A 72,089-nucleotide genomic window follows, 5' to 3' on the forward strand; every position below is an offset into this window, starting at 1 on the left:
AAAAACCTAATTTGGTCGCGCCTAAAACATGTCAAATCCATGCCGGCCACGCCTCCATGTCGTTGGCTGCCAAATGGAAGGTAGCCACAATTAACGGCTACCCTTCCTCCTGAGATGCAAATATCAACCGTCCAAGTCCGCCGCCGAACTAAAAGACTTGTGACGACTTTTTTGGCCCCAACGCCAAATTCTTTGGCTTGTGCCACCAAAACCTAACTTTGGCCATGCCGCCATCCCTCCTGAATTCTTACTGAGTTTTACTGTTGGGCTGTTTTCACCCCCTAAACGAGCCCAAAACCTAAATATTCATGCGCATGGAGATAGAGATTTCTTTTCCGATCAGAATGGAGGGGCGGACCGTCAAAATCCGAGTCTGTACGGGAATTCTACAACGATTCTAGTAAAGGGCGCTAATTAGGGTTTCGGCATGTCAAACCCTAATTTAGACAAAGACACACGCTGTCAGCGGCTCCCTTCTAAGCCGCAAGCGATTCCCTTCCAAACCGCAAGTGCTTCCCTTCCAAGCCGCAAGCGACTCCCTTCCAAGCCACACACTGCCAGCGGCTCCACTTCACGCCAAAGCCATACCGGCCATGCCTCCATGTCGCTGGCTGCCAAAAGGAAGGTTGCAACAATCAACGGCTATCCTTCCTCCTGAGAAGCAGACCTCAGCCGTAAAAACTTGCCACCAAAAGACTTGTGGAAATCTCTTGGCTACGGTGCCAACTCTTGGCCACGGTGCCAAAACCCTGACTTGCCCATGGTGCCAAAACCCTAATTTGGACACGGTGCGAAAGCCATAATTTGGCCAAGCCAAAGCCATGCCTCCATGCCGCTGGCTGCAAAACAGAGGGTTACAACAATCAACGGCTACCCTTCCCTCTGAGATGCAAATCTCAGCCGTACAAACTTTCCACCAAACGACTTGTGACAATCTATTGTCTACGATGCCATCTTTTGGCCACCGTGCAAAAACCCTAATTTGGACACGGTGCCAAACCCTAATTGGCCACGCCAAGAGCATGCGCAAGCCATGCCAGCACCGTGGCCACGCCACTGGCTACAACGGAAGGTAACCACAATCAACGGCTAACCTTCCTCTTAAGATGAAAAATCTCGACCGTCGAAGGTCACCACCGAGCCGGTAAGCCTCCCAGGCTCAACTTTCCAAACAATAGCAACATGCTACACAAAACACTCGAGACATCAAAAGATGTCACAAACTGGGGGATGCTCATCAGGGTATTGGTCTGGCGGTTTACAGCGTGCGACGTACACTACGCCCATTACAAGAAAGTTTCATAAGAATGAGGTGGTTAGTAAATACAAGAAGTAATGGTGAAACGTTTCCTTCATTATGGAAACATCAATTCCAGGCGTTACCCGTTACCGCTTCTTCCATTTACTTAACTGTTTTCACTTCTTACGAGACCAGGGTACGTTTCGTTGTGACTTGTGTAAATAGGTCTCACCCATTTCCACCAAATAACAAGTTTTGGTCAGGAGAACACAACACTCAGAAATTACTTGTTAGATTTCCCATCTGTTAGCTTTCCATTTTCTGATACAAATCGTCAAACAACTACTCTTCCTGAATCAACTATTCTGGTCTCAACACTCTCTTCTCTTCCCTCCCTAAGACCAACCCTTCTCCTTCACTTTGTGACCGAAGTAAGTCTGGGACGACCATTTCTTGGTTTAGGCCGGATTTTTACAGATTGATCTCTCGAATCTAAAGTACTCCCTGCAGCACATTGTTTAGGGTTTAGATTCGTTTCTCACCCACACACGAAATTACCGAAATCAGCAGAAACTGTCTTCACCCTCAAACACTAAGTATGTGACGTGGCAAAAAGGGTTGGCAACGTAGCCAAAGCTTGCCACAAGTCATTTGGTGGCAAGTTTGTACGGCTAAGATCTGCATCTCAGGAGGAAGAATAGTTGTTGATTGTTGCAACCTTCCGTTTGGCAGCCAGTGGCATAGCCGACATGGCTTTGGCGTGGCAAAATTAGGGCTTTGGAACTGTGGCCAAGAGTTGGCATCGTACCCAAGAGGTTTCCACAAGTTCTTTATTGGCAAGTTTGTACGGCTGAGATCTGCATCTCATGAGGAAGGACAATCGTTGATTGTTGCCACCTTCCGTTTGGCAGCCAGCGGCATGGAGGCATGGCCGGCATGGCTTTGGCATGGCCAACTTAAGGTTTTGGCACCGTGGCTAAATTAGGGTTTTGGCACCGTAGCCAAGAGATTTCCACAAGTCGTTTTGTGGCAAGTTTGTACGGCTGAGATCTTCATCTCAGGAGGAAAGACAGCCGTTGATTGTTGCAACCTTCCGTTTGGCAGCCAGCACCATGGAGGCATGACTTTGTCATGGTTTAGGCGCGGCCAATATAGGATTTTGGCATAGTTTTAGGCGCGGCCAAAATTAGGGTTTTGGCATAGTTCAGGCGCGGCCAAAATTAGGGTTTTGGCATAGTTCAGGCGCGGCCAAAATTAGGGCTTGGTATTGGGCCAAAAGTTGCCACGCGTTTGGTGGCTAACTTGGACGGCTGAGATTTGCATCTCAGAGGGAAGGGTGGTTGTTGATTGTTGCAACCCTTCGTTTTGGTAGCCAACGACATGGAGGCATGGCCGACATGGCTTTGATGCGGAGATGTGGCTGGCATGGCATGCCTTTGGCGCGGATATGTGGCTGGCACACCATGCCATTGGCACGGTGGTGCGGCTGGCATGCCTTTGGCACGGAGACGTGGCTGGCATGGCATGCCTTTGGCACGGAGACGTGGCTGGCATGGCATGCCTTTGGCACGGAGACGTGGCTGGCATGGCATGCCATTGGCACGATGGTGCGTCTGGCATGGTCGGCATGCCTTTGGCGCGGAGAAGTGGCTAGCATGGCATGCCATTGGCACGGTGGTGCGGCTGGCATGGTCGGCATGCCTTTGGCGCGAAGATGTGGCTGGCATGGCATGCCATTGGCACGATGATGCGGCTGGCATGGTTTGGCATGCCTTTGGCACGGAGATGTGGCTGGCATGGCATGCCATTGGCACGTTTGGCTAGCATGTGTGGCTGGCACGTGTAGAGATGACGCCAGTCAGTACCGAGGGCTCTGCCGTGGAGCATGACATATACATAAAAAAGGTACCCCGGTAATTTTACGCAGACATGTTGAATGGTTCAATAAATGTGCTAGTGGCGACATTATTACTCACGTGTGACGTCACTGTTTGACTAAGGTTTTACGATTTTAACCCTAAGCTAAAAACCACCATCAACATTAAGTCCCCTGCTTTGATCGGAACAGGGGCTTTGTTGCGAGGTAAGCATAAGATGGTGACAGAAAAGAACAAAATCGAAAGGGCAAGTCATGAAGAGATGGTCAGGAAGATCCTTCTAACCTTTTTCAGGAGATAAGGAGAATTCATGATTCTTGTGTTGGTGGATTTGCGTAGATTTTGCTCATGATGCTGCTAGCTAGGCCACGGAGTGGTTTGCGTTGCTGGATTGGCTTGGCAAGCCGTTGGCATGCTGTGGCTTAAAAATGGAGCCGCTGGCGTTGGTCGGATTGGAATGGGAGCCGCAGGTATTGTGCGGCTTGGAATGGAGCCGCCAGCGTAGTATTGGTTTGGAACAGGGTCGTTAGCGTAAACTCAGCGTATGCGCTGGCTTGGGCTTGGCATGGCATGAGCGTTGGCATGAGCTTGGCATGGCGTGAGCGTTGGGATGGGCTTGGGCACTGGCTTGGTGTGTCTTGGTGTGGCGTGGGTGCTTGCAAGGCATGGTGTGGGCGCTGGAATGGCGCGGCGTTGGCTTGGAATGGTGCGGATTGTTGGCACCGTGGAGCTTGTTCTTGCGGTCCCAATTGCCTTTTTCCATACATAGATCAAATAGGAAATCCTTTCCTTATTCAAATTCCAAAATTGTCACGCCTATAAAAGGGGTTTGCTCTCCTTTTTATCTTGTATCTTTGTTCTCACGTCCTTGTGGTAGCTGTAGAGTGGTAGCAATAAAGCGGGAAAGCATATTCCAGGTATGTATTCCAGCGTTTCTCTTTCAAAAAAAAAATTTGTACTGGTGCAAACCCTAGACATAGGTGTATCCTCCATGAACTTGTAGAAATATTTCAAGTGTGAACACCGCAGTAATGTTAGCCACCTCAATTATTATGCAAAATAGGCATACACGGAAAGGTGACTGCCACCAATTCCTTTCCCACGAAAACCTAGTTTTTAGGGTTTCCTCCCTTCCCTTGGGGTGACTGTGTGCATAGCTTCCGTTGTGGGGGCGGGATTTCTTGGTCGGGTGCGTACTTTCCGCTGCACGGTACGGCTTTGGCAAGGGGCGTGCTTTCCGCGGCAACGTAGGGTTTGCCAGTCCCCCATTTCTTCGGTTATGAGTGTTATGACTTGCAATTTGAAACAGATTGGTTCGCGTCCAAAATGGATTATCCGTTGTTGATAAATTAGTTTTCATGCACTTTGTAGTAACTTCTCTTCCTACCCCTTTCTTTGTTGTGGTTGGAAGCATAAGTAGCTTAAGAAGGTTTCGTTAGGATGTCGCCTGAGAAAATCCCTGTCGCGGCTTTGAAAAATATTGGCAGCTCTAGGCCAAACATGGATGATGAATTTTTCACAACGTCCGCCACAACTAGGAGAAATCATCTTAAGTTTATGTTCGTCCTTCTGACCGGTTCAGAGGGTGAAGGAGACACCCAGTCGGTTCGACCAGGTTGTGTAATACGATTTTGCCTTCAGAGGCAAGAGTATCCTGCTTCTTCCATTGACTTCAGAATCTGACAGAGTATGTTGCGTTCTTTTGACAAGTGGATGCAATTCATGATAAGTCAGGACTGCGTAAAAGCAAATTTGATCAAAGCGCAAATCATTGGCGCTGTCACAGCTTCTACGGGGCTTCAAATCAGGAAAGATATCCCGATCTTAGTTGATTTCGTCTATCGATGGTGTCTAGACACTCACACAGCCATATGCAGGTGGGATGAAATGATTGTCTCTTTGGAAAGTGTGGATATCTTGTTGAACCTTCCCATAACAGGGAATCTTGATATCACCTTTTCTGAAGATGAAGAACAAATGCACGCTGATCTCGTTGCGAAGTCAAAAGGTTTTGTTCGGAAGGAAAACGAGACGAGGTGTTTCTACAGCTGGTGGGTGTCTCAATGGTTTCCAGATGAGTCAGAGTCGGATCAAAAGAATAGTACACTTCATGTCGCGGCATTCTTGGTTCTTTGGTTATCAAGGGACATTTTTGACGACGGCTCTGGTAAGAAGGAAATAAGACAGGGTCTCATTAAATTTTCCATCAGATTAACGAAAGGTGTTGTTCTCCCCATTGGTGGCTTATTTCTAGGTTCTCTGTACACACATTTGGATCATCTGGTTGCGGACATGCATGCTTCAAATGGCTACATGAAAGTGGACTCGTACGTCCATGTTGCTTTTCTTCAAGCGTGGTTGTGGGAGCATTTCGAGAAGTGCGGTCCCAAACCGCTGGCTTTACTTCCCGAGTCTTGGGGTGGTTCTAGGATACTTCGCTGGATGAACATGCACCCAAGATCTGGCTCGAACCTGGTTGACTTCCTTGACAACTCCTACACAATCAACTTTCATCCATGGGCTCTGGTGCACGGCTCTATAGTTCAAATATACACTTTTGCCTCTGTTCCGAATACATCTTTGTTTTCTGAAAAGAATACGAGCATTGGCGAGGTTGTGTTCATGCGAAGTTGCACACCTAGTTATGTACCGTTTTTCTTTCGAGGATCTTGTCAGGCAGTCTCTTACAACATTGACATGGAGGCTCGACATATGGGATTTGACCAAGAGGTCCCTCTCCCTCGTCAGTCGGTCGTTCCAGAAAACTTGTTGCCAGCTTCTCTTAATACTAGTGCTCTTGCGCCGGGTATAAGTCTTCCCTTTTTGCTCTCGGCACGAAATCCGAAAATAACTTGAAAGTATAACATATTCTGTCGGGACGAGTTCCTTGCCATTCATGGATTCGTGAATGACGTAGTGAAGAATACCTGTGGTAAGCCTTCTGCTGTAACTTTTGCAAGACATCCATTGTTAAGGGATCCTTCCTCGCCCAAACGGAAGTCTCCTAACACGGACACGGACAATCCCCAAAAGAATGAGCGTAGGTCGAAAGATCGCGCGGGTGGTTTTCGATCAGATTCAACGGCCCTTGTGACTTTCAGTTCTTCCAACGTTCGGGTATGTATTCTTTTTCTTTCCCACTCAGTCGGATTGCACAATTCTTTCATTACTGAAAATCTTTCCTTATTCCTTAACCAGGGCGTGAACGCCTTTTCCCAGCTTGCACATAGTCAGAAAATGGTGGCTCTCGCAGCAGAGGGTGGTAATGCTCAGCCTCAGAGAACGGTGGCTCTCGCGGCAGAGGGTGGCAATGCCGAGCCTTCTTTCGGTGAAGAAGAGCTCGAAAAGGAGGGAAGATCGGAATCTAGTGATGATGAAAATAGATCTTCCAACAGCAGCACTGAGTCTTCTTCTAGTTAGTCTGAAAGTGAATCAGTGAGTCTTCCACACGTTCTTCTTCTTCCTTTCTCTCTCTCTTTTTTAATAAAAAAATGTTTAAACCACGATATTGCATGGAGAACCCGCTCCTGAAGATGGCCCCGAGGCGGAAAACCGTGGAGATACATCTTTGTCTCCAACTGTGGCAGCTGCGCCTGGCGGCCCAGAAATAGAGGTCGATCAATATGAAGATGTTGTTGCGGCTCAAGTAGCGGAGAGTGCTCCAGCGACCGCTGGCGCCATTCTAGTTAGGAATCACTTACCAGTTGTCGTTTCGGTTGCAGGTGCCGTTTTCGCTCCTCCATACTTAGTTCCTTATCTAGATCATATGTTGATCGGCGGTTTCAGCGTGCCAGCCAAATACGAGACGTTATATACCAAGATATGGGAAAGGTATGGACATATCGCCACAACCAAAAAGGTTACTTTTGCGTTGGTCAAGAGTGTGGAGGAATCTTTATCTGCGATTGACGACATGTGCAAAATGACTGGCCATACCGTTTCTGAGAACGTGGTCTCAAGATGGAAGTTCTATCGTGATGTGTGTGTAGACCACGGGTTCAACGTTTCTTGGTTTGTTGAAGGTTTCTCTGAGATCGAAAATTTGCAGACCACGGCGGCTGAAGGCCCTTCTGTGGATGAGGTCGCACAACAGGAGGCGGAAATCGAAAGGTTGTCCACGGAGCTAAAGCTGAGACGGGCGGCTCTCGAAAGCACGAAGGATTCTTTCTCCAAGAAGATCAAGCCATTACTAGATGGTTTTCCTTGAATGTACTCCTGTCTTTTGAACTTCTTTATTTAGTTTTTTTAAGGCGAACAAAGCGCCTAGCTTATGGTTTGGTTTTCTGGATTCTTGGGTTGATAGATAATTGTTACCTATGAGGGTTTTAGATTATTCTTTTGGAATGAACTATTTATTTTTTTAGAATAATGTTGTTTTAGTTATGACTATATGTGGCATAAATACCCCAGGAGAGTCATGGAGTTGTGAATGTTGTGTTGTCAGTAGAAAGTATGGGATGAAACATGGGGATAGCATGGCTTTCGGTTTCTATTATCTGTGTGAAAATTCTAGGTAGTAGAACATGCAACTCGTCTGACGAGACTTACTTGATTTTTAGAGTCTCCCAACAAAATGGATCTCCCGGATGTAAATATGAGTTTTTGTGGGCGGCGGCACCGTGACTGTGAAAAGTCCCCAATCATTCCTAAGTCCCCAGTCGTTCCAGAGTCGTCTGATAACCGAGGCGGCGGCTAGTCTTCTTCCACCATCTCAATATCTGGGTTGAAAAGATGGAATCGGAAATCGGGAATTCATATTGTGACCGATAGATTAATCTCCCACTGTGGTCGCCAATTGTTTGAGGGTGAAAACGGTTTCTGCTGATTTCGGTAATTTCGTGTGTTGTGGGTGAGAAATGAGTTAAATCCCTAAACAATGTACTGCAAGGGAGTACTTTGATTCGAGAGATCAATCTGTACAAATCTGGCCTAAACAAAGAAATGGTCGTTCCAGACTTGCTTCGGTCACAAAGTGAAGGACAAGGGTTGGTCTAGGGAGGGAAGCGAAGCGAGTGTTGAGACCAGAATAGTTGATTCAGGAAGAGTAGTTGTTAGACGACTTATATCAGAAAGTGGAAAGCTAACAGATAGGAAAGCTAACAAGTGATTTCCGAGTGTTGTATTCTCCTGACCAAAACTTGTCTTTGGTGGAAATAGGTGAGACCTATTTATACAAGTCGCAACGAAACGTACCCTGGTCTCGTAAGAAGTGGAAACGGTTGAGTAATGCAAGAAAGCGGTAACGGGTAACGTCTGGAATTGATGTTTCCATAATAAAGGAAACGTTTCACCATTACTTCTTGTATTTACTAACCGCCTCACTCTTATGACACTTTCCTGTAACGGGCGTATTGCACGCCGCACGGTGTAAACCGCCAGACCAATACCCTGATGAGCATCCCCCGGTTTGTGACATGCTTTGATGTCTCGAGTTTTTTCGTGGAAAACGTTTAGAATGTTGCTAGTGTTTGGCAAGAGAGCCTTGCTGGTTCGGTGGTGACTTTCGACGGCCGAGATTTCGCATCTTGAGAGGAAGGTTAGCCGTTGATTGTGGTTACCTTCCGTTGGTATCCAGTAGCATGGCCACGGTGTTGGCATGGCTTGCGCATGTTCTTGGCGTGGCTAATTAGGGTTTGGTGCCGTGACCAAGAATTGGCATAGCTAAGTATGTGTCGTGGCCAAAGATTTGGCAGCGTAGCCAAAGGTTGCCACAAGTCGTTTGGTGGCAAGTTTGTACGGATAAGATCTGCATCTCAGGAGGAAGGATATTCGTTGATTGTTGCAACCTTCCATTTGGCATCCAGTGGCATGGAGGCATGGCCGGCATGGCTTTGGCGTGGCCAAATTAGGGCTTTGGCACCGTGGCCAAGAGTTGGCATAGTAGCCAAGAGGTTGCCACAAGTCGTTTGGTGGAAAGTTTGTACGGCTAAGATCTTCATCTCAGGATGAAGGACAGCCGTTGATTGTTGCAATCTTCCGTTTTGCAGCCAGCGGCATGGTTTAGGCGCGGCTAATCTAGGATTTTGTCATGGTTTAGGCGCGGCTTATCTAGGATTTTGGCATAGTTCAGGCGCGGCCAAAATTAGGGCTTGGTATTGGGACAAAAGTTTCCACGTGTTTGGTGGCGAACTTGGACGGCTGAGATTTGCATCTCAGAGGGAAGGGTGGTCGTTGATTGTTGCAACCCTTCGTTTTGGTAGCCAACGACATGGAGGCATGGCTTTGATGCGGAGATGTGGCTGGCATGGCATGTCATTGGCACAGTGGTGCGGCTGGCATGGTTGGCATGCCTTCGGCGCAGATATGTGGCTGGCACACCATGCCATTGGCACGGTGGTGCGGCTGGAATGGTTGGCATGCCTTTGGCACGGAGACGTGGCTGGCATGGCATGCCATTGGCACGGTGGTGCGGCTGGCATGGTCGGCATGCCTTTGGCGAGGAGATGTGGCTGGCATGGCATGCCATTGGCGCGGAGATGTGGCTGGCATGGCATGCCATTGGCACGTTTGGCTAGCATGCGTGGTTGGCACGTGTAGAGATGACGCCAGTCAGTACCGAGGGCTCTGCCGTGGAGCATGGTATATACATAAAAAAGGTACCCCGGTAATTTTACGCAGACATGTTGAATGGTTCAATAAATGTGCTAGTGGCGACATTATTACTCAAGTGTGACGTCATTGTTTGACTAAGGTTTTACGATTTTAACCCTAAGCTAAAAACCACCATCAACAACTACAAATCAAGATATAATTTTGATCAACTAAATTTGACTACAATCTTGAGATAGAAACACTTGTGAGTTCAACCGAGTAATGCTATAACAGAAGGTGTCACTGAAGTGTTCTATTGAGCAAGTATTCAACTAAAGAGGTACCGTAGTCGTGGAGGTGGATCCAAGGGAATTCAACGAGGCGATGGTGCTAAACGAGGTCAGGGTTAGGAAAGTGGACGTGAATGAAATTTTAGTTTGTTTCTTTATGTTTTAGAAAAGTATATTAAGGTTAATAGTTATAAAAATGTTTCCTTATGTTTGTTTGTTATGGAAATTCCTACTTTGCCAAATTTCTAGTTTATGAACGAATGATTCGTTTATTTAGATTATGTTTGTGATAAATGTTAACACTTTTGTATTTAAAAGAACAAAGTCGTTCATGAGGACCTTGGATTAGTCGTAATCGTTTCCAAATTTCGATCATGTCGATTAAAGGTGGATGAATTTTAGTTTTTCCTACAAGAAAATATGCTACTAGTCGTCACAGTAACAACATCACAATCATGACTATCGTGTTGTAGTCGGTGTTCTACTAAACGACTATCATGAAGACTAAAGGTGGATGAATTTGAGTTTTCCTGGATGAAAACATGCAATTAGTCGTCATGGTAAGAACATTACGATCATGACGACCAAACAACAATCGTCATTATATAAAACTCAAAACGTAATTACTGATGTCGCTTAAATTTAACACTTTCTTGGATGAAAACATCCCATTAATTGCCATGTTCATAATAGTAAGAACATGATTAGTTTCCTATAGTCGTCGTAACTTTAACCATAACGACCAAATGTGCTTAAATTTGAGCTTTTCTTGCATGAAAACATCATATTAGTCGACATGATTTTAACATTACGATCATGACAACAAATCCTAGTCGTCATTTTAACATTACATCATATTAGTCGACATGATTTTAACATTACGATCATGACGACGCATTCAAAATTCAAAATTTTATGCAATTACAACTACACTGATGTGCTCTCCCAACAGATAGGTTTTCAAAATATCTTATAAATATAATTGTTTTCTCTACCAAACTACACACGTACACGCCTAGTTTCATATACTCTACACATCTCAATTCACCATCTACTCTTTCTAATTCATACTTATACATATAAGCATGGCATCATTGGACTCAAATAAATATTTGACCATAATCAAAACACGGTAAAATGAAACATGACGTGAAGATGTCCAAGACGAAAGGGTTGCACCTAAAATCTTTTGGGGGAAGATATATATCCAATATGTACGAGATTATGGAAATGCAAAGAGAATATATCTGCAACCAATGCACGATATAGGTATTAAATTAATCAAAAAGGGATAATTTATTATACATCGACACAACAAAAGATCTTTAATAGTATCCATTTAGGCTTATTTAGGCTTGTTGATCCAACAATTTGTAATTTTCTTTTACATAAGCTAAGTTGTTTGATCTTCTAGTTAAGAAATACTAACATTATAAGTTTGGTTGTGTTTTTTTGTTTGTTAATATTGGAGGGACTAGCAAAAATGCACTATTTGGAGGAAAAAGATAATAATTCACATTTGGTGAAATTTATGAATTCATGAGGTCCAAAATTCCGGACTACGCCTCGGACTATATGTCAGGTTTAGTTTTTGGGATGAAGATTCCTCTGATGAAGATTGGACTTCTAATATTCTTTGAGTAGATTTTGTGAGTAGATCTCTATGTAAACCCTCAAGAGAATATAACTCGTCCACTAGGATCGCCTAGGGATTAAACGTCTTGGTGCACATGCTAAGCGCATTTGTGATGCCTACGAAAATGAGTTAGATTTCAGAATCAATGTACTAATCAATATTACATAAATAAAGTATATTGTATCTTTTGAGTTTCACTTTTGTTGGGTAGATGAATAGTTGGCATGCTTTAACACTACACAACTTGTCGACTAAACCAGGGTCGTCGTTATTGTTTTTGTGCAGAATAACGACTCTGACAAATAATACAGGTAACAAAGTTGTCTGATGGATGTCATAGGCACAAAGAATTTATTAATGGTGAGTTTGGATGTAGAATTTTAAAGGTGGAATTTACGGGTCCAGGGGATTTGGTAGAATTACGTTTTCCTCTTTACGTTTGATTGCCCGAATCCTTGGAATCACGTTTCCTACGGGATTCAGTTTTCCAGCAAATTCTCCATATGGAGTCCCACCCCTCCCCCTTAAGATTTTCTGGGAAACTTATCAAGGGATTTATGAACCCACTTTTTTTTAATTTTAAATCTCATATATATGCGATTTTAAAATTTGAGGGTAATGCCAAATGGTACAAAGACTTTAAAACAAGAAAACTCTATAAATCCTAGGAATTTTAATTAAGTTACCAAACGCACAAGGGATTTACATGAATCCTAGAATTTGTAATCCCATGGAATTATAAATTCCTGGAAACGGTGAATTCTGCAAACAAACCCATCATAAGATATTTTTCACTAATTAACTATTAATATAGCGGTAGTAAGGATCGTTCCCACAGAGAGTTGTGTAATCCATAGGTTATTTGGATTAGCAAACTAAGATAAAGTAAATCGATTAAAGCAATAAGAAGAAAGAGATGGTTATGGAATCCTTTGCCGTTACTAAACATTAAGTTGATTTACATACATGTTTACCTTTCGTTAGAATCATATATCACCAACTGTAGAACATAAATAAGCTCTGGTATCCCCAAAACTTCTTATGTCACTGGAAACGGAAGCGCTCGACTACCGTATTTTATCGATCTGAGCCACCATGAATAAGCTCTCAAGGTGTAACCCAATCAAATGCATTAGGGTTTGTGAATTTAGGTTGATCTTAGCATTAAACACATAAGCTCGATCTGCTTACTAGTGTTACCTTCACAGACGATTGCTCCACAGAATCCCTCTGCAATGTCTCATGTTCTCTACTTGTGTAGGATGTGTTCGGCTATACATGTATCTCACAACTCTCTATTAGCAATAGAATAATCAAGTCACTAATCTAACGTGCACCCAAAACAATTTAGAAATAAATCATAAACTTTAGATATCATAAAAACAAACAATAAGATGATTAAAACTCCAAATAAACTTGTATAACTAACAAAACTTCTTGTTTAGAACATTGAATTCATCCATAATCAACAAAAGATTAGCTACTCATGAAACAAAGAAAGAATAAGAAGAAGATATATCATCGATTCCCCCTAAAGAGGTAAACCCTAGAATAGAGATGTAAAACCTAGCCTCTCCTCTATCTTTTGGTGATGAAACTCTCAATAAAGCTTGTTCGGAAACTCTTGAAAAGTCTTCTTAAATATCCCCAACAACCCTAGGGTTTAGGCATGCTTCGAAACTAAGTATTCCAACTTTGGAAAGTATTTTTGTCACTTCGCGGATATATTTTGGCACTATCAAAAGTCGTCATTTTTTAATAATACAATCATGTCGACTGTTTTTAGTCTGCATGTTTCGGTTCGGTCGAGCTTGACGACTTTTCATGGATTGAATTCCGAAAGATTGAATTATTTCTGTCATTTGAAGAGCTAAACCAATAAAATCCCGTGCAATTCCATTTTCATAAGTGTTTGACTAGAGTAATTCATTTTCGTTATAAAATTCTAAGCAAAGATTGCTTGTCTTTAGTAATATTAGACATAATTATTTTTAATTAGGAGTTATTTCATTGTTTTCAATAATTTCTTCGCTATTAGAGCAATTTTATCTGCACTTTCATGGTGTTTATTTCTAATGATTTTTTTTTTTGTTTAGTTATCTTGATACAAGTACATCGGTGATTTGGCACAGGCTACATCAAGTTCTTCTTCATCAGAAAAATAGATCTAGGACTTCCGAGTTATTCGTTGTATATGAAGATTTTTTAGGCAAATCACTCCTCAATCATTGGAGCATCTCTTTTCCTGGAAGAAAATCTATCAGAATGGTCGAATTATAATTTTGAGTACCATTTCTTTTCCAATCTCAAAGTACAAGTCTTGGATGCTATCATTGCAGATCGGACTTTCTCTTCGCGATTTGTTTGCGCTTTGCATCTTTGTTTGCAATTCTTTCATGTTATGATGTACTTGTTTTTCTTGAAAGTCATCATGTAAATTTTTTCCATTTGGAATGAAATACTATGGTTTGATGATAAAAAAAAAGGTGTTAATTAATCAGTGGCAGTTTCGTCATTATGAAACATATATGCCTAAGGCGGTTTTTGAATTTACTTTGTTTTATTAACTAGTCTCCAATTAGTTTTTGCATCCCGATCCGACAAACTATAAATTCTCCTTTTACACGTTTTTTTTTTCTAATTATATTTTGATTTGTAGGTTTAGTTATTTTATCGAATTAATACTTTAGTTCATGTTATAATTTGTTATTGATTTCTTTTCCAATTTTTACTTTTATATTTCAGGTGATGATAACTTAATTCGGTTTTTTTTTAAACATGTTACCCGAGTATATGAGTTACCCAAAGAGTTGTGAATTATAATTGATCGATATGCCAAGAATCTTCAGCAAAGTGATAGTGGAGCAAAATGTGAGCAGCGATTTCCGGATCAAAATTGCATTGGGAACAAATGTTCTAGTAGCTGGTTTGGATAGGTTTAGGTTGCCGAGAGTCGATAAGCCTTTGACGAATGCTTTTCACGAAAAAAGCTGTACTTTTGGTGGACACGATAACTTAGTTTGAACTTCGAAGATTGAACTCTCATACGGTTTGCATCTTCTTTTTTCTTTTTTTAAATTATATTCTAATTTTTTTTATTATTATTTTGTTCTTTTTAGTATCCAAAAGTAAAACAAGTCTCCACTTTTTCCCTTCTACCATTTTTTTTCCTTCTGTTTCTCTATGAATTTACCATTGTCTTTTGTTTTTTTAAACATATAAATATTGATTTATTTTATTTTTTGGTATAATGGTTATGCATCTGAAACGAGAGATCTTAGGAGACACGGCGGAACTACCATAATACTACTTTAGATATTTGTATACGTAAGTATGGCAGTTACTGTTAAGAGTCTTTTAGGGATCAAATATAGGATGTTGCAGGTGCAGCTTTCATTTGCATAAATGTGAAGGTTCAACAATCCAAGTGCTCACACAAGGGAAGTTGACTGCACGGAGAATATTGCCCATTCACAAAGTAAGCATGACGTTGTCCTTTGCTGTACATTTCTTGCATTTCATTGTTTAAACTCAAAGAACTCTAATATTTTATGGGTTCCCTCCATATCCGGTACTGTGAAAGGGCAAACGTTTAGTGGTCAACTCAAGCTAAAGCCACAAATTTAATCCTCTCAAAATTAACATTGATTAGCCTATTAAATCCTGTTAATTACTTTCTAGGACATAACAGATTGGTAAATTCTAAGTGCTCTGATTATTAAGTGTTTTTTTTTTTTTTTGATCAGATTATAAAGTGTTTATTGTTTGTTATTATAAGGCATTCTGGAGACTGAAGATGTCCACAGACATAATCAGAAAGCTAGACCTGACTGCAGTGGAAATCAACCTCCATAAATGAAAATGAGCACCGCCTTAATTTTCATCTTGATTCTTCCTATCCTATCACCAGGGCAACAGATCCACACTGTTGAATTTCGAAATCCAAATACTATTTCTAACTAGGGATAAAACTCAACCACTTGTGCAACCCTGTATTCTAAAAGTATGGTGATAACTTCGGTGTTCACCATATTCTTCTGTAAAAAAGAAGGTTCAGAACCATGAATATAACCTTCAGAGTGAAGCTTTATTGGTACTTCATACAACCGTGATAACATACAAGTATACAACTTGAGTAGTCTAAAGTTACAACGTATGGTTAATTTCAGAAGAAAAGCGGAGCAAAGAAATTACAAAAATTACCTTAACTAGCAAGAAGCCAATCCAAAACTTACTCTACAACTCTATAAACATAATACCTACAAAGATGAAGACAATAAACAATCACATAATATTTTCACCAATAAATTCACCTCCTGTATCCCATGGCCGAGTTTCAAAAGACTTCCCAACCATACTGCGCTTCTCACTGATTGATCCATCCTCTTGCTGATACTCAGGAAAGTATTCTGCAAATGTTTTAGCTCCTAGTGTAGTTACTCCATTAAAGAGGAAATCCCTCACGAGGTCCTACAAAATTGACCAAAGTATATGGATTAATAAACACAAGGAAAAGCTGGTAATCAGACAGAATCTCCTATTAACCAAGGAGGAGGATACCTGTGCATTACACTCCCCTATCAACCTTTTTAACAGTCGATGACCGGGATCCTGGTTTTGAGTAATTACATCAATCAAAAGAACAAAGAAACAACACATGATTCCAATGTCAGTTTTGACGAGCAAAGAGCAATTGAACCAAAGAAAGGCAAGGGGCTACCTTTTCTGCTCTCCATGTCAGATATCTATGCTGAGCCCTGAGGTTACAGATAACCCGAGAAGTATCTGTCTCCTCTTTTGCTTGGTCCATTATCTCAAGCCACGCCTGTTAGCATAGTAAATAACATATGTTTGTGTTTTTATTGAAGTCATAGCCATTTTATAATAAAAAAGAAAATTCGGTCACTAAAAAAAAATCCAACTATGAAGTTCATAGGCGACTGACAGGTTATATTATCTGATAAACGGTGTTGGTCAGGTCGTAATAGACAGTCATTCAACCAAAATCGTACAATAAAAATTACGTCAGATTTAAGTACCTTGTAATAATCCATGAATGCTGAAAATAGAAGATCGTGATTGTGTTGGCTTGAACTGAACTTAGTCCATATGACAATTGGTGAAAAGAATTTCAATGACTCACTCGTTATCTTGCCTCCCCAAGGTAAAAGCTGGAAAAACAAACATTTGAGGACCTCAAAAATGAAATAACAGAGAAGTATTACACTTCTCTGATGCTTCTATGAATCTATAAGCACGTGTTTCAAAAAAAAATCCCATACCTCAGCATATTTCAGCCCAAGAGGCATCAAACTCTTGTAGTACTTCTCCCTGTAATTCCTTTCGATGATGACATCATGCAAAGGATTAAGATCCCTAGAAATGAGAAATTAAGCATAAGCTCCAAAATGTTGTTGTAGGGAACCGGAATCATAAGATTAGCCACTCATTTAAGCAGAGAACAGTGAGACTTGCTCCACTAAAGAAAACTTGAAATCAGAAATATTACTATAAATCATACCACGGCAGAATGAAATTTATGTTGTTCTTTTTTTCTGATTAAGAAGCAATCAACAGAACACGGAAAAACAAAAAGATTGCGATAATTCGGAAACAAAATTGGGCAAAAATCTGAGAACTAACTCACAAGACAACTATATTCACACTGCCAACAGTGACACAGTTGGCACAGAAAATAGGTAGGTCAAACTCTGGTTCGGGGAAAACAGCAAAATCCATGACCTGCAGGAAACAAGGTAAATAAGAACTTGTTTGAAAAGAAGTGAGATGTATTTGATTTAACTTCTAAGCAACTGAAAAATGATTCAAATATATCCACATTTTCCCAAGATGCCTAACGGCTAAAATTAAAAGCATCTTAATATACTCTAGTACCAATAATATGGTTAACATTTGAAAGACGCGTAACAAATTCTGCAGCTGATAGTGTGGTATACACCATAAGTCAGCAACATAGCAGGAAACACAGAAAAGAGGGCTTATTACCAGTGCTTGGCCAGTTAAAAGCAAATGTGCATCTCGTAGAACCACATAGGAAGAAATTTGTTAAATCTATTCATAAGGAAGCGAACAAATAAGTGGAGGGAACATAAGCCTAGACCTCCATCTAAGAAGGAAAAAAGTTTATTTGGAAACATACAGTGTGCAGATTAGGCTATCATACAAAACTCGAGTTCACTATTTGCCTCATTTGCATCTCAATAATTGGGAAGAAAAGGGAACAAAGTGTAGAACCCTTACACCTCGTTGGTGACTAAGCGGCAGCAGTGTCATGTATGCATTGGGTATGGATGTCACAAACAGGAAGCAACATTAAGTGCAAAAGGTCAGATAATCCAAACATATCCAACAGTTGCAAAATATGAATTCCAGTTTTCCATTTTTTCTTATTTATTTATTTTTGAAGCATTTTACAAATGTTATGCAAGTAATGTGCAATCTAAAAGATACCTGCATAGAATCACTCCCATCGATAGTCAAACCACGAAGCAGTCTAATCTTGGAAGATTGAAACGATAGCATTTCAAGTTCTGTTTTCTGATCAATGGACTTCATGAGATTGAATTTTTCCTGGGAAAACATAACATGGTAAGGCTGTTATCAACAAAGAGAGAAGTACAATTCATCACAAAAACAACCAGGGATGGTTCGAAACTCACAGTATAAAGCCATTCTATATCCGGCTGACCACAAAACAAAACAAATTTAAGAAGCAACACTGCATCTAGTTCTCTCTACTACTATCAGCTATGAGGATAAAGAGTAAGATTCGTCAAAAAATATTCTCAGGCATGTTATAGCTCCACTTCCTAGATTTGTATTACAAACGCCCTATTCTCTACATTCCATCTATGTATGGTATCAATTCGTGCAGTTTACATGCAATACTATATATTTTAATGTACTTCCTCCCAACTGATTTCCCAATTCATGGGGAATATGAATGTACGATTTATACAGGTGCCAGAAGATAGGACCAGGTTAAAGCAACGAGTTTGTTTTCTAAGGTAAAAACTGGCCTAAAGTTGGATAGAAATCAGAAACGAATGTGGGATCAACAGAAATTCATCTACCAGTTTAAAGAAAGAAAATTTGCAATCTTCATTTCAATGCGGCAAGGAACAAGTACATCTAGCTAAAGGCATCATTCATAGCTAAGTTTTCCTAGAATCGAATCAAGGATGATTCTTTTAGATTCATGTAGGTGATCCCACAATTTCCTTCTGTATGTAATCCACATTCTTATGAATCCATACTGTTACTTAATTTCTGGTCTCAGTCTCTCAACTGTGTCATAGACAACTAACTTAACCAAGAGAGAACAGTTTACACCTCTGCTAGAATATGTTTACAACTTAGTTGCGCCACCGATGCCCAGATCTGGGTACTTAATAATTTTGCTAAATTTGACATACTATCCTCACATCTTAGTTAAATAGTGGTACTGCAATCTTGAAAATGACTACATGTAATAAAATACAAGTAATGAAATTAAAAAATACTCACAAGTAAAACCTACTACTGATAACTTGAGCTGAGTCAATAATAAAATACTCACAAGTAAAACCTACTACATGTAATAATCACAATGGCAACTCTGAATTAGAGTTTGGTAACTAGAAATTCATTTCCATTAGAGGCCTGTTTCCATTTCTGGTGCTCCATTGGTATATTTTTTGAATCGTTTACTCAAATTTCTAATGATTTTCTACAGAAAATTCTAAAAAAGCATTCTGAGGCTTTGCATTTGATTCATACCCAGAAACAAAGAGAATCACTTAGTGGTAGTGGCCCAAAATTAAGACATATCTCACAAAGAGTGAAACTGAGAGAGACAGAAAGGTGAAGAACACCCACCTTACCTGTAATGGCGAAGGAATTAAATGAGTATGGCGTTGGGTTTCTTCTAAAGCAAAGTTAACGAATTTCTTGTAAGAGAAACCAGAGATTATCGGCGTAGAGGAAGATGAGTTCCTCATCGTCTTCGATGAAGTAAGATGTTTTCGTTTGGGCACAGAAAACGAAAATATCTGCAATGAAAACGCCATTGTTAATGCTAAGCTTCTCAAGAATCCTCTCTTCACATTCTCACTTCTCTCAGAGACATCACACTTCTTACTGAACTTGTTGGTGCCTTGTCGGTGTCCTCTTCCCTCTAGGGCTCTCTACCCTTTTAGTTGCAGGACACGGGCACTGTAAATTATATCCGAGGAGTAGATAGGTTCGCCTTTATAATTTTCTAGATTTCCACTTTATTATTTTCTAATATAAAAGTTTTTAACTATAAGAAAACAGTAATTATAACCCCAAAGGTGTTATGTCTATCCACAAAAAACCCGTCAAAACAAAAGTAATATAAAAACCCCAAAAAAGCAAAATTTTGATGATATCTCATAGAATTTGACGAAACCAATTTTTGATTTCATCATAAAATTTGATGAAACCAATTTTGAAATTTAGGGGTTTTGTATCAAGTTTTTAAAATTTGGGGTTTTTGTATCAATTTAGTTTAGGATGGAGTTTTAATGAACTGCAACATTTGAGTGGGGTTTGTACCACAAGTTTGGTCATCTTGGGTTTTTATGACTAGTTTTGATAAGAAAAAGTTATACATTTTACAGAAAATGGGTTATTTGGCCAAAAAAAAGTACTTTTCCCGGTTGAGGTGGACGGGTAATATATTGGTTTGGGTGAAATGGACGGATGCCACGTCGTTTCAATTTAGACATTTGTACCCCCACTAGTTCTTTAAACATGGAAAACATCGACTTCCAGATTTATCTCTTTGCTAGCTTTCTCCTTCTACCACAAACAACGTTTCCTCCTCCTCCGCCTTCATCAGCAAAAAACCAACACCACCGGGATCTATATTATTTCCACCACCATTAGCATCTCATTCTCCACCATCACAAACACCAACAACAACATCATCAACACCAGCACTGTAAAAACCAACAACATATCATCTCCACCACCAGAAACAACAAACTCACCATCAAAAGACACCACCACCACCATCAACAACATCACCGTATTTATTCATTATCCCGACCACTACAAACTGCAGCAACACCATCGTCGAAAACGCCACCAATATCAAAAAAAAAAAAAAATTTGAAATACCCTAATTAAATTGAGGTTAATTTCTTAGATTGATTGAAGCTAATTAAAGAAATTGGGTTTTGTTTTCTGTCAATTTCACAAGATGAGTAAATTTCCTAAACCCAATTTTGATAAAGCCCTAAAAAAAATTGATGCGTTTGAATGAATGTTTCATATATCTTGTATTATTACTTGATGAAACTAGTTTCGTTTTGTGTTTCCACAGGATGAGCCTGGTTTCATCATCTGTTGCTACTAGTTGAGTTTGTTGTACATCTTATGTTTTACTGGATGAAACTGATTTCATCTTGAGTTTCCACCGGATGAGCCTGGTTTCATCATTTGTTGCTACTAGATGAATGTTTTGTACATCTTCTTGTTTTAGATTGGACTGAATTTAGTTCCATCCAATTTTTGTACTAGGATGAAATTGGTTTCATCCTGTTTTATATTGGGTTGAATTTGGTTTCGCCCATTTTTAACTAAGATGAAACTGGTTTCATCTTGTTTTAGATTGGGTTGAATTTGATTTCTCCCATGTTTAAAGTAGGATGAAACTAGTTTCATTCTGCCGTAATTTAAGATTTTTGTAGTGGGTTTTCTTAAAATTGCTTAAAAACAGTTTTTGTTTGCGTTCTGTGTGAGTTTCTTATGATTTTTGTAGTGAGAAGTCTTGTTTGAATTTGTCATGGATATGGTGTTTCTCATGTGGTTGCTCTTTATGTCTTACACGAAAGAACTGTACATTATGTCCACAAAAAGGTAAGAAGAGTTGTTTCTCAGGATGTTGCAAATCCTTTAGTGGATCTTGTTGTTGGCCCAGGTGCTATTGCGGTGACTGCGACAGTGGCTGCTTCAGTAAAAACTCTTGTAGCAAGTGTTGTTGTGCTCTTCCGACATGCAAATCAAGCACCAGTTGATGTTCTTGTTTCAAATGTACCTCTTGTTCTTGCTTTCAATGTCCTACCCTTAAGTCTTGTAGTTGTTTTAGGTGTAAAAAAATATGTTGTAATCCATGGGAATGCCTATGTTATTGAGACATTTCTATGTACAGATACATATACGGTTATTTTACTTAAACTAGTATATATTATTATTTGGATAACCTATTCAGGATTGTTCATGATGAAATTGGTTTCATCCTGAGAAAGCATATGTTTAGTCATATATTGTACATGAAAAGTATTTTTGTCAGTTTAGGGATATGCGAACTTGTTTAGGGATGTTTTTGTCAATTACAATTATACTTTTCTAATATTTCTGGGCAGATTACCCAAATTGGTTAATAGAAAAGTATCTTTTTAATTCTTGTCCATTTAAACAGTATCAAAATGTACACGTCTTTTTCATCCATGAATTGTTGATTTTGGTATATTTAACCAATTTTATGTACACAACAAGATGGGATCCAACGCTTTTTTGAATAGCTAAACTATTATAATAAAAGGAAATTGCCAACATGAATATTACCATCATGTCTAACTATGTAGTTCTTCAATCTATACAAAAACTCAATAGACTCAAAACCAAGTTCACCTAAATTAGCAAAAGCTATGGTACCAAAATTAAAACCACTAACGTTACAAACATCAAGGTAATTAGTTCGCTTACGCTCCACAGCCTTAGCCAAAGTAAGGCCAGGAGTAAAAACCTGCACACCATCCCCAGCAAACGGAGAACCCCAATCACATCAAAGCAAGTATCGCGGACGTCTCCCAATTATAGAATAAAATGTCCATCGTCCTAGAATCACCACCATCTTGAGAAAGGAAGCTTCAACCTTGGAATGCACATCATCTCGAAAACAAATATCCACAAACGTGTCTCTGACAAGATCATGTCGAAACTTAAGACCGATCTCACTGGCATAATGAAGAGCATGGTCACCTTATACATGCATATCTTTATTACAGCAAAAACAAAAACTATTCACAACAAACAATGGGATACCAAGTCTATAACTAAGCACTGCACAAAAACTGTCGCGGTTCAATCTTCTGTCCAAGCCCGTCAGCAGGAATAGCAAGGAAGCAATCATGTGCATGTTGACTTCTATCACATTGCCATAGAGCCAAACATCGCTTGGACATGTTATAAAAGGAGGGCATTTCCTTAGTTCTATTTTCTAATATTTTCTTTTTTTCCTTTTTTTCTCTTTCTTCTTTTACGATATTTTCTTTTGAAATCGTAAACTTTATAATGGGGATTTGATTTGATGGCTTGGAGCATGGGATTTAGGCTCCTAGCCAATTAGACCGGATCCTATGGCTCTTCCCAATTGCCTTTCCACGTCAATCTGGGAAGAGGCTAGCCCTTGTAGTTTTTTCCGGTTTCAAGAGAAAAACGTACGATGGTTGGCCGTTTTCTAATTTTTTGGGTCCGCCAATTTCCAAAACCCCACTTATTTCTCTACTGGTCTGATTAATGATTTTTCGTGGGTTGTAGTAATGAGGTTCAAACTCTCGGACTTGTGAAGGATAATTTTTTAAACTTAATAAAAAAGATAAATATATACAATAAAAATATTAACACTGGTGCGAGAAACTGGGACTAAAGATTCGGGCATTTTTTATTTTCAAGTGGTTCAGAATTTATAGCTAGGCGATTATAGTTAAAAAAAAACAAATATTAACTCTATTCTTTGCCAAAGTAGATTCTATAAAATATTACTTGTATTTTATGAGCATGGCGCATCAAGAATCCCTAAGACTAAGCATGCTCCATCAAATAAAATCATAAATAATTAATTAAAATCTTAATTCAATTAAAATTGATGCAAAAAGTAAATAAAGAATTAATTTAAATTACCACATGGATGAAACACGGCCTCCTCCGTCGTCCCAGTGCTTGGGGTTTAACTCATCATATTAATCATGTTCTCAAAATACATAATTGATGCTCAAAATTTGATTAAAAGAGTGAAAAAGTATAAAACAGTGAATCTACGACCCACAAAAGGCGTCCGGAAATCAACGATAGAAGTGTACTACTGTAAAACAACGATACTTAGCTGTTGCTGTTGACACTGTTGAGGAACGACGGTCCTAGGACGTCTGTTCTTCGTCTTCTCCTTCTTCTTCAACAGCAGCAGGAAACTTTCCTGCAGTTCTTCTCTTCGCCTCTGCAACCTCCCTGTGGTCTCCCAATCGACCCCAAACTCTCGACACCCCCTTTCCTTCGACCCTATAACTCTATATATACCCAACAGGCGCAAGAAATCTCCCTCATTCACTCCATATAATCTTCATTACTCGGGCAGTAAATGAAAATATTTTGGGAATATTTTCTTTCCTTTCTCGTCTCCTGCACGCGTATTAAAGCTGCAGAACTCTCCTCATTTAGCTCTGTCACGCCTCTGCCTATTGATAGAGTCATAACACATGTTCTGAACACGCTCAAATTCCACAAAACTCAAGAAATCCCGTGAATAGCTTCCTCCCGTACGGGTCTGCTCTGATTTCATCTGTTGAATTTTCTAGCCAAATTTGATCGCAACAAACACCCGTACCAGCTCTGTTATGATATACCACATCTTTCAACAAAGTTTCAACGATTGAATCTCACTAAAACACGTCAAAAAATTCTTCCCAAAGTTCTGCCAGTTGCATGCGTCATTTTTCCCGCCTTTTTCTGATTTCAAATTTTGGAAGAAATGGACCTCCCCTTTATCCATTCCTGGGGTCCCTTTAGTAATTGGGGCGGAAATAGTAATTTTGGGAGTAATTTTTCTGGTGTTTTTAACAACTCCTCCGGGTACTTTTAGCGCATTTCTGGGGTGCCTTTAACACTTTATCCTGGGGTGTAAAACACCACTTTTTGAGCCCATTTCGCCGCAAGGGCTTATTTCTCTAAAATTTCCTACAAAGACATAAAATAACACAATAAATATAAAATCGAGCACTAACAATACATACAATTGAGACATATTAGACACATAAATGTGTCTATCAACACCCCCAAACTTATTATTTGCTAGTCCTCGAGCAAAACTAATATGGAAAATAAAATCCTAACTCACTAGGTGTCCCTAGTGACCGAGTTAATCTCGGGAGGGTTTACCAGAGGTGTACCCACAAAACCAATACTCCAGACCCTAGCTATCTACGCAGAACCTTGGAAGGCACTAAAGAATCTCCTTGGTTGGCATACTTATTGACTAAAAGAGGAAGTACCCTGATGCGAAATTCCAATTGTTGTACACGAGTTTGCACTCAAGCATACTAAAATTCATATATAAGTGACAGAGCTCTACTCAGATAGTCGCACTATGGACATCAATATCCAGAGTCAAAACTAATCACATGGATAGATCAAGAAGATGGATATAAAAAAACATAGATGGTTTTGATGTTTACTAAGTGAACGGCGTTTCCCATATCTGTCTGAAGGACTCCGCCAAAATGAACCTATCCTAATGGATTGAGATACTAGTCTGACTAATATCAACACACTGGCATATACAAGGGTACCAGTGGTCGATAACCTAACTCTAGGTCAACACAACTGGCATATACAAGGGTACCAGTGGTCGACTTTATTGAATTTATTCCTTTTGGTCAAATGGTCTGGTCTCAAATTTTTTTATTTTTTTTTCAACTTTTTTTTTTCATGGTATCTAAATCACTCTAATTCACCCTAGCATTGGTAACAACTTGAATCGTGAGCCCCACCAAATCACTTAGAAACATATTTAAAAAGAAAACAACATCAAAAATAAAAAGAAGTGAAAAGGACTCAACGAGATATGGTGAAACTATCATGTTATTCCTAACAACTGAGCTCTGTTCTTTTATGAATAGACTCTTTAGATGTTTCCATCTAGTCAGATTGGTCCCTCAACTCCTAAAACCAAAATGCTTCCATCCACTTAGATTGGTTAGTGCCATCCTAAATAAGCATAAATTTTTAGGCTCTGGAGTTTATTTATTATGCAACTAAAAAGTTTCTCCCAATACCCCCAAACTTAAATCTAACATTGTCCTCAATGTTCTAAAGATAAAATTAAAAACATGAACAAGGAGAAACTGTTACCATTTGAAGTAAAAGAGTTAAGGAAGGATATTACCGGGTTGCATGAGATTGGGTTACCTCCCAAGAAGTGCTAAGTTTAAAGTCTTCAGCCAGACTTAGGAAAGGTTTAGTCAACTCGAACCGTATAACAGTAATCGGAATAACTGTGGGTCTTCAAAACCAAAAAGAGCTGACAAAAGGAGACTGCCACAAGCCAGAGAGTGATAGTTTTCCTTAAACAGATGTGTCGACCCTAATCTCCTAAAATAATTAGGTTTAGTCTCAAAACTTAAAAATTGACACACTTTAAACTCATATGTTCCCACAATTGGTAGAAAAGTTTTTGGTGGGAAAAAAAAAATCGATCTTTGAATCATAGCCTGGGTAAACCACATCAACCAGAGGATGGGTTTCTAACAACTGAATTTCCTTATGGACACTATTAGATTTAGGAAAACGTGTATGAAGATAATCTTTTAGAATGGTCGAGGCATTGATGTCAAGTCCCAAGTGAGGGACCTTTTTAAGAGTTAAAGCACACGGAGAACGATAATCACCCACAAACTTAGAGTTTTCGGCGTCTCTAGATAGACTGGTCACAATCTCCCTAATTTCTAGGTCATCAGATTCCTGAAAATGAGCAATTGATTCTTCTAAGTCAGGTTCATCCTCACTAATCTCTACGAGTTCATCTAAGACTACTGTTTCCAAATCGTTCGACTCGAAAACAGAATTCTCAAGATAAACCGGTTCCTCTAAACCATTATCATATAAAGGATTATAAGAGAAAGTTTCTAATAAAAGCTCATTAACTAAGGTGTTAATCAAAGTTACTTCCTCCGATCCATTAATAAGTTCATCAAATAATGGATTGTCCAATACTATGTAGGCTAAAGGATCATGAACTACATCGTCTAAAACGGTGGTATCTCTAGTCAGATCCACATCCTTTTGAATAGGTGAATAATCATTAAAATTATTGGGATCTGAACCAGAAATAATATTATCATTATGAAGCTCAAATGGAGTAACTAGTTCCGGATCACTATGCCTACAAATGTATGATTCTTCATCAACATTATCTTCATCATAATCATCATGAACCTCATCTAAAGTAGTGTCTTTTATTCTAACCTCGTCCTCTAGATTGGGCAAATATTCACTATTGATATCAAGGGTAGAATTGGAAACACTATTTTGGAAATTTAGATTATTTCGAGCAGCATTAGCTAACTATTCATTTTCTGCCTCTAAACATGCTTGAATTTCACTGAGCGTAACACTATACGTTCACAAGTCTCATTGAATATCTTAGACCGTTGTGTACTCTCTTCTCTTGAACTAACTGCACGTTCATACTCCCTTCGAACTTGTTGGTAGGTTTCTTCTAGAGATTGAACAGGTTTAGAAATGTCATAATCAGGACTAGTTTTTAAGTAATTTTCCAAAAACGCATGACTAATACTATAATATTCCTGATTTTCTTGCTCGTAAGACCAATTCGTGTGTGGATAGTAATTGGGTTCACTATGGTATGAACCATAACCTTGAAAAGGTTGGCGTTCCCAACTACTATTCCCACCATGGTCATAAAACTGATGATGTCCATATTCAAATTTAGGTTGATACTCATTGTATTGGCTTCTATCATACCAGTTCGACATTCTTAATTGCAAGGGAATTCTACACAACCACAAACAAGGCCGACTCAACTCCACCAAAACAAACCTAAAGATTTCTAGCAAAAAAAAAAGCATGATGGCTCCACTTAGATTGTTTCTAGACCAGCTTCTATCTTTCGAAAGGGAATTCGTTGCAATTTGAGCAAACCCCTCTGGAATCAATCCGAGTCAAAGTAAGTTGAATAGAGGCGAGTGAAGCTTAGTAGAGCTTTGATACCCAAGGTCTCACTGCATTAGAAGGCGGCGCAGTCACGCATTCAACTCACAGAAACCATCATGAACTTTGAAGTGTGCTTAAAGAGCAACCAATATTTTTCGAACGAGTTTCCTATTAAGCTCGTTACCCTATCGGTCTCTTTCTAGTCAAAATTTTAGGCTTAGGTTCGCGTTTGGTTTTGTTTTCCTAAGGCGGGCAAGAAGGGAACGGTGATGAAATCCAAACCCTTATTTTGTATTGGTCAGGCCTTGCCCTTTACTAGGAATTTAAAAACAGTCCAAATTCGTCCTCAATCAATGAATCACCTTAAGGAATACAATAACTCGCTTACAGGAGATTCGCGAGTGTTTCGATGGACTTACCTCCCGTACCAGACGGGGGATGAATTGTTGAAGTCGACTCGGGCCACGACTCCTATGTCATGTACGAACCCGAGGGGGCGAGACGATATTGTAATCGTTGTCCTTCCCTGCAAACAGTTTATATTTATTTTTTATTTTTATTTTTTTTATATAACCCTTCCGTAGGGTTTAAAATTAAAATAAATTGTCCAAAGTCCAGTCCAATGAAAAGAAATACAAATAATAATAATAATAATTACAAAAAAAAATAAAATGGAAAGTCTCTTAAAAAAAATTAAAAAAAAAATCTCTCTATCTCTTTTTTTTCTCTCTTTTTTTTTCTTTTTGCTTTGTATTTTTTCCTTCTCTTTTAGCTTTAAGCTTTGATTCCAAGGTATTTAGTATCCAACTTCAAACCTGTAATACAAAGACACAACCAAAGAGACGTAAAAAGAACAAATGGAATAATAAAAAAATAATAAAAACCTAAAAAATTCTACCTAAGCACAAATCCGCGTCGGCGACGCCAAAATGATTAATGATTTTTCGTGGGTTGTAGTAATGAGGTTCAAACTCTCGGACTTGTGAAGGATAATTTTTTAAACTTAATAAAAAAGATAAATATATACAATAAAAATATTAACACTGGTGCGAGAAACTGGGACTAAAGATTCGGGCATTTTTTATTTTCAAGTGGTTCAGAATTTATAGCTAGGCGATTATAGTTAAAAAAAAACAAATATTAACTCTATTCTTTGCCAAAGTAGATTCTATAAAATATTACTTGTATTTTATGAGCATGGCGCATCAAGAATCCCTAAGACTAAGCATGCTCCATCAAATAAAATCATAAATAATTAATTAAAATCTTAATTCAATTAAAATTGATGCAAAAAGTAAATAAAGAATTAATTTAAATTACCACATGGATGAAACACGGCCTCCTCCGTCGTCCCAGTGCTTGGGGTTTAACTCATCATATTAATCATGTTCTCAAAATACATAATTGATGCTCAAAATTTGATTAAAAGAGTGAAAAAGTATAAAACAGTGAATCTACGACCCACAAAAGGCGTCCGGAAATCAACGATAGAAGTGTACTACTGTAAAACAACGATACTTAGCTGTTGCTGTTGACACTGTTGAGGAACGACGGTCCTAGGACGTCTGTTCTTCGTCTTCTCCTTCTTCTTCAACAGCAGCAGGAAACTTTCCTGCAGTTCTTCTCTTCGCCTCTGCAACCTCCCTATGGTCTCCCAATCGACCCCAAACTCTCGACACCCCCTTTCCTTCGACCCTATAACTCTATATATACCCAACAGGCGCAAGAAATCTCCCTCATTCACTCCATATAATCTTCATTACTCGGGCAGTAAATGAAAATATTTTGGGAATATTTTCTTTCCTTTCTCGTCTCCTGCACGCGTATTAAAGCTGCAGAACTCTCCTCATTTAGCTCTGTCACGCCTCTGCCTATTGATAGAGTCATAACACATGTTCTGAACACGCTCAAATTCCACAAAACTCAAGAAATCCCGTGAATAGCTTCCTCCCGTACGGGTCTGCTCTGATTTCATCTATTGAATTTTCTAGCCAAATTTGATCGCAACAAACACCCATACCAGCTCTGTTATGATATACCACATCTTTCAACAAAGTTTCAGCGATTGAATCTCACTAAAACACGTCAAAAAATTCTTCCCAAAGTTCTGCCAGTTGCATGCGTCATTTTTTCCGCCTTTTTCTGATTTCAAATTTTGGAAGAAATGGACCTCCCCTTTATCCATTCCTGGGGTCCCTTTAGCAATTGGGGCGGAAATAGTAATTTTAAGGCTGAAACAGTAATTTTTCTGGTGTTTTTAACAACTCCTCCGGGTACTTTTAGCGCATTTCTGGGGTGCCTTTAACACTTTATCCTGGGGTGTAAAACACCACTTTTTGAGCACATTTCGCCGCAAGGGCTTATTTCTCTAAAATTTCCTACAAAGACATAAAATAACACAATAAATACAAAATCGAGCACTAAAAATACATACAATTGAGACATATTAGACACATAAATGTGTCTATCATGGTCCCACTAAGTTTCCCCCAAAACGAATGATGATTGGCCGGTTTATATAATTTAATCGATTTTTATGGTAAAATCTCCCTTGGCACCATTAAGTTGTAAGAATGAAACAGACAGTCATTATCCGTTTTTTACTTTCCAAAACGGAAAACCATTGTCCGTTCATGATCTCTTCCCTTAGGGATTTCCACTCAATAGCGAGCGTAAATGGGAATCAAGGCTTTGGGCAACGGTTTTTTAGATCTGTGAAGAGGTTGGGAACCTCCATAAGACTCAGTCTTAGGTTAGCCATGTTGGTTAATTTCACGACTTAAAATTGCCTGTACGAATTTCTTAAGGCATTGACTGGCGATAGTGGTATAATTCTCAATAAATAACTTCATTACTCATCCTTACACACTTTGGAGATAAATGCAACGCAAACTCTTCTTGGTAATTGGCAGCGAAAGACTTCTTTCACTTGATTTCTCTTTAACTCTTCACGCCCCCATAAGCATAATAGATTATTCCATGCTAACACTTTAAAAATCAATAAACATAATAACAAAAGATACGAGGAAACAATTCCTTTATTGCTTCAAGGGAAGATAACCAAAAGCATGTTCATTATGTACTTAAAAAAGCAAACTACAATTCATTGTATTCATTTTGTTTTTCTGCCTAACTCTGTATTTATTCCCTCATACTACTTTACACTATTTATATAGGAAGAAACAATGGCCAGAACCCGTGAATAGCTGATGCACAAACCTTGGACAGACATCTATCTAAGAAACAGTTCCCATAACCGTCTAAAACCGATGTGTGACTGACGATCTCCCCTTTCTTTATCTTGACCGAGCCACATATGTCCTTAGGTAGTTATAAAGCTTTGATAAGGTTATAAATGACTTTCTAACCATTTCCAAATTGTTCCCTTACCATGGCCTTCTTGTAGAACTAGTAACCAACTAATAAATGTCAATTCTGCCAATGCAGCACCATCATTGTGCATCACTGCATTATGGACTTGAGATATGTTTGCTTGGATGTTTAAGTTACAATAACTCATGCCAAAATGCTTTCCAACTGATGGCGGTGACGCGACATGCATCATATGCTCTACGTGTCATTTTGTTCACTTGTCCGAGTAATGGGGTTGAGACTTGAACTAATGCATAGGCAAAATATTGGCTAATCTCATGTTCTTGCATCATCCTTGATATGTGCCAACTTAATTTATCGAACACGCATCAATGAAATTATGGGAGCCTTCGAAAGATATGATGATGACTAGGTGTCTGTGTTGATCGAATAAGAGGTATCCATTCTGGTTTCTCAAGAAGATATAGCGAACGTAAACAGATTGTGTGAAGCACACTTATGAGACAATTATGGGGGCCTTGGAAGGAAATAATATAATCTTCTATATAGATGGTCCAGTAGGCACCATAAAGATACTTTTCTATCATGTTATTTTGCCGATCGTTAGAAGAGATTATGCCATTTCCATAGCAACAAATACATGTGGGATCGCAATAAATATACTACACGGTGAAATACATGCACACTCAAGATTCAAGCTTCCATTTATATACTGAGAGCAACATCAGCATGTAAATCAGTAATAACGACAAGTTGACTAACCTTTTCCTCCAAGCTATTATTATGTAAGATGAAGCTACCATGAAAGAAACGTTTTCGTTCGAGAATTCGATAGGGATACAAAAGATATAACTCATATCAATATGTCATTAATGGTAAGATTCTTATTATGGAAGGTGATTGTCGTCAGGTTATGTCAGTTGTTCCAAAAGCTACATGGAAAGTAATCGATATGTGTCTAATCAGGTCACGTTTGTGGAGAAAGGTAGAGGTTCTTCGTCCATAAAATAATATGTGAGCAATGGATGACATGTCTTATATTCTGATTTTTTTTATTCGAGATGATGTGAGAATGAACCATTTTTTCCAAATTACATCATAATATTCTAGATGATATGGTCATACTTTAGGTTGATGAAGATTCGATGTCTTAATTGATAGATGCTACCCTTTCCAACTTCGTAGATTATTATAAAGATGAAGATTACTTAGTTAATGAGGCAGTGATTACACCATTAAAAGAGCATGTTGAGAAATTAATGATGGAATGGTTAGTATATTTCTTGGAGAAGAGCATACATGCATATTATTCTCTGTCAGCATGAATACTTGAATGGAATAACCCCAGGTGTTTTACCTCCGCAAATGTAGAAATTGAAGCTAAGAGCATCATACTGAGGAATATTGATACTAATGCAACGCGGTGTTCAAGTTGTATTGGTTCTCAGGGGTTTGCTGCACGTTGTAATTTTCCTCATTAATAAAATATTTATGTGTTTGCTTTACTTTTATATTCGGATTGTAAATTCTTTTATAATTAAAGTGAAAGCAAATAAGTACCTTAATCAACCCTGTAGAATTCAGTTCTTGAATATACAACCAATAAGACTTGCTCTTGTGGGAATTCGAATCTTGAAAGAGATCATACTAGGATGTCCTTGATCCTCCAAGAAATAAGTCTTATAGGATCAAGAAATAAAGTTGGTGGCGTACTTAACACTCTCACATTTTCAACATACTCAGAGCGCAACAAAGGGAAATGTTGATGTACCAATGACGAGATCCTATAACATGCCATGATTTTATAGATTGTTCTTCCCTCCACAATATTCATATTGTAACACCATGTCCTCAGGCCAACTACATGTGTATATCGCAAAAAAAAAAATGAAATTATTGTATGACTTTAGCCTTTTAATAAAGAAAAAAAACACAAACAAACAAATGCCTAAAATAAAAATTAAATTACAACTAAACTTTTAGTTAACATTAATGATGGAAAACATGTTTTTTTATAACATATAATCAGAATTATGTCTGATGTGGACACCTCACAGAGAGGTTTAAATTTTAATGCATTCTCAAAATTACATAAGTATCCATCTACAAGCCTGTACACAATGAAGCATGGGGACCTTTGAGACAGTTTCTAACACTGTTTCCTCCAACCCAATTCTAATGGTTAGTTTTGGGAAATCATTAACTAATTCGAGAAAAAAATAGGCAGATTGGTAACCTCCGCTCAAACCAATTATTTCTCAATATGATGGATTATGTAGGGTTGCTATATATGGGTTTTCAGTGCCATCTAATTATGTAGAAAAAATCCAAAAGGGACAAAACTTCATCATGGAAGCACTTGATCGAGCCATTCCAAATCAAAGGTGGATAATTGCAAATCCACTTGCAGCGGTTACATACTTTCCCCATATTGCTTTAGAACATGCACACTGCTTCCTCAACTTAGGTAATCAAATGGTTGGGAACCAAAAACTCCAAACTGAGAAACCTGTAGCTAATACTCCCGCATACTGATCAAGTGGTTGAGGCTCGGCTTGGGATCAATAGGAAGACTTGGACCCAACTATTGACTTAGAAATCAAACTTGATACAACAAACAGATTACTCATTTTAGTAGTATCGAACAACTTTTGACCGTCTATCTACAATAATAAAAACATCAACGACCAATATCAAGCATGCATAACATACTAATATCCTCACCAATATGGAAATTCTTTTCTTTTTAATCAACAGGAAAAAGACCCGAGACTCAGCCACCTAGTGTTACTCCATAACCATGCAACATACTAAAAACAAAGAGTTGGATCACAACGGTTGAAGTCAAGAGATAACAATACAACTTGATTTCGCACCACTACGAATGTTCACAAAAGCTTCAAAAACATATTACAACAAACAAAAGATCGCAAAGATAATTGGGTTCTTGACCAAAACCATATATATCAGTTCCTCATTGATCATTTTTCGACCCAATATATTGCACCCAATAAAACGATCGACGAAGCATGTGGTCTCCATATTGTTAATGATACAACAATGGTCGAGGCTCACTAAGGAAGTTATTATCGCGGTCAAATTAGATCGTGCTCCAGGACTTGACGGGGATATGCGTAAGTTTCTCAAATTTTTTGAAAATACTACCCAATTACAATTAAATGCTTGCACAACTTCTTTGGGAATTTCAATATTCATCCACTCATGAGATGTACCAACATCATCCCGATACCTAGAGTCAAACACCCAGCAACACCATCTCGGTTCAGATCCATCGACCTTCGTAAAGCGACATATAAAGTCATTCCCAAAATCTTGGTTAACCAATTGATACTACTACCACCTTTTTCATCAGCCTTTCTGAAAAGGCGAGGGTACCCAAATATACTACAAGTTAAAACTTTTCCTACCTATAAGTCCTTTCTCCGAAAGTGATTGTCTATGGACTGAGTCGAGACAATACAACTAATCGGTTCACACTTTGTGTGATCGTCTATGGATACGAGATCGAGACAATGCAACAACGAAGTATGTTTACTTGATATAAAGGTTCGGACTTAATCAAACACAATATGAATTCTTATCAAGTAAATAGGAATTAACGTTTGTGCAATTTACTTTAATTATAATGAAACAGTTATAATGCGAAAATATAAAGTAAATGACACAGCAAGATTTTGTTAACGAGGAAACCTCAAATGCAGAAAAACCCCGGGACCTTGTCCAGAATTGAATACTCTCAGGATTATGCCGCTACACAAAATTACATCTAACTTCGTATAGTTGAGACCAAGCAACTAAACCTATAGTTCACCTAGTTCCGTCTGTATTCCCACGCCTCCAACTTACAAATAAGTCACGTACTTGGAACAATTTCTTTGGTTCGTATCCCAAACAGTAAAGGAACAACAAATCTTTTTGGTATCAACTCTATTCAACCAAGTGATATGAGTCGGCCAAAGGCTCTTTCGTTTAAGATTATTCCAACAACACTCTTAATCCAAAGAATTGTGTTGATGCCGATCTACTCAATTAATCAATCCAATCTACCACAAGGATAAACTGATTATTAATTGGATCATGTTTTTCCAAAACAAGTATTGTGCACACCAAAGATTATAAACCCAAGTCAGATCTTCGCTATCTTCTTTGTATTCAAATCTTCTTAAATCTTCAATAAAAACCTGTACACAATCACTTGATTCTCTTGTGATCAATCACGCACAGAACGGAGTCTGTTAACAATGGATTATCACAAGATCGTCTTTAGAACTAGCAACAGTCTAAAGATCCATGTCGAAACTCTGAACTAGTTTGAGTGAATCTTATATCAGAAGAGAAGATCCTCAAGCATAAACAAACTAGGTGCAATCAAATTTCAACCACCGTTAGTCAATCAAATCAATCGAAAACAAAAGATAAACCGCAAATATCTAGTTTCCCACCAACGATACACGCTAGAGCTTCTCAATCCCAAAGAAGACTTTAAACTGAGCGGTCGTAAGAGATTTCGCCTAATTAGGTTACTCTCCTCTCCGAATAGGCGGCTACACCAGTAACAACAACAAAAGAGGAAGTCTGTTGTTACGAAGGATTAGTTTGCTAGAAAGGCAATCTTCAAGTATTTATAGACAAGGAAGTTTGTACACCAAGAAATTTCCAAAACCGAAAATATTCTCAAGATATTCATTAAAGCACAAATTCAGTTTCCATAATTCCTGGAAATGCTCTGTCCAAAAATAATGATCGAAATATCTCGGAAAATCTAATTAGTAAATACACATTACTAATTCTTGTATTTCCCTACAAAATGAAATTAATAACCTTAATTAAAATATTCTTAACTTACTTATGTTTCGATCATGAGATTTTCTTCCTTTAGATATTAAGGAATAACTTTGAACAATTAAAGAAATAAACATTCACAACACGTATTCAAAGTATGTCGACATCCTTACTTTGTAAATTCTCTTTCACACTTACAACCTTGTAACCGATTTTCCACACTTCCAAACAAGTTTAGAATTGGTTTATATGACTTTCAAGAACTATGTGATTGATCAAAAAACATTCAATCACAATCATGGGTATAACGGTTCTACCAAAACAAGTTTCGGTTCTACCTCCATGTGAGTACTGTGCATAGTCACACTAGATTTCCAAATTTCGGTTGACTAGGTACTAGGATCGGTTCCCCACATATATATGGTATCTAACTTATATGTGTTGCACATGTCCATGAGATCTGTTCCCCTTTGCCTAAAAACGTGTTCCACATGTCCATAGGATCGATTCCCTTTTATGCTATAAACCTTGTTGCACCTCATACAAGGATCGATTCCCTTTTGTGATGTACTGCAACTCTTACTAGGATCGGTTCCCCTTTCCTAAATTTGGTCAGACATAACACAAACCCGATTATACCATCTCAGGTGATTACTTAAGATCAGTTTCACTAATAAAAGTCATACCAATACATAAGTCAGGCCTTTGTGAATAGTTCTACCAAGAACACAAACAAGTTGTGAGCGGTTATACTCAATCACACATATTGGTTGTTCATAAGCTATGCAATGAATAACAAAACCAATAACACCTGGCAGTTTCCTTTTCGGTTCACAAACAAGTTTATGAACTTACTTCCTTGGAACACATGTAAACATTGTTCCCTAAGATGAAATCCTCACCTCATACCCATACATAATCACAATAGCATTCAAATGATTATGGCGATGTCTTATCTAAAAATTTTAATGGTTAAGCAATAACCTCCTATTGTATTCCTTAATACTATGTTTTTTTAGAGTTCAAATATGCTCCGCAGTTATGTTTTCAATATGCACGACTTGAAAGATACTTTAGGGAATGAAACAGTTCAAGTTAAATATCACTAACCTCAAGTGGAAGGATGATTGTTGTCGTTGTAGCTCCTTGCTTCTTCACATCTTCAAGTCTTCGCAATACTTGTAATGTCTCATATCCTAATACTTTCAATCTAACCTATACGAAGTTGACTCTAGTACATAATCAAGCGACTCTTAACATGAGTTTTGATTCACTAAAATATGACAACCAAACTTGACATACCAACATTTGGTGGGTTCAACCGAGCAATGCTCTAACACCTTCCAGACTGTTTTGTTCCCCATGGATCCCTCAATGATTACATTGCCATCGTCGAGGAAATATTTCACAAAGCTTACTAAACCAATGTCAATATTCAGTTGCGAACACTACCTGGGTAATACTATTTACCCATATGTCAAGACATCTGAATTTCAACCAGCACAAACCTCATGATTTTAATCAAATAACCACACTCCACTGATTACTCATGGCCAATATCCTCACATATGCCACCTCGTTCTGCTTCATGTTTTGGATCTTAAGGGTGCCCATGAATGAACTTATCTACAAAAAATAAAAGCACAACAACCAACCAATATCGTCAAAAAAATCAATCCAACTACAAAACAAATTCACATGGGCTAACATAATACTCCCACCTCATTTGCCAGAAAATGCACCCCCCACGAAAAAACATAACAATACGTGTTGGTTGGGCTCCCTAATGAAGGGTGGATCAAGATGATCACCGATAGAGTGACTATGGATCGTCCAAGCTATAAAGGAGGAGGATTTTTTTGTCAAATCTCCTTGACCACAACAATCAAAGCTTTGACACAACTTGTTGAAATAACCACACAATAGTGCAGAGACTTGGCGATGCTAATGGCGGTCCGAACAACATAAAAGTAATTTGTTTTGAAACTGATTCTATAGATCTAATACATTTAATCAACATAGGGAACATACAAAATTATCGTTTTAAAACAATTCCAAGTCATACAATTATACACTGTTAGAGCATATCTCGGTTGAACTCACCAAGCGTTGGTATGTCAAGTTTGGTTGTCATATTTTAGTGTGTCAAAACTCATCTAAAGTCGCTTGATTATATACTAGAGTCAACTTCGTTAAGGTTAGACTAGAAAGTCTAGGAATGCTGAGACATACAAGTATTACTCCGAATACCTGAAGAATATGAAAAAGAAGCGAACTACGACGACGACATCGTCATTCCTGTTGAGGTTAGTAATATTGACTTGAACTATTTCATTCCTAACGTATATTTCAAGTCGTGCTATATTGAAAACATAACTACGAAGATGTATATAATGTACATATTGTATAATACTCTAGTGATGTGACATGGTCATATTTGTATGATCATAGTATTAGGGAACTAGACTACGAAGTATAACCCTCATCTTTTGAACTTCATAGATATGACATCGACGTATTCTTGTATATACAATTATGATTAAGTGAATAGGTTGTGGTGAATATTTCATCTTAGGAAACAATGTTTTACATTTGTTTTAAGGAAGTACATTCATGAACTTGTTTTATGAATCGAAAGGGAAATTTTTAGGCTTATTGGTACGGCTATTCATTGCAAATATTTGGATTACCAATATTTGTGAGATGGTAGAACCAATCGTAAATTTGTTATGTATCTTGGTATAACTAATCACAATGCCTGACGTATGATTTGGTATGACTAGTTTTTATTAATTGGTATAACCGATCCTAAGTAATCACCATGAGATGGTATGATCGATATTTGTAATTGGTGTGACCGGTCCTAGTAATTGGTGTGACCGATCACAGAGTGTTGTGTAATCGATCCTTGTAATTGGTAACCGGTCCTGGTAATTGGTGTAACCCATCCTGGTAACTGGTGTGACTGATCACAAGCAATACCATGAGAATATGGTAATCGGTCATGGTAATTGATATAACCAATCCTGGTAACTGATGTAGCCGGTCCTGGTAACTTATGTGACCGATATCAAGTATTTCCATATTGAGGTATAACCGATGCTAATGATTGGTAGACCGACTGAACCCATGTATGTGATTTGATATTTGATCAATCACATAGTAATATGGAATACAGGTGAACCAATTCTAAACTTGTTTGAAAGTATGGTATAACCGATTCCAATAATGTAAATCCATGTAAATATGAATAACGATTTACAGTGAAAAGATGTCAACATACTTTGAACACGTACAATAACTCTTATCATTTATTGTTCAAAGATATTCCTTAATACTCAAGGAGATCTTGTGCCGAAATAAATTGAGAATCTTTTAATTAAGGTTTTTGGTTTTATATGCTTTAATTATTAGCAATTAAATGCATATCTCTAGAGAATAAAAATTAGTAATGTGCATTTACTAATTGGAGATTTTCTATTGAGAGATTTCAGAAATTTTGGACAAGCATTTATTGGAATTAGGAAACCCGAATTTTTCTATTCATTGCATATCTCGAGAAAAGATTATTTTTGGTTTTGGAAATTCCTTGGTGTCCAAACATCCTTGGTATATAAATACCTAAGTTTGCATTTCTAGCAAACTATCCTAAGAGCCAGGCAAACTTCATTCTTGTTGTTTCTGGTGGAGCCGTCTAATCGGAGAGGAAAGTATCCTAATTAGGTGAAATATCTTACGACCGCTCGTTTAAAGACTTCTGTGGGATCAAGAAGCTCTACGAGTACCGTTGGTGGGAAACTAGATAAGTGCAGTGTTATTAGTTTTCGATTGATTTGATTGACTAACGGTTATTGAAACTTTGATTGCACCCAGTTTATTTATTCTTGAGAATCTTCTCTTCTGATATAAGAATCACTCAAACTAGATCGAAGTATCGACGGGATCTTTAAAACTGTTTGCAGATCTAAAAACATCTTGTGATAATCCATTGTTAACAGACTCCGTTCTACGTGTGATTGATCACAAGAGATTCAAGTGGTGTTGTGTATGTTTTTAATTGAATATTAAAGAAGATTTGAAGACGAAGAAGATTTCTTATTTAGTTCTCATATCTTTGCGTGTGCACAAACCTTGATCGGCTGGGATCTAACTAGAATCAGATTTATTTGATTGATTAGTTGCGTGGGATCTACATTCTCAAATATCTCTTCGAGATTTATTTTGATTGAGTGCGAATCTAAACTTGACTACTTTGGTAGTTATTGGATAGATTGATCTAACCAGGCAAAGGAGTTTATTAGATTAAACGGAAGAGCCTTTGCATATGACTTGAGATATCTCTATCTTGATAGAATGGAAAGTGTTATTACCAAACAGATTTGTTGTTCCTTTACTGTTTGGAATACGATCCGAATGAACTGTTCCAGTGCGTGCACTCATCGAAGTCGGAAGCGCAGGGATACTGAGGAAACTAAGTGAATTAGCGGTAGTTTCTTGGTCTCAACTATACAGTTGGTATAAATTTTGTATAGCGGCTTAATTCTGAGAGTATTCAATTATGGACTAGGTCCCGGATTTTTTCTGCATTTGCAGTTTTCCTCGTTAACAAAATATTGCTGTGTGATTTACTTTTGTTTTCTGCAATTATATTTATTTATATAATTTAAAGTAAATTACACAAACGTTAACTCCGCATATACTTGATACATGTGTATCTTCCTCTCTTCGGGAACCAATAAACCTCTAGCCAAGTTGAGGGAAGAATCCTATATTAGGAAGGAATCCTTATTTGGATAGAATTCCTAGTTAGGAAAGGGTTTTGTTTTAGGCAATACTCTTAGTTAGGAAATAGATTCCTAAGAGGTTTGGGAAACCAAACCAAAGTAAGGAAGTATACTTAGATAAGGGAATACTTCCTAGACAATGTAATATTCCTAGAAAGGGAAATATACCTAGAAAAGGAATTAGTCCTACAAAGGGAAATAGTTCCTAGAAAGTTTGAGAAACCAAACCGAAAGCTATAAATAGAGATGTTTATCTCATAGCTAAGACAATCTAGGGAGTGTGGTTTGACACCTACAAAAGGAGGTTTAACACGCACACCTAGAGAGAAGTTTGTGAAGTAATTAATTATTGTAAAAGCAAGCTTAGCAAACAGTTTAAGGTTGATCCACTGTTTAAAGAGATTGTGAGCGTAATAAAGAGAGAATTATAATAGTTTTCTTGTTCATAATCTAGAGAAGATATATTTCTTCGAATCACGTTCTTGTGTAAGTTATGTTTGTCTATTATTATTCTGAATTCCGTCTCTATAATAATAGTCACCAACGTACAGAGATCAATACTTGATAGTGATCCTATAGAGTTTGGTTAAGTCCGAACCTATTATCAAGTATCATACTTCGTTGTTGTATTTTCTCGATCTTGTATCCATAGTCAATCACACAAGTTATCTTGTTGTAGTATTTTCTCGATCTCGTATCCATAGACGATCACACGAAGTGTGAACCGATTTGTTGTATTGTCTCGACTCAGTCTATAGACAATCACTTTTGGTAGAGGATTTATAGGTGGATAAATAAAAGATTGTGGTGTATTTGAGTACCCTCGTCTTTTCAGACATATTTACATAGAAATTAATTAAGTTTTCAACGAATTAACAAATTACAAAGCAGGCAAGAGTAAGCATGAGACACACAACAACAATTTGGAAATTTAATAAACCCAATTATGTTATATGACTCATAAATATACGTACATTATTCAAGCATTTTTGATCTAGCTGCATCACAACCAACCATTTTCCATATGGTTGGAAATGATAACATTTACAATAATATTTGACAAATAAAAAAATTGTCCAAATTATTGATTGAATGTGGTTAATATTTCCAAATGGCCGGATGTGATGTTGCTGTATTCTCGAGTTTAAATTCTTTTTTTGATCGGTAAAGAGTTTGATGCTGACGGGTTTTGAACTTAGACCATTGTACTACGGTGACCCTCTTTAAGTTTCCTTGGATGCTTACTTGCCTTACAAAAGAAAAAAGAAAAAAAAATACTACTAATTAGAACCTCCGCTGGTGTGTGATAGGCATTAAAACGCCGACGCAGCTTACCCCCGTTCGAGCGTAAAACTTAAATTGGGTTGTTCTAATTAAATAAACCACCTAATATAAAACAGAAGTTTCGGTTAAAATCCCACAATCTCACAGTCCCCCCTGCTCTACTTCCTTTATCTCGCTGTTCTTGTGGAGTTAGATTTTTGGATTTCAGATTAGAAATGTGAATGATTTTAATTTGATACATTGGGGCACAATATATAATCAAAATGGGGTTATCATCTGCGTTTGATTCAAAGTCGGGACAACTGATCTTAGTTGCGCTTCTTCTCATGATTGCATCCTTCTATACTGGTACCCTTTTCAGTTCTAAGTCATCCATTTTAGCCACTGATTACTCCATATCTTCTTCTAACTCATCTTCTACTCCTGGTAAGTTCTCTCTTCCTCCCCCCCTGTCTTCTCAATGTAGGTATATATAGTCCTAAGATGGAATGTTTTTTATTGAGATCCGTTTCATCTATTTGGATCCTTAAGTTAGAGTGTTCCTCTTATATTTTTGGATTTTCTTTTGTGAATTTTGATGCCCTGATCTATCAATGATAATAACTGTGAAAAAAAGGAATTTACATTGTGGTTTGATTCGTTAAGTTTTCTATTTTGTCTTAATATAAAAGAAACTAAGAGTAATTATTTTGTTAGTCTGTTTTGAGCTACTGGTAACTATCACCTTGCTGGGGAACTTCATTTTCATGGATACAGTTTTTATTTCGGAAACAAAATCGAAATGTTTGATGCTTCATGTTCACTATTAATGTAAAATGATAATAGTAAGAGCTTAAGAAGAATTGTATTTAGTGTTGCTCAATTAGGTGTGTGGTTATGTTGCTTCAATGTGGAGATGGATATAGGATATAACAGTTCAGATACTTAGAAACCATTTTTCAGAGGAGAGAAGGAATTTTCTTTGAGAAATAGAACTATTACATGGGTGGAAAATGTTCAGTAAACTTTAAGCTATTGAAATGCGCTCGAAGCTGGCAGAGAGACATGGCGATGGATCAAACAAAGTAGAAATGGTTAACACTCAACAGAGTTACGCCTTAAGTTTTAGCAGTTAACATAAGTGCTATGATCAAATCTGTCATTATTAATAAGGTAAATCAATTTGCCTGATGAAATTTGAATTGCATCAGGCTAATTTAGTGCATTGTCTGATTCAACTTTCAAATCTTAATCTTAAACTCATCTCTGGCCTATTCACTTGGTGAACCATAAAAAGATGCTGACAGCATATCCATTATGCTAGTCCAGTGTTGGAGAGAAAGACACCAAAATAAATAAAGTGTTGAGGTCCTTCTAAGTTTCATCTGTGGCCTGTTTTAGTTCTTCAAGTATTTTCTTATTTTTATTTGTAGAAAAGCTATGGGAGTATTAAATTGCCGATGATTAATGACACATTTTTTTGTATTGACACATCTTGCTTAGTTGATAGAAACTCGTCTAGTATTAGAAGTCTTATTTATATGACTTTCTTGTGAGCCTACACTGTGACTTTCATGCACATCCATACAAGATTATTGTGTGGGCAATGGGCATGCTGCATTCAGCTGAGTACTTTCTGGTCCTTGCAGTCGTTCATAGTAGCAGTATTATGTTACTACTTCCACTTTAACATGTTCTGTTTATGATCTAAGTAGAGAAACTGATAGTTCTCATTCATTCTTGCAGGTGATTCAGGTTTCTCAAACAAAGTTATTCTAAGTTATAGGGCTGCAAAACTTTCGATACCTGAAACAGGGATGAACATATGCCCATTGATCTACAATGAATATATCCCTTGCCACGACTCCTCTTATATAAAGGGCTTGCTACCCAATTTAGACACTTCGAGAAGAGAAGAATACGAAAGGCATTGTCCTCCATCTGAAAAGCGATTGTTTTGCTTGGTGCCTCCTCCTGTAGATTACAAAATACCAATAAGGTGGCCAACTAGTAGGGACTATGTATGGCGAAGCAATGTGAATCATTCCCATCTAGCTGATGTTAAAGGAGGACAGAATTGGGTACATGAGAAAGACAAACTCTGGTGGTTCCCAGGTGGTGGTACTCATTTTAAGCACGGGGCTCCTGAATATATACAGAGGTAACTATCATGACTCATTTGATAGTTCTGCGAAATTTTCCTCTCTAGAATCTTGCATTTTTTTTGACGATACCTCCTTTTTTATTGCGTCATTGAACCTCTGACTTGCGCCTATGGTCTTCTCAATTGATTGATTATTGAAGCTCTTCAAGATTTATGAGAACCAGTTCCTTTTAATGAGTTTGTGTGGAGTAGATATGTTTCATGTGTAGGCTTGACCCTTGGGCCTACATTAAAATTTAATTATTATCCGCATTTCAGGCTTATTATGTGAAGAATATATGTGTATGTTACTGGGTGAATATGCTTTATTAATTCCTAACATGAGTTTGTTTTCTGTCAAATCTGACTTTTATTTTTATTCATTTTTGATATGCGGCGAAACAGATTAGGAAACATGACGACTAATGAGACTGGTGATCTTCGTTCGGCAGGAGTCTTTCAAGTCCTCGATGTTGGTTGTGGGGTTGCCAGCTTCTCCGCGTATTTACTTCCGTTAGATATCCAAACTATGTCTTTTGCTCCAAAAGATGGGCACGAAAATCAGATCCAATTTACTCTGGAGCGAGGAATTGGAGCAATGATTTCTTCAATGTCGTTGAATCAGCTACCTTTTCCATCGAACTCCTTTGATATGATTCATTGTTCAAGGTGTCGCGTTGATTGGCATGAGAACGGTAAGCTTCCCACTCTATTGTTTTCTTAAGAATTACAAGTATTTTGTTTGACATTTGACTCTTAGTATACACCACCCATAAAATTTTCCATAGATGATGATGTCTACGATGGGATTGGTGGTTATACACGGTATTTATCTAACATAAAGAAGAAATAGTTTATTATTATTATCATAGAGTAAGCACAAAATAACATTTAATGTTAAGTTAGAACTTTGAAAACTGTTCAATGCCATTTTTCTTATGCGCAAGGTTAATATCTATGTTCAAGAGCCTGGAGGAAGGCCCCAAACTGATAGATTTATATAAAAGGCTCCCAGTTCATAAGTATATAAGCATTCTTGAAGGCTTCATTCTCAGAATACCACAGTAAAATAGAGAGTTTGATGTCAACCATATGATTCTCTAAAAACTTGCATTAGTCCGAAGTCCCTATCTTTCCTTTCTCTCCTCATATTCCAGAAGATTCCGCAGTATACACATGGCATTGCTAGTGTTAGCTTTTCTTCTTGCATCTGGATAAATTCTCGAGAGCTTCGTCCCTACCCTTTTCGATGAAGTTTTGAAAAGCTATATAGGGGCTTTCTTACACTAAAAGGTATCTTTGCAAAAATTTTACAAGAACTTGTCTGATATTATCAAATTGTAAAACCATTTAAATTATCAAATTGTAAAACCATTTAAACTTTAAAAAGAGTCTTTAGTACCAAGTATATACAGGGGCTAGTACCAGACATAGTAAAAGAGTGGTTTTGAACACAACCGTGCAATGATCTTGCATTCTACTCATTTTCTTAAAGGTTTTGGTCTCTAATACTTGTCACTCTGTCCTGGTGCTCGACAAAATCTCATTTATCCTATGTCGTCAGTAAGCCAATTTTCATAAATATTTTAGCTTTCTGGGAATCTTGAAGGAAATGCGAAATTTGCAAAACGTTTGAGTCCCAATAGAGTGATCTAGCGCTTGAACTGAAGACATCGAATTGTTTACTTTACTTAAATCAAGTGTCTTCTTTTAGGTGCCTCATCATTTAGGGGTGCTTTGAGAGATCATAGCTTGGTAAAACTAGCATTACTTAATTAGTTAATTTTGTGTTTTGGGTACGAAACATGGTTATTACTGGCAGTGGCACACACGCCTTCATGGTACGTAGATGTGGTTCCATCTTTTTGCTGTGGCATGCTATGTTCATTTATCTTGAATGTGATATGCTAAGGCTTTTTTTTTTTTTTTTATGGTATCACTGTGAGGTAATCGAGTTCTAAATATTGCAATAACAATTTTCTTCTTCTTTTATCTGTCTATTTTAGATGGTATCTTGATCAAGGAGGCAGATCGTCTCCTGCGATCTAATGGATACTTTGTCTATTCAGCTCCGCCTGCGTACAGAAAAGATAAAGATTTTCCAATCATTTGGGATAAATTATCGAATTTGACTTCAGCAATGTGCTGGAAACTCATTGCTCGACAGGTTCAGACAGCAATCTGGGTTAAACAAGAAAGCAACTCGTGCCGACTGCAGAATGCAGAGAGTAAGATTGTAGATGTATGTGATGCAGTTGACGATTCTGGAATTTCTTGGAAAACACCAATGAAAGATTGTATATCATTAACTAGCGAGAAAGCTAATACTCAGTCACTCCCCCCTAGACCACAGCGTCTTTCAGTGTATTCAGAAAGTCTTGGTGATATAGGTTAGTCGATACCTCATGTCTCTTAAACCTGGCTATTCTTTTTACCTATTTTTCTGTTTATTTACCTATGCTTTATTTCTGTCAAGGTTTCTTTTAGCATTTGCTTTGAGATCCACTGAGTTCCTGTTCTAACAATATCAGATACTAGATAATGAAACTATCAGCAACTTGATATATATATAGTTGTTTGAGTTTGAAAAAGTATCATTTAATGCCAGTCACACGAGTGAAACTGTGCCACATTATTTTGATGATCTACGGGGAAGAGCTTATATTCTTAAAAGATCTTCATGTGGGGACATTATATGCGCTCAAACATATTGCGGTGAGCTTGTTTTGTGTTACAGAACATTATTTGGGACCTCTAGTTAAGGTTAGCTAAATAAGGGTTTTTTGGTATATGATGAAATTTTGGATATTTATCATTTTCTCATCCATAGCTCTTAGAGATCATTACTTGAATGTCTTTGAGCCTATGACACGGTTACTTAAGCATAGTCAACAAACATTTTGGAGTTATCGTTTAAATCCATGATGAACAGAATTGCTGAAGGAGACCATCATGTTTTTGTTGATTTCCTTAACTGCTCTTTCAGTTTTACTCTTCAAGTGCTTAAATTGGATTTCTTCATTTTAGAGATTGATTTTTGTCCAGTGTTCTTTTTCTAATAATTCATTTTAATGTTTCGAAATGTTTGCAACAGGCATTAACCAAGAGAAGTTCAATTCAGATTCCGTATTTTGGCAAGAACAAACTGACCATTATTGGCGACTGATGAATGTTAACATTAAAGAGATCCGCAATGTCATGGATATGAATGCTTATTATGGTGGATTTGCTGCCTCACTGAGTAGGCAACCAGTGTGGGTGATGAATGTTGTGCCCAAAAGCTCGAACAATACCTTGGTTGCTATCTATAATCGAGGTTTACTTGGTGCTTTTCATGATTGGTAATGTTTGGGACAGTTTTATGTTACTACAAATACAAGTATATATTCTCCTGTTTAATATCTTAACTTCCAAATTTTGATACTTCAAGGTGTGAGTCCTTCTCCACATACCCACGAACATACGATTTACTGCATGCTGCTCATCTTTTTTCTCATTACAAAGACCATGGAGAAGGTTGCTTATTGGAAGATATCATGCTGGAGATGGACCGCATTATTCGCCCTCAGGTAATAACTTCGGACTTATACTAGATACTGAAGGTCAAATGCAGAAAGCTTTTGAAATTTTATCAAAATAGAACACCATTGAACAAGAAATAGCCATGAACATAGCACATAGGGATCCTCCTCATCCCCCCCCCCCCCCCACCCCCCCACCCCCACCCCCCCACCCCACCCCCTTTGTTTTTGTTTCCTGTTGTAGGTGGTATGCCTATGTGTTCGTGATCCATGATTTGAAGATTCAAAATTATTGAGAGATGATGCGACTTAACCTCTTGGCATATTAGGTTCTGTAGACGGATAATAGTTGAATCAATATTTCCTCTGTGCTGATTATGGTGAAGCAAGTTCTCACCTTGCAAAAATATCCCCAAGGTAGGATTTAGAGGTGTTTGTGCTGAATGCTAAGTAAATCTTGATAAGGGATTTAGTTTTTTCAGATTTCTTTTGATCGAGATGTGGTTTAAACTAGTCTCCTGTGCATCGACTTTGTAGTGGAGGAAAACCGAGGAAGATTCAAGTCGCGATCATCTTTGGTTTAGGAGTTCATTTGCCTTAAAATTATGAATCAACTGATACTGAAAATTCTAGAGTGATGTTGCATTCGATCATTATTTTTATTAGCGTGCATGTAATACCAATTTTATAACTTTCTAGGATCATTGCATTCCATCATTCTCCATAGCGGCGTCTATGGTAACCTTTTTTGAGAAGGTGGCTTTCACTTCGCCATGAATGACAGTGCATGATGCGTCTTAACCTTATTCACATGTTTCCCATATTGTGGACAGGAAATCTTGAACCTCAGACGTTGGAGTGAGTGTGGTCAATGACTAATACATATCAAATGCATGTGATGAGTGTAGTGTTAGTATCAAGTGTGAATCGTAACAAGAACAGACCCTAAGAATTAATCAAAAACCTTGAGTGATTGTTATGGAGATGGGGAATGCAGTTGCCTTTAGTACCCTAATAGTAAAGATATCCTGTCCAAAGAACACAAGATTAATATCATAGAATCGTTTTTATGTCGTCCTATCATAAGTGAAAATGTCCTACAAGTTAAGAAATAACTAGAAAAGCTATTTATGTCCATTGTATTGAGTGGTAAGTAGTGCTGTGATTAGAGCAGAGAATAGCATTTCCGATTTAAAAGTTCATATAATATCTAAAAACAAGCTTGTAAATGAATGTGGTAGTTTCAACAGAAATTGAATAGTTGCATCCATAAACTAGAAATGATTCTGATTCATGAGTATATTATTGCAGGGTTTCATTATCATACGAGATGAGGAATCAATTATTTCAAGGATAAAAGGCCTCGCCTCAAAATTTCTGTGGGACGCCAAATCACACATACTGGAAACTGAAGAAAAGAAGACTGAGCATGTTCTAATTTGCAGAAAAAGATTTTGGGCGATTGTCTGAGGCACTCTTCTTTGACATATCAAGGAGATCACCCATTACAGTGATGATGTATCATAACAACTGAAGCTTGCGAGTAACAACAACAGAACAAAACTAAAATCCCATTTACTTGTAACAGAATTGAGTTGTACAACAACCATTATTCTTTTAGGTTCAGTTTCGTTAGTTTCTCAATTTTCATAAAGTTTTGCAATTACCGTGTAAAAACATTACAATCAAATGTATGCTGTAAATCTCTGTCCCTACAAAAAGCAAGTCTCTTTTTATCTTTTCTGAAGTACCGACTGAAACCTATCACATCTGTCCGTGTTTCTAACCGAATTTTGTGTCAGGGTTTTCTTCGGTTGACTGACTTTCGTTAAATTCTTGATGTGATTAATATTTAACGAATAGTACCCTTGGAACTTGCCCTTAGTTTGTGAGATGGACTCTCTCTCAACTTCAAGTGAGCCCATGGCAGACAATGGTGGTTCCAAAAACAAGGAGCGAGTGTTGTGAAATGTGAAAACTACAGTCACACCCATTTTTCAGATTTTCTCCACTGTGAAACCCACGCCCAGAAATCTGAAGACGCGCACCCATTTTTTAGAGAAAAATTATTCTCAAACCCATAGTTTATAAAATTCTGTTTCGTTCTTTTCTCTTCTTCATCATCTTCTGTGAGAAGAACACAGACGAGAAAAGATTCAGTCGAGTTGAGATCGATGGGGATTTCGAATATGTTGCAGTCAAGAATAAGATGAAGAGGAATTATAGCTTCTGATGTTCAGAACTTGGAGAAGATTCAGATATGATTATTAGCCGAGACAAGACGGGGATGAAGAACAGATTGATGCCATTGATTCCCGTTGCTGAGTGGCGAGGATTAAAATGTATTTGAGTGTTTGAGGGTCTGCAATGGCTGGAATTCGAATTCAAAAAGGAAGTTAAGATGGACACGGGATTCTGGTCAGAATTTATCAGAGTTTGATATGGTTTATGGCCAAAGAAGCAGCTGAAGAAATTCAAACTGTTGCCGTAACTTATTGCAGTGAACTAAAGGAGGAGGCTAAGAAGAGATTCGAGTCCTTCATTGGTTTAGGATGAATGGGTTTTGCTGAATTCAAAATAGAATTCAGTGAAGAATGAATCGAGAGAGGAAGTTGAACGAGTTGGTGCGGGAAACTGTTCTTGTTGCCACTGATATTGATGGTTTTGTTATGAATGTTTTCAGAGTTTGTATGAATGTTTAGTACACTGGGTTTGTATGTAATCCAAATTTGCGGGGAAGGAGATCGAATGGCCTTCGAAATCTACAGCAAGTTGTATATCTTCATTACCAGCAAACTGCACGAGAAGTGTTTGTAAAAAGGCCTAAACGACCTCTGCTTCCAGCCTAGTCTGCGGTGACCAAGAATTACGAAGGATAGCAGGAAGCATGAAGAGCTCGAGAAGATCGCTGGTGATGGTAATGAATGTTGTTCATGGTTAATAGTGGGTTCAACGGAGCTGAGCTGTTGTGGTTCACTGATGGCAGAGAGGAATAATGGGAAGATAAGGAAGACTTGGTTCTCGCCGAGAGATGAGTTTGGTGTGGAACAGATATGTAGTGATGCTCGATAATGGAGGAGCATAGCTTGCTTCTTAGTAAGACAAGGGTACATGATAAGGTGTTGTGGTTGGATGGAGAGATGATAATGCACCATAATAGGTTTTGGTACAGTGAACAGATGAATAACCTGTTATGCATCTACAAAAATTGCTACATAACTTGTTATGCAGTCCAGAAAATAGTTGCATAACAAGTTATGCAACAACCTTTTTGTTGGTATAGAAACCAACAAAAAAAAGGACTGCATAGCTTGTCATGCACCTACAACAATATATGCATAACATGTTATGCAGTCATGAAAATGGATGCATAACCTGTTATGCATACGAAAACATGGATGCATAATGGATTATGCATCGAGAAAATTGTTGCACAATCCTTTATGCATCGAGAAAATAGATGCATAACCTGATATGCATCCGTAAATATGGATGCATACTGCATTATGCATCAATTTTTTATATGTACGGCTAAAATCAACCAAAACAATGGTTACATAACTTGTTATAGATGCATAACTTTGTTACGCAGATACATAACTTGTTATGCAGTCGAAAAAATGGTTGCATAATTCGTTATGCGTCTGCAGAATGTGTTATGCATTGTTTTTGGTGACTGCATAATGGTTAAGTATCAAGTTTTCAAAAAAATTCCCTAAAATGAGGATCACCTCCGATTTTTTCGTTAAAAACAAAAATTTGATATTCTTGTTTGTACTCGTTGCGTAGCTCTTTTAAAAAGATTTCCAACGATATAAAATTTGTAAAATTCTAAGGCGCGGATTTTTAGATATGTTATGTCCAAGTTGCGCTGCCAATTATACCCCTGAAAAAGATAGTATGCATAACGAGTTATGCCTGAAAAGATAGTATGCATAACCAGTTATGTATTGATTCATATAATAATTTCTTATAATTATGGGTGTCACGGTATACAAAATTAATTGTGGGCCTGAGAACGAGAATATTATTTTTTTTGGGTCTCCCCCTAATTTCCCCTTGTGAAATTTGTGACAAGGGAACTAACCGTAAGAAATGGGTTTGTATCATTCATTCAGTTCAAGTACTACAATACATGTCATGTCCTTATATAGACAATGACTTAAGAGATGAAAATAACATAAGGAAAAGAGAGAAAGTTACATGAGGTGACTGAACAAGCTGTAACTAAACTATTCTATTATACGGCTGTAGTAGCTGACGCAATGAATGATGTGTAAAGAGACGTTACTGACAAGTAACAGACTTGTACGGATAGTACGTCTAACATCTCTCCGCGAACTAAGCTTTCACAGAAGGCATTAGTTTCGTTCTAGGAGCAGTAAACTGAACCTTGGAGAGTCCCTTAGTAAATAGAACAGTTATCTGACTTAATGTATGAACATAAGAGACCTTGAGAAAACCATGCTTTACCAAATCTCGAATCATATGATAATCCACCTCAATATACTTGGTACGAGCATGAAAGATTGGATTTGTTGTTAGATTGCCAGCACCCATGTTGTCACAATATGAAGTACGGGTAAGAGACAATTGAACAGACAGTTCCTCAAAGAGATAAGAAACCCATAAGATCTCAGCAACAACATTTACAAGACCACGATACTCCGCTTCAGTGGAGGATCGAGAACTTGGAGGACTAAGAAATAAGATTTTCACTAATAAAAACACAATAACCATAGGTTGACTTGCGAGTATCAGGAATACCTACCTAATCAATATCACAATAAGAAATATGTTCACTATAATTTCCAGCACCAAGTGTAATTCCCTGTCCCAAGGAACCTTTTAAGCAACACAAGATTCTTTTGGATAACTGAAGATGTATACCAGTAGGACAATGCATAAATTGACTTACATAGTTAACTGCAAAAATAATATCAGGACGAGTAAGTGTCAAATATTGAAGGCCACCAACTAGGCGTTTCTAAATAGTAGTATCAGGTAGAGGGTCGCCATCTGAAATAAAAGTTCTTTGTCCCTGTGAGACTAGGGTTCGACAAGACTTACATCTCATCATATCATGTTTTTGTAAAAGCTCTAGAGAGTACTTATTCTGAATGAGAAGTAACTTCTTAGAAGTATGGGCAAAAGTAGCCTCAATACCCAAAAAATAATGGAGAGTACCCAAATCCTTCATGGTAAAAGCAGTATGAAGAGAAGTAATAAAAGATAAGAGTAAAGAATCAGAAGACCCAACTAAAATAATGTCATCAACATAACTAGAAGTATCATTCTTTTACCATGATTATGGAAAATGAACATTGAAGGATCACAAACTGAATTCTTGAACCCATATTGGAGAAGATAGATACTAAACTTCTCAAACCAAGCCCTTGGAGCGTGCTTAAGTCCATAAAAATATTTTTGTACAAGACAAACATGATTAGGATAATTTGGGTCAACAAAACCAGGTGGTTGCTCCATATTAACCTTTTCATTTAGAGTACCATGCATAAAAGCATTACTAACATCTAATTGTCCAATTCTCCAGTTATGAGAAAGAGCAAGACTAAGAACACATCTGATAGTGGTATCATTAACAACAGGACTAAAATTTCTTTAAAATCAATCCCACCAACCTGATGATAACCCTTATCTACCATCCTAGATTTATGTCTTTCAACGGTACCATCTGCTCTTAATTTAGTCTTAAACACCCACTTACATCCAAGAACATTCATAGAAGGATCATTGGGAACATGTCTCCAAGTATCATTTTTATGTAAAGCTCAATATTCATTATGCATTGCCTTAATCCAGATATGATGTTTAATAGCTTCTTTAAAAGTTTTTAGCTCATAAATTGGTTCAGTGACACTAAAAAGAACAGTTGGAACTGGATGTTTGAGATGACTATTTGCTACAAAATCTTTAGGAAGAGGTTTAGGAACATGAATACTTGATTTTAATCTTGTATGCATCCCAGAAGGAGGTAACACATCAGATTGAACAAAAGAAACAGTTGGTGTAGTAGCAGCAGCAGACTGAGAGACCGGTTGAGATATTGAAGTGGCAGCAACATAGTCACAAGAAGATAAATCAGATGGGTCTGGTGATGGAGGTACTTGAAGAGAAATATCTTGGGCAGAGGTAGCATTTGGAACAGCTGGAGAATGAGCTACAACAGGAGCAGAATGTGTCACATCAAAAGGAAAAATTTTCTCATCAAAAACTACATTTGTAGTAACATAATCTAAGAGATTTTAAGTCCATGCAATCGTAGCCTTTGTGATGAATACTATAACCCAGAAATACATAAGTTGTGGATTTTGGGCTAAGTTTATCTTCCCTATAAGGAACCAAGTTAGGATAACATAGACAACCATATACCAATAATCTGGTTTAGATTTGTACATCACTTCATAAGGAGACTTATAGTTCAAAACTTTGCTTGGAAATCTGTTGATAAGACAAGTGGATGCTAAGAAAGAATCAAACTAAAATTTCTTAGACAAAGAAGCAATTAAGGATGATGTATTTCCCATTTCAGTAATATGTCTATGTTTTCTTTCTACCGACCCATTAATTTGCCGATGTAGGTAAGGACAAGTCTTAAGTCAATATCAGAAGAATCAAGTAAATCTCTAAAATGACCTTTTGTTAGTTCTAAAGCACCATCATATTGAAAGTATTTTATTCTTACATCAAACAGATTTTCAACAAAAGACTTGAATAATCTGAAACAACTGAGACTATTTGTTCTAGTCTTCATAGGATATATCCAACTGAACTTGGTACAATCATCAACAAATAAGATGTAATATCTGAGACCAATATGAGATTATACTGGTGCAGGACCCCAAATATCACAGTGAACTAACAAAAAAGAAGAGCTAGAAGTAGAACCAGTAGTCTTAAATGGTAAACATTTATTTTTTCCTAACTGACAAGAACCACAAACTGAATTAACTATTTTACTAGATAGTTTGATATCAGCATCATCAACAAGTTTTTGTATAATCTTCTGAGAAGGATGTCCCAACCTTGAATGCCATATACTTGAAGATGCCACAATAACAGAGAAAAACGCATTTGTAGGAGTAGTGCAGGGAATTATAGGATAGATACCATTTTGAACTTTTCTCTTAGCCAGAGTAAGGTTGTTCTTCAGAGATTTTATTTCATATCCCCATGGATAAAAAATGAAGGCACAATGATTATCCAAAGTGAATTGAGCCACAAAAAGTAAATTATGTTGAAGGTGAGGAACATATAAGACTTTATGTAGATCAAAAATATTTGCAGAAGTAGATAAAGTAGAAGAACCTATGAGGAAAATATGAAAAAGCTTACCATCTCCGACCATGACTTTTTCTGAACCAGTGTAAGCAGAAGAAGTAGCTAGCAATGAAGAATCATTTGTCATATGGCTAGATGCACCAGAATCAGGTATCCATACAGGACCAGAAGAACTATGTTCCAAATAACCACCGGCTTCAAATGCAGGAGAAGCAACTTGATAATTGTAATCAAACTAATTTGATAACCAAGGAGTGTTGTCATCACTACTACCAGCATTCAAATCAAGACCTAGAAAATCTTTCTGCAAATGAGGTCCACTATTCTTTGCTGTAGTATATATGAATATGCACCTATTAGCAAGGTGACCAACTTTATGACATATATGACAAGGAATTCCATCTACCACTTACTTTTGAGCAAGATTGAAATCGATTTTCTTGAAACCAACTTGTGGTGAGGGAAAGTTTGGTTCTGAGTTATAAGATAATCATGAACCATAAGGAGAAAAATGTTGAGGAATTGTAAGAAGAATTTTGTTTCTTGACATAAAATGATGAGTTTTTTGGATCAGTGGCAAGTGAAGCATAATACTCGGATTCTTGCTCTTTCAAAAACTACTCATGATTGATTAATCTAGATCTCAACTCTGAGAAAGGAAGAGGAGGTTCTCTATTTTGCACATTTACCAAAAAATAAATGTAATCTTTGCCTAATCATTTGAGTGGATACATTACCAGGTCTTCATATGGAACAGGTTCTCCAATCTCAGCTAGAGAATCTGCAATTGTTTTAAGTTGATGTAGAAACTCACTGATTATAGAAGAACCTTTCTTGATTGAGTGAAGCTGAGACCTGAGTTGATTTTCTAGCAAAAAATTGTTCATTGAATAGTCTTGCTAGGTGCAACAATTTCTCCCTTGCTTAAATCTTGCCAAGTAATTCAGATGATAAAGATTTATCAACACTAGCATTAATGCACGGACCAACAAATTTATCTATCTTTAACCATTCAAGATAGTATGGATTTGGTAAGTGAGTGTTGTTGATCAAGATCAGTAATTATGGAGGAATGAATCCATCAACAAAGCCAAAGAGATTCATACAGATTAAAATAGGTGACATCTGATCTTTTCATATAAGAAAGTTTGAAGCATCAAGTTTCGCAGAAACAAAATTGGAAATATTTTGAAAAGGAATTGTAAATCTACTTTGAAAACCATATGGATTATAAAACTGTGAAGGATATTGTGAGGATGGAGGAAAAAGAAGCGATGGAAGATGTTGAGGAAGATGTTGTTGTTGGTGTTGTTACATTTCGTAATGGTGGTGTTGATGTATGATGTGGAAAAAAAATAGGTGTATGTTGTAGATGATGATGAGTAGAAGATGAAGGTGGTGGTTGTGGTGGTGGTGTTTGATGAGTTAATGATGGTGGAGGTGGTTGAGAATAAGAAGATGGTTGATGTTGATGAGAAGAAAATAATGGTGGAAAGAGTTGTGAATTGTTGATCTATAGATTATTGTTAACATCGGAAGTTGAAGAAGAAACAACTTGATTTTGAATTGTTCTCATCATTTTTTTGAGAAAGAAGTTGCAGGTTTGATGGTGTTTTGAAGTTAGATTAAAAAATTACAGGATCGAAGGAAGTCAAGATTCCTCTTTGGTATTTGATACCATGTAAAAAATGGGTTTGTATTATTCATTCGGTTCAAGTACTACAATATAATTCATGTCCTTATATAGATATGACATTACAAGAAATGAAAATAACAGAACGAAAAGAGAGATCGTTACAGGAGATGGCTAAACAAGTTGCAACTAAACTATTTTGTTATATATCTGTAATAGCTGACACAATGAATGCCATGTAAAGAGACGTTACTGATAAGTAAGAGACTTGGGATAGCAAGAAGTAGGTCGCACGATCAAGGTTCATCGCATGACTCAAAGAAAGAGATTGGGAGGAAGAGAGCAGTCACATGACTAAGGAGTTGGACATGCGTAAAAATAATTCGTGATGATGACGGTGATATCTGCATGATGGAGCGAATAGTTGGTGATGATCACTATGATAATCGCATGATGGAGTGAATAGTTGGTGATGATCGCATGATGGAGTGAATAGTTGGTGGTGATCACTATGATGATCGCATGATGGAGTGGTAATGATCACTATGATGATCGCATGATGGAGTGAAAGGTTAGTGATGACCATTGTGATATCCGCGTGATGGAGTGAATAGATGGTGATAATCACGGCGATCATCAAGAGTCAATATATGAAAACGAAAGGATAATGGAAGTGAGGTAACAGTGGGAGCATTGTGTATTAAGAGTGTTTGAGAAGTGGGACAAAAATTATTGTCGCATGATCAATCTTGAGCATGCAACATGATTACAAGGTTAAAGGAAATTAACAAAAGTGTGGTAGAAATGACTAAAGGGGGAGTGTGTGATATGATGAGGAGGGAGTTGATCAAGTGGGAGAAGAGCATGATCGCATGACCAAGGTGGATCATGAGACTAAGAGAGAAAGTGATTAGAAGAGAGTGAGGTAAACATGGTCGCAAGATCGGGGTGAGGGGCATGCGACTAAGAGAGATATGATGATTAGAAGGGAGTAAATTGAATGATGAAGATCATGCGACTAGAAGATAAAGTAAAGAGTATGGGACATCATGAAGACATAATGCACATGATGACGAATAATGGGAAGAGAGGTTGCTTTGTATGGTCAATGGTCAAGAAGGATATAATTATTGTCTTATGGAAAATACACGTCAACGGTGGTGGGTCCTAGATAAGTCTGCCCAGTATCCATTAAGCGAGTGCCATAAAAGGGAGATGTCACCAAGAACACGTATACGGGCTTGATGTACAGAAGTGATGAAAAATTCAAGATCGTTGTACGACGTCATAGAATCTAAGGGAATTTAAGGATACTATAAATACCCTTTTCTAGAGACTGAGAGTTTAGCAGTGTACTATTTTCTGGATAAAATTTATTCCATTCTACTTTTGTATGACCCGGGGCTGACACTATTGAATTTACACTATATTACAGAAAACATGACTTGTCAAGCGTCAAATTAATAGGCGATTCATAAATAAATGTAAAGAGAGTAGTAAACATTTGTAAGTTTTGGGGAATATGAAAATTAATCACGAGATATTGACATTTTGAAGTCAAATGAAAAACTCATAATCCACATTTTTTTTATGGGTGGGGATCAGTGAACAAAAGATTTTAACAAAACCTTTTGACAAATCTTATCAATTGTAGAATACTACATATCGGGTGGTTTGTGTGTTTGTTGGCATGGCACCCAATTTCTTTTTGGATGGTGTTTGGTAGTGAACAAATTAAGTTTACAATATTCTGTGTCTCATATTACTCCCTCTGTTTTTGATTTACCATTTTCAGATGAAATTTAAAGACTATAGCCCTAATGATCATCTGTCAGCCATCAGACTTATCATCTTCTCCTAGATCTAACAATAGTATAGAAAATTATGTGATTTATATTTAATTTATTTCTTTGATGGTAGTAATCTATATGTTTCTTAGTTTGATCAATTGTGCAGTAAAACACCTAAGTAAAAATAAAATATGTTTAATCATCATTCGTGATCTCTGAAGCCTGAATGATCAAAGGGATAATTAAACTTTGTTTTGTATTTGAAGCTTTTTGGTATGAACATGATCATTCCGAGCTTAAAATATATGTTTTTTTAGATGTATTCACTAATGATATGATATTAATCTAACTTCTGAGTTTAACAAGGGTTAAGCCAAAACCATCATTATCGTCTCATCGCGCTAATCATATATTTACATCTAATACCAAAAAATTTCGTTGGCACCTGAAATTTCTCCGTCAACATCTTCTCATACGTTCAAGCTAGCTCTCCTAAAGCTAATTTGTGTGACATGTCATCAAAGAGGTGAACTATTAGATATATCAAATTCTACGATAATTGTGTTTTGTCAATACCTTTTGTTAGCCGATCCCAACTTTTTTTTTATAATGGCTAAAACATCCTTGTATTTTATTTAAACTTTAATTTTTAAAAATATTTTTCTAATTTTAACTTTCTTTTAATTTTAAACTTCTTTTAAAAAGAAATTAAAATTAAAATTAATGATTAGAACAAAATAAATTATATAATATATTTGAAAAGGGTAATTTGGACTTTTCATATTTTTAGACACCCCTTAGTATGATAGTTAGGATGAGGAAAGTACATGGAGTTAGTCAAATGAGATTTCAGATGACTTTCAGAGAGTTCTCAAATTCACTGTTAGTCCATAGAGATTTTTAGTGAGTCTCCTAATGTATCTTGTTATTGGTTAGAGATTTTTTTTTTAATAATTTAAGTTCTCTGAAACTCCTTGTTATTGGATTCGGGTTCCATAAGAGTCACTCCAACATCCCTATTATTCGAAAGGGAATTGAAAGTCAATGATTTATTGTTTTCAGAGATTTGGAGAGATTTTTTTAGGGAAATAGGCATGATAGAAATCTCTCCTCAAGAGGTGATATTTCTGGAGACTTGAAAACTTGGGGAATATTTATATTTGAGATTACGTCCTTTTTTTTTGAGCCGATGACCAAGTAACGAGCCATTTGCGCAGTAAACCATTGACAAAATAGCATACAAAATAAAATGAATGTGAGATGAGTGAAATAAAGAGAATGAAAACATAGGCATAGGGAAACAACTAGATTTATTTTGACAGTAAACACGTATTTACCAGGTATTCATGGTACTTTTATTAAGATTATAACGTGCATAATAAAGTAACAAGTAAATGTTTTGAATTTTTTACTAGATATTATACTTTTTTTTCTACAAATCATAGAAACTCTTTACGAATATCATTTTTTTGTCTCTACAAGTCACAAAGACTCTCTAATATACTCTCAGAGAATCACTAGAAATCTCTATATTTTTAGAAAATCACCGGGAGTCACTCAAATAAAAAAATCTATGAAAGTCTATAGAAATCTCAATTGACTACCCCCCTGGTAATTTGTATCCTCCAATTAGATTGAGGTTTGATCTAGAAAACAACAGTTCAAGATACAACATCAATATATTTGCTATTGCATGTTGGTACATGAGAAATTGGGTCAAATGGACGAGTATCCAACAAACCTGGTCGTGATGGACGAGTAAAATGTTAGTATAGGTGAAATGGACGGGTGCCAGTTATTTCTGTAACAAACAATTATATCCCAGAAAACACATTTGAAAGACAAGTAGATCTTTTTCTACATACTTCACAAGACTCATTGAAAAAAAGTTTCTCTTTCTCCGCCATGGGAACTGTCTTCTTCATCCACCATCTCCATTTTCAACACCAACAAAAACATCCATGCCATTGTCATCATCTTCCTCTAATATCTTTCTCCATCACCAAAAACACAAACACTAACATCACCATCTTCACCACCAAAATATACCACCGTCACCACCAAATCAACATCGCCACCAAAAACCTCCACTAAGAGAAGAATTGAAGAAGAAATAAAAGAACACAAAAAAAAATCATGTAAGTTTAAACCGGATGCACCTTGTTGCATCTTGTGTTATTCTTGGATGAAGCCAACCTTAATCTGAATGAAACTGGTTGCAACTTGTGTTATTCTTGGATGAATTAGAATTTATAGAATATTAAACTGAATGAAACTGGTTGCATCTCGTGTTACTCTTGGGTGAATCCAAATGTAACCAACTTCAAACTATAAGAAACTGGTTGCATCATGTGTTACTCTTGGGTGAATCCAAATTTATCCAACTTAAAAACTGAATGAAATTGGGTTGTATCGTTTGTTACTCCTGGGTGAATCCTGATTTATCTAACATCAAAACTGAATGAAACTGGGTCGCATCGTGTGTTACACTTGGGTGAATCCATATTTATCCATCTTCAAACTGAATGAAACTGGGTTGCATCGTGTCTTGGGTGAATCCGGATGTTGAAATCACAAATTCCATAGCTAACACAGAGATTAAATCCCTCGATACCATCACAGCTAAATTGGGTTTTTGTTGATGATGTTGTTGTCTTACCCATTGTCTAAAAAATCCTCGTCAGTTTCTCCTAATTTCAGTTACAAATAAATAAAAATCAATTCAAAACCCTAGAAATTAAACTTAGAGATTTTAACATAAGATTGGAGAAGATGTTGATGACGAAGAACAATGCCAATTTTGATTTGATGATGGGTCTCAAAAACCCAACACATTTTTTAATCAGCTGATTCAGATAGGATTAGAAGAGGATAAAGAAAATCCATTGATGATGATGGTTGTATAGTGGAGGTAGATAGCAGTGGTGGTGATTAAAACTAATCTTTATTTACCATCAGCTGATTCAGATAGAATAATAATAGGATAAAGGAAATCCATTGCTGATGAAGAAACTGGTTTCGATGGAAGGTCTTTGCACCTTACGAATTTTAATAAAATAAATAAAGAAGACGAGGGTATATTGGTTTGTTCTCGTTATTTTAGTACATGAATTTTAGCAGAATGCCCAAATTGGATAATTAAAAAGTATCTTTTTAATTCTTGTCCATTTAAACAGTATCAAACTTTACATATCTTTTTAACCTAGGAATTGTTGTTTTAGGGATAATTGACCAATTTTGTGGTGGTACATCTGGAAGGATAGATGTGACTTCATATTTAATCACACCCAACTAAATCCACGGAATACTTCTGACTTTAGAATAAAACAACATATGTGTTCTCATCACATAGTTCATTATATGCAGGACCATATTCTCAATACCTCTGCATCTGTTCAGCGCCAGACGCAGGCGCTGTTCCATTTAGCGTTTAGCCACAACGCTGCACAATTCAGCGCTTGACCTTTTTTTTCGTTCTTACACCGCTTTTACACCACAACGGTTATTTTTTTTCTTCAAATTTTGGGTTTATAAATGTTCCCTTTTTTCCCTACATCTAGTTTACATCACCAACGACTATGTTTTTAAATTTTGAATTGTGAAATGTTTGACAATTTGTTTCAATGGTTGTTTGTTTCAAAATTTAAAAATTTACCAAAGTAAGGGAAATCTTTCGTTACATTGCAAAACAAGGTTACAATGCTTTTTTTGAAGAAATTTAAAAAGTACGTCGAAATTAAAATAACTTAAAAAGATAAAAAAGTACATTGAAATTGAAATCCTACTTCTAAATAACTTAAATAACTTAATTAAAAATAAACTCTTAATATAACTTAAATTATTACTAATATATCACTTTGAAAAGACGAGGGTACCCAAATACACCACAATCTTTAAATTACCCGCCTATAAGTCCTCTTACAGATAGTGATTGTCTATGGACAAAGTGGAGATAATACAACAAATCGGTGTTAACACTTTGTGTGATCGTCTATGGATACGAGATCGAGATAATACAACAATCAAAGTGTGATTACTTGATAATAGGTTCGGACTAAACCAAACTCTATAGGATCACTATCAAGTAAAGCGTGGTTAACGTTTGTGTATTTTACTTCTAAATTATAATAAATAATTATAATTGCGGAAATAGAAAAGTAAAAGACACAACAAGATTTTGTTAACGAGGAAACAACAAATGCAGAAAAACCCTGGGACCTAGTCCAGAATTGAATACTCTCAGAATTAAGCCGCTATATAAAATCTAAACCAAATTCGTATAGTTGAGACCAAGCAACTAAACCTGGTTCACTTAGTTTCTTCAGTATCCCTGCGCTTCCGACATTCAATAAGTGCACGCACTGGAATAATTCATTTGGATCGTATTCCAAACAGCAAGGGAATAACAAGTCTGTTTGGTAATAACTCTATTGGTTCTTTCCAGATAAAGATATCTCAAGTTATATGCAAAGGCTCTTCCGTTTAAACTAGTAAACTCCTTTGCCTGGTTATATCAATCCAATCTATATTACCTAATTAATAAGTGTTACTCGCATGCGTTTCTATCTCAAGCATGTTTGTTAATGTTAGTGATCAAAACTATAAGTCTTGATTTCTAGTCTACTATTATCTAAGTCTCGGACTAGGATAGAAAGTGTAGTTGAGCTCAAGACTCCATGGCGATCATCATACAAAGACGAAGAACTAATCAAGGAACTGGTGGAACTTCATCGACTAAAAGGTATGTGGAGACTTGAACTTATCTATCACTCAAAAGTCTATCTACTCTATCTCCTATCTTGAGACAAAAGTCGTTTGCTATATAGACTTTGATTATACACATTTGCTATTTTGAGCCGAGTTTATTTCACTTATCTGTTTCACGAAATATGTGTTGGTAAGCTTTCGCTTTGGACAAGTTCATCTTTACTAGTGACGGAAGTCATGTTAAGTTTCAATCACTTGAAAATGGCTTTGACGAAAAATGGTTTGTGGACAACAACTATATAACGTCCTCTAAGAATGTTTCAATAATTGAAATGAGAATTTAGATTATATAACCATTGTTGGATATAAGCATTGTGTGGTAACTCATAATGTATAAGTCTTTATTCCTTGAACCAAAGTATGCGTACTTTGCTGCTCAGGAAAACCGGAACAGAGTCCGCGAACCCAGTCTGCATACCCAGTCCGCGTACTGTCGGAGGTTCTCGTCCAGAGAAAATCTGCTGGAGTCTGTGAACTATTTACAAACTTATTCTGGGTACTTAAGTCCGCGTACCAGTTCGCGTACTTAAGTTGGTTATTTTCTAAAAACAATTATTTGTGAACTTAAACTTATATAAACTTAGGAATGCAAGTTTGCAAACCGTGGATATAAAGTTCATGAATCCATTCGGGTGAATCAAATCATTTTTGTTTCAATTGTGTCTATTATAAAAATCTTAGCAATTGAACAACTCTCTAACTAGTTCATTTGAGTCATTTGAACTAGTTGTGGTAAAGAAGAATATGGTTGATATGAAAGTGCTCATATGGCTAACCATTTGGTTAACTATTGTTGAACCAACTAGATGTACAAGTTTGGGTATGGTTACACAAACCTAAAACGTGTATTTCATTTGTGTGTAACAAGCTAAGTTTCGATCTAACGATTGAAAGATATTAGTTTGAATCTAATCAGGTTTTCATCTAACGGTGAATATTGAATGCTTTGTTACTAAGCTAACATTGATTGCAAACCCTTATTTGAAAAACTATATAAGGAGAACTCCAGCAACTGGGAAACCTAATCCCCACACCTCCTGTGTGATACTAGTTGTATTAGCTAGAGTCGATTCTCCTTTAACCTTAGGTTTCTACCGAGACCCTGTAGGTTAACGACTTGAAGACTTCATTGGGATTGTGAAGCCAGACCGATGCTACTTTCTCGTAGTTGTGTGATCTGATCTTGTTGTTGCTATCGTACTAAGTACAATCGTAAGGATTGATTTGAGATTGATTTCTCCGATACGTAAGATATAAAAAGTGGTCACAAACATCTTCATCTCATCGTTTATGATTCCACAATATCTATTTTCGCCATCATACGATTTAGATTATTGTGAGGTGATTGATAATACCGAGTTGTTCTTCGGGAATATAAGTCTGGCTTATCATTTGGTTCCTGTTCACTCGATTTATCAAAAGACATAACAAAAATCTCGTAGGTATTTCTGTGGGAGACAGATTTATCTATTACCGTAGACTTTTCTGTGTGATACAGATTTGTTTATTAAAGTCTTCTACTTTGGGTCGTAGCAACTCTTATTTATGGGTGAGATCATCTAAGGGAATAAAGTGCATAGTATCCCGCTGGTATCAGAGACGTAGGAGCGCAACTGTACCTTGTATCAGTGTGAGATTGATTGGGGTTCAACTACAGTCCAGACCGAAGTTAGTTTGTAGTAGGCTAGTGTCTGTAGCGGCTTAATACAGTGTGTGTTCAATCTAGACTAGGTCCCGGGGTTTTTCTGCATTTGCGGTTTCCTCGTTAACAAAACTTCTGGTGTCTGTGTTATTTCTTTTCCGCATTATATTTTTTTATGTAATTGAAATATCACAGGTTGTGCGTTCGAATCAATCAATTGGGAAATCCAACCTTTGGTTGTTGATTGAAATTGATTGATACTTGAACATTGGCCTTTGGTACCGTTCAAGTGATTTCTCTTGTATTCAATTAGATTCGCAGATTTCTATTTGCTTGAGTAAGTATTGAATTGAGAAAGAGAGATATAGCTCTTTGATATACTTTCAGTAAGATTGAGTCTGACTGTCTAGTTGATTCTCTTAGAAGTATTTTGGAGTTAGTCCATACAGATTGCTAATCGAAATACTGGGTGTGGTTGTTAGACCCCCGCTTTTTCAATAAGATTCATATTGGTAACAATCAAAATAGAACTCAAGAGAACTATCTGGTGTTACCGATCTCGCGCAACTAATCGATCGAGTTGGATCCCAACCGATCTAGTTTTTTGCTACATGATAGACGCATTTATGTGTCTAATTTGTCCTCAATGTTTCGTATTGTTGGTACTCGTTTTCGTCCTTATTATGGTGTTTTGTGTATTTTTAGGTATTTTTGGAAAATAAATATTACTGGAAAAATCGGCTCGAAAAATCACTCGGAACACCCCCGGAGGACACTTGTTATACGGAGCCCAGATTTGGCTAAGGGGCACCCCAAAAAGGCATCTGCTATTCGCACCCCACAGCTGGTTAGGGGGACACCATCTTTTTCATTTGAACTTAAAAATTGGCGGGAAAAATGTTGCAGCTCTCTGAGAATGTTTCGATCGAAATTTGAAGATGTTCTAGGTGGACTAAAGGGATGAAACTTCATGGGTAGTTGTGATATGTCATAAAAGAGCTGGTATGGTTGTTTGTTTCGATCAAATTTGGCTGGAAAATCCGTGACAAGGAATCAGGACAGCCCGTGCATGAGAAGAATAGTTCACGGGTTTTGGAAGATTTATGCATGTTATGCTCGTGTATGATGACTCTAGCAACACTCTGGACCGTGAAGAAGATAGATGAGGAGATTTTGCAGCTGTAGAAACACGTGAGAAGCTAAAACAGGGAAGAAAATATTCCTAGAATGTTTTTCTTCACTGCCGAGTTTAATGAAAATTTGTGAGAGTTATGGCGTGATATTTTGCTGCTGTTGCCTATATATAGGGTGAGGGGATCATAGAGAAGGGACGGGGAGATTGGGAGAGAAAAAGAGCACCACATCGAAAAATCAAATTTGCAGAGTTGTCATTTCTGCTGCTGCAAAACTGAAGAACACGAAGAACGGACCTGCACCAACAGTCGTTTTTGAACAGTGACAACAACTCATTCTGCGGGTCGCAGTTTATAAGCAAACTTAAAAACGCAACAACAACAGTAGGGCTCTTTGTAACGGTTTTTGCAACAGTTATAAGCGTTGCAAACCCGATTTTTATTATAATTCTCCCTTATTCATCATTTGTAACCCTTTGAGCATAAATGAAATCAACTTTTGAGCGTGTTTCCAACATGATGAGCGGCTAATTCTCTCGTAACCAAGGCAATGGATGAAGCTATTCACACATGAAAAATGGGTAACTATTTCATTTTCTCTAATATTTAATTATAATTCACTCAATCACTGCTTTTGCAGAGTTCTTAAAAGTTTACACAATTTTCTTCATTAGTTGTGATTCAATTAGATAGGTTATGCTTTGGTTAGATAATCTATGCTTAGGGGATACAATTAATTTTTGAGAATATGATTGATTATTTGTGGATTAAGAAATAAAGGATTAAAAGGATAATTAGAGTTATGAAATATTTGACATCATTCATGTGTAATAGTGGATTCTAGTGTCTTGGTTATTTTCCAATCCCTTGAAATCAATTTTGAGTTAAGTTTTCTATATTTTTAAGTTCTATTAAGTCTAGAATTCATTGCCTTCACAAGCCTCAACGAACTCTTTACTACAACATCATTGAAAATATCATCACTACACAAAGATATGAGAAACCTATAAGAAATCTTCTTCATCTTCAAATATTCTTTAATCTTCAATTAAACCTGCACAACACCACTTGAATCTCTTGTGATCAATCACGCACAGAATGGAGTATGTTAAAAATGGATTATCACAAGATATCTTTAGATCTACAAACAGTTCTAAAGATCTCGTCGACACTTCAATTTAGTTTGAGTGAATCTTATATCGGAAGAGAAGATTCTCAAGAATAAACAAACTAGGTACAATCAAAGTTCAGCAACCGTTAGTCAATCAAATCAATCGAAAACTAATAAACTGCAATTATCTAGTTTCCGACCAACGATACTCGTATAGCTTCTTGATCCCATATAAGTATTTAAACGAGCGGTCGTAAGAGATTTCTCCTAATTATGGTACTTTCCTCTCCGGATAGACGGCTCCACCAAAAACAACAAAAAGATGAAGTTTTCCTGGCTCTTAGGATAGTTTGCTAGAAATGCGAACTTAGGTATTTATAGACCAAGGATGGTTGGACACCAAGGGATTTCCAAAAACAAAAGCATTCTCAAGATATGCAATAAATGCCCAATCGGTTTTCATAATTCCTGGAAATGCTTTGTCCAATATTTTCCAAAATCTCTCAATAGAAAATCTCAAATTTGTAAATGCACATTACTATTTTTATTCTCTAGAGATATGCATTTAATTGCTGGTAATTAAAGCATATAAAACTAACAATCTTAATTAAGAGATTCTTAATTTATTTCGGACCGAGATCTTCTTGAGTAATTAAGGAATAACTTTGAACAATAAAAGACAAGAGTTATTGTTCGTGTTCAAAGTATGTTGACATCTTTTATTTGTAAATCGTCTTTCATATTACAATCTTGTAATCGATTATACCACACTTCCAAACAAGTTTAGAATTGGTTCATCTGTATTCCAAGACAACTATGTGATTAATCAAATATCAAATCACAATCATGGGTTCAATCGGTTCTACCAATCACTAAGATCGGTTATTCCTTAATATGTGTAGCACCCCCAAAGCTAACAGCTGACTAATCCAAATTATTAACTATAAAATGAGGTACTAAAGATCTAAAACATCTATTTAAACAAAAGAAATAAGTTCCAAACAAATGATTATCCCGAATCTAAAACCCTCTCTTAAATAAATATAATAAATCCTCTCAAATGATACATACTCAATAATGAAATGATTTACAAATAGAATATAAACACAAAATAAACATAGAGGAAGCTAACTAACTAACAAAATCAACTCCTCAAAGCTTTATCGCCACGTGCACATCTTGATCTGTCTCTAAAACTGAAAGTGGGAATTGGGTGAGCACATCATCCCAAAAAAGGGTGCCCAGTAGAAATAACATTTAACTTTCAAGTAATCACTGAAAAGATTTGGAAAACAATACATGTTTTCCGAAACATTAAAAGACAATCAACTCACTGAAATAATCAAACATGTATATGGAACTAACTCCTTCTTTATCTCTGTGGTGATATTATACATCGCAAACAATTATTTTTATGGTGACATTTACACACCGCACACAATTATTTCTGTGGTGACATTTACACACCCGTATTATTGGTGACAATTACACACCTAGAGAGTCTGTGGGTGACTGTACACACCCGTAATATTGGTGACAATTTCACACCTAGATAATCTGTGGGTGACTGTACATACCCGTAATATTGGTGACAATTACACACCTAGATAATTTTGGTGACAATTACACACCAAGATATGCATAAAATATAAATGAAGGAGCGTATCCTATATACCACAGATGGAAATCCTCATTTCCCGACAATTCATAATGACAAGCTAAACAATACAGGTCATTTCGAAACCATGGACAGATTAAAATAAGTAACATAACTTCCAAAAATAAACCAAACAATCAGAAAGATTAAAAGAACCAACATAACTATCGGAATTTAAATTAAACAATGCATGGAAAGCACATCCAGACAATGCATGAGTTTGTAAAACGTAAACTTTTGTAAAAGAGAACAACAATGGTCACAGAAGAGTTAAATAGAAATTCCCACCTCTTTTAATGACAAGCCATGCCTACCTCGAGATCCACGATCCACTAGTTGATCCTTTGAATCGATCTATGTTAATAAAGACTAACTGTTAATCAATCACACAAGAAGTCTAAGAAACTAACCAAAATGGCTCATACAAGAATCATATAGCCCAAGAATCACAAGAGGTCCAAAATATCAAACTAAGAAAACATGGTGCTAAGCCAAGTCCACTAAACCGGCCCATTAATCTAAGGCCCTGTCTAAAAGAGTCAACTAACAGTCAATAACAGTCCATGGGGTCAACTGACGGTCAACATCTAAAGTCAAGGTCAAGGTACAGTTCAAGTCAAGTCAATTCAAAGGTTAAGACTAGTCAAAGAATTCAACTCAGTCAAGGTTCACTGAGTCAGGTCTGGTCAAGTTTGACCAATGAGTTAAACTGATTCAACTCAATCAGATAATTTGAGTCAGGTAAGTCAGCTAAACAAATTGAGTCAGTTAAACTGACTGGATGACTAATAGGTCTAAATTTCAAGAACAAAAGTTTATACAAACATTATACAATTCAATCAGTTGAACTTCATAATTTAACTACAAATACAAGTCTAAATTACATACAAATGCAGTAGCTGAAATATCCACAAAGCTTCAACTCAAACAACACTCAAACCTCAACTACAACACCCATTTGATTACGCTTCACTTCTAACTGAACTTCAACCTCAGCATAAACAAACCCATCACCACAAGCAGTATCAGTTACTTCCAACAAATTAATCCACCACATGTACATCCATATCTTCACTGCAATTCTAGTTCTAATATGCACACTCTACTTCAACATTATCAACAATTCACACATCCATAATAAATGCATTTCAATTACTCCAACAACCATACTTAAGGCTTAACACCACTATCAGCTGAGCAAACACAAATGCATCTCATACCACTGCCTTAAACTCAATTCAACACCACCGTTACAACCTGTATTCTCAATTCCTGAATCACTAACTTATCAATAGTTCAATACTAACACATGTAGACCAGCGTATACCAATTACACTAATTACAACTCCAGCATTAATTATTATTCTTTCCCTTAATTCATAGCAACACCAGTTCACTTCCAAATCCATATCCTCATCAATCTCAGTTCAATTCACAATCATACAAATTATGAAACCAAAACAATTCAACTTGAACTACTTCAATTAAGATAAATTACCTCAAAGACAGTTCAACTCAAGCAATTGAATTCACTTCAGCAACCCATCGATCTTCATCACCATATGTTCTTGACCAAACCTTTATTCAATTCCAAAATCTGAACTTCTCTGTTTCGAATACAAACAACAACTTAATTCTTTAAATCAACAAAACCCATCATTAATTCAAACCCCTAAATCGACAACTTCATCTGTTGATTCTTCTTTGAACTTCTTACAAACCCTAATGCAATTTCTGAGAAACCCTAACTCTGATTCTTCATGAAAACATCACCCGAAAATTAATTAAACACCAACCCAATCGTTCTTCATCTTCTAACAACTGAATTAGCTTGCCAATTGAATACGAATTCGAAATCAAGTCTAAAACCTAATTTAACTTCCCCTGATTTACTTTTATGGTGACTCCACAACAAACACTTAAACAACACTACCACCAACAATTACTTCTTGATCTTTCCCATCTTTTACTAATTACAGAACCACCGATTGATTTCTCTCAATCAGTCACAGAAGAAGAACAAGTAAGAAAACGGAAGAAGAAGAAGAAGAAGAAAGAAATAAGAGAGGAAGAAGAAAAGAGAGACTGATTTTCTCTTCGACTCATCTGGGGATAAGGCCGACCAAAACTTATTAAGGCACCCAGAAAAAAATGATACGGGCAGCCACTGGTCTAGATGCAAAATGACTATTTTGCCCTTCACACATATCTGATGATTACTTCTTCGTCTGGTATCAAAATGACATGTTCGAGTATCCCATTACGCATAACTTTTTGATATCAATCTAGTAGTGCTAATTTCGTATTTAGATCGTTGTTAGAATAATTTCTATTAATTAAAATCTATATTAACTAATCGAGTCATTAGCGGCGAAGTCGTCTCTTGATCATCGCTAGACCAGTCAAATAGCGTTGACGAGCTTGAGGTCCTTACAATATGGAAAACTTGTGATCGGTCACACAAGTTACCAGGACCGGGTACATCAGGTACCAGGATAGGTTACGTCAATTACCAGGACCGGTTACCATATACTTTTGGTATTGCTTGTGATCGGTCACACCAGTCACTAGGATAAGTTACACAAATTACCAGGATCGGTTACACCAATTACTAGAACCGATTACACCAATTACAAGGATCGAGTACACAACTCTTTTGTGATCTGTCACACCAATTACTAGGATCAGTCACACCAATTACAAATATCGATCATACCTTCTCAGGAGATTACTTAGGATCAGTTATACTAACTAGTCATACCAAATCATAAGTCAGGCATTGTGATTAGTTATACCAAGATACATAACAAGTTATGATCGGTTTTACCAACTCACACATATTGGTAATCCAAAGATATGCAATGAATAACAATACCAATAAGCCTAACGAGTTTCCTTTCGATTCATAAAACAAGTTCATGAATGTACTTCCTTCACATAATCACAATAGCATTCATAAGATTATGTCGATGTCATATCTACGAAGTTCAAAAGATAAGTGTTATACTTCGTAACTTAATTCCTTAATTCTATGATCATATGATCATATCTCACTAATAAATTAAAATAGTCATTCACAGCTTCGCAGTTATGTTTTCAATGGCTTGAAAGATACATTAGGAATGAAACAGTTTAAGTCAATATTAGTAACCTCAAGAGGAAGGATGATGTCTTCGTTGTAGCTCATTACTTCTTCACGTTCTTTAGTTCTTCGAGTAATAGTTGTATGTCTCATATTCTTAGACTTTCTAGTCTAACCTATACGAAGTTGTCTCTAGTACATAATCAAGCGATCTTACATGAGTTTTGATTCACTAAAATATGACAACCAAAATTGACATACCAACACTTGGTGGGTTCAACCAAGCTATGCTCTAATACATTTTAATTTAGAGAACATGTGGTAATCCATTACAGACCAAAATCTCGTTCTTCCATAGTTTGTAGAGGGTTTTCTTCCATTCCTCTAATTCATTCAAGTTTTGGCGTAGGATCTTCAAGTCTGCTTCCCTTTGTTGTGTTTGTGCCAAGATTGTAGAGTTTTCCATGTGTTTCTTGAGGTATTATTCCTCTGTTTCATACTTTGCAACCCTTTGTGCTTGTGATTTTTCAAGAAGTTCGATGAGCTTATCCATTTTATCATCTGCTCTCTGCGATG

The 72,089-nt window shown here is 37.0% G+C and overlaps 3 protein-coding genes across 5 annotated transcripts; 1 reads left to right on the forward strand and 2 right to left on the reverse strand.

Moving 5' to 3' along the window:
- Nucleotides 1-15,643: 15,643 nt before the first annotated feature.
- On the reverse strand, nt 15,644-19,777 carry LOC113321152 (phytochromobilin:ferredoxin oxidoreductase, chloroplastic-like). Of its 3 annotated transcripts, XM_026569040.1 has the most exons (9): nt 19,720-19,772; nt 19,458-19,625; nt 18,046-18,165; nt 17,222-17,316; nt 16,857-16,950; nt 16,614-16,745; nt 16,295-16,399; nt 16,135-16,185; nt 15,644-16,044 (listed from the first exon to the last, which is right to left on the reverse strand). In XM_026569040.1, exons 2-9 carry the CDS (start codon nt 19,572-19,574, stop codon nt 15,859-15,861), a joined length of 900 nt encoding a protein of 299 aa, XP_026424825.1. In that variant the 5' UTR covers nt 19,575-19,625; nt 19,720-19,772; the 3' UTR covers nt 15,644-15,858. The 3 variants fall into 3 exon arrangements, with proteins under 3 accessions (XP_026424825.1, XP_026424824.1, XP_026424826.1); XM_026569039.1 differs by having other exon boundaries at nt 19,458-19,777; XM_026569041.1 differs by lacking the exon at nt 19,720-19,772 and having other exon boundaries at nt 19,453-19,586.
- A 21,981-nt stretch (nt 19,778-41,758) lies between these two features.
- Nucleotides 41,759-49,143, forward strand: LOC113322918 (probable methyltransferase PMT7). The gene is made up of 7 exons (XM_026571102.1): nt 41,759-42,179; nt 43,479-43,893; nt 44,281-44,570; nt 45,882-46,265; nt 46,970-47,216; nt 47,306-47,444; nt 48,708-49,143. The coding sequence occupies exons 1-7, from the start codon at nt 42,017-42,019 to the stop codon at nt 48,864-48,866; spliced, it is 1,797 nt and encodes a 598-aa protein (XP_026426887.1). The 5' UTR covers nt 41,759-42,016; the 3' UTR covers nt 48,867-49,143.
- Nucleotides 49,144-51,737: 2,594 nt separating this feature from the next.
- On the reverse strand, nt 51,738-55,585 carry LOC113324245. The gene is made up of 7 exons (XM_026572565.1): nt 55,436-55,585; nt 54,348-54,933; nt 53,210-53,631; nt 53,039-53,119; nt 52,839-52,889; nt 52,467-52,590; nt 51,738-52,114 (listed from the first exon to the last, which is right to left on the reverse strand). The coding sequence occupies exons 1-7, from the start codon at nt 55,583-55,585 to the stop codon at nt 51,738-51,740; spliced, it is 1,791 nt and encodes a 596-aa protein (XP_026428350.1).
- Between the last annotated feature and the right edge of the window lie 16,504 nt (nt 55,586-72,089).

The sequence above is a fragment of the Papaver somniferum genome, chromosome 11 (genome assembly GCF_003573695.1).
Source record: "Papaver somniferum cultivar HN1 chromosome 11, ASM357369v1, whole genome shotgun sequence".
In the NCBI taxonomy this organism is placed as follows: domain Eukaryota; kingdom Viridiplantae; phylum Streptophyta; class Magnoliopsida; order Ranunculales; family Papaveraceae; genus Papaver; species Papaver somniferum.

Bases quoted from the DNA above. Each gene is read 5' to 3' on its own strand.
- LOC113321152 (XM_026569039.1), bottom strand. From the start codon at position 19,643: ATGGCGTTTTCATTGCAGATATTTTCGTTTTCTGTGCCCAAACGAAAA. The intron at 18,166-19,457 runs GTAAGGTGGGTG...ATGTTTTCCCAG, and splicing joins TAATTCCTTCGCCATTACAG to GAAAAATTCAATCTCATGAA. The intron at 16,951-17,221 runs GTGAGTTAGTTC...TCTCATTTCTAG, and splicing joins AGTGTGAATATAGTTGTCTT to GGATCTTAATCCTTTGCATG.
- LOC113322918 (XM_026571102.1), top strand. From the start codon at position 42,017: ATGGGGTTATCATCTGCGTTTGATTCAAAGTCGGGACAACTGATCTTA. The intron at 42,180-43,478 runs GTAAGTTCTCTC...TCATTCTTGCAG, and splicing joins TAACTCATCTTCTACTCCTG to GTGATTCAGGTTTCTCAAAC. The intron at 47,445-48,707 runs GTAATAACTTCG...ATATTATTGCAG, and splicing joins ACCGCATTATTCGCCCTCAG to GGTTTCATTATCATACGAGA.
- LOC113324245 (XM_026572565.1), bottom strand. From the start codon at position 55,585: ATGAACAATTTTTTGCTAGAAAATCAACTCAGGTCTCAGCTTCACTCA. The intron at 53,632-54,347 runs GTCAGTTAGGAA...CTACAAATGTAG, and splicing joins TAATTCAGTTTGTGGTTCTT to TTTTTGATGAGAAAATTTTT. The intron at 53,120-53,209 runs GCAATGCATAAT...CTTGGATGTAAG, and splicing joins AACATCATATCTGGATTAAG to TGGGTGTTTAAGACTAAATT.